The sequence below is a fragment of the Engystomops pustulosus genome, chromosome 7 (assembly GCF_040894005.1).
Source record: "Engystomops pustulosus chromosome 7, aEngPut4.maternal, whole genome shotgun sequence".
Classification (NCBI taxonomy): domain Eukaryota; kingdom Metazoa; phylum Chordata; class Amphibia; order Anura; family Leptodactylidae; genus Engystomops; species Engystomops pustulosus.
In genome coordinates, this window is record NC_092417.1 from 112,817,920 (window position 1) to 112,881,293 (window position 63,374).

General features: G+C 42.0%; 1 protein-coding gene across 1 annotated transcript; it reads right to left on the minus strand.

Annotated features, from left to right (window-relative positions):
* Nucleotides 1–10,168: 10,168 nt before the first annotated feature.
* LOC140068931 (5-hydroxytryptamine receptor 3A-like) lies at nucleotides 10,169–58,232 on the minus strand. The gene is made up of 9 exons (XM_072114279.1): nucleotides 58,098–58,232; nucleotides 43,414–43,568; nucleotides 32,231–32,275; nucleotides 22,583–22,692; nucleotides 15,805–15,977; nucleotides 14,273–14,433; nucleotides 11,285–11,492; nucleotides 10,880–11,086; nucleotides 10,169–10,798 (listed from the first exon to the last, which is right to left on the minus strand). Exons 1-9 carry the CDS (start codon nucleotides 58,168–58,170, stop codon nucleotides 10,509–10,511), a joined length of 1,422 nt encoding a protein of 473 aa, XP_071970380.1. The 5' UTR covers nucleotides 58,171–58,232; the 3' UTR covers nucleotides 10,169–10,508.
* Between the last annotated feature and the right edge of the window lie 5,142 nt (nucleotides 58,233–63,374).

Below are 63,374 nucleotides of genomic sequence, written 5' to 3' on the forward strand. Positions count from 1 at the left end.
TATTATATATCCTTATAAGCCAAAAGGAAATATAATCAATCATCCAAAAAAACGGCATACATCTGTATTATCTATTAAATAACTGAGGTAGATGAAATATTCCGAATGAACTGTATTTAATCTGAAATTCTTCACCGCTAGAATGTTATGTAAATGTATTTGTTTTGTGTCTAATTAACTCACAGCAAAAACAGTGATTTTTGTAACATTTGGAGCTTCTTTTCTCAGTGTTACTTGTTATTCACTTTTTTTGTGTTTTGTCCAGGTCTGCTTGGTGCTAGAGTTTGAGCGTTTTAGCTTTTCTATAGGTGAACTTTGGTAGGTCAGTGAGTTCTTTTTCCAAAAAAGTATTGCCTAAGAGGGTATTCCAAAGTTTTTTTTATAACTATTTCAACTTTTTTAAAGTAATTTTTATATGTGGTTATGAACTTGGTTCCAGAAATATCTGGTCTTTTTTCTTCAGACATTGTAGCTGATACAATATGACATTACAGAGTACAAACAGTCATTTGGAACAATAGGAGTGAGGGCCCTGCTCGCAAGAGCTTACAGTCTATGAGGAAGAAAAGCTTGTATAATGGTCCAGCCATAATAAGGGAACATTATAAAATAATTTAATAAATAAAAGTCATATTATATACAAAGTCCAAGGTGAAAGTGACTGCAGAGACGCCTGGAGCTTGGTATGTATCTGGTGTTTGCTAATAGCAACCAAGAATTATACCTACAATGAATGGGCTAGTGCCCTATAAACTACCAGTTCAAGTGAACCAGGAAAGAATACAATAGACCTATATGTGGTCTATATAGGTCTTTTGTATTCTTTCCTGGTTCACTTGAACTGGTTGTTTATAGGGCACTAGCTCATTCACTGTAGGTATAATTCTTGGTTGCTATTAGCAAACACCAAATATACTATGTGCTATCAAAAGATTAACAAACAGCATTTTGCTTACCTTCTTTTGGCCAGTCAGGGAGTCCTTTGCGTGTACTGTGTTCCAAATTTTAAGTTTTTTTTAATTGTACTGTCTATGCCATTGCTTGTATATTTCTGCAACAATAAAACTTAGAATTTTTATGGATTATTGAGGTTCAGTTGTGACACAGCTTTTTTGGTTATATCTTATGCTTGGTTTTGTGGATTTATCTAATGCAGTGCAGGACCCATGTTTTTGTCTGTTGATGTCTAATGCTAAATCCATAAATTCTTTCTTTCTGTATATAATAATAATAATAATAATAATCTTTATTTATATAGCGCCATCAAATTCCGTAGCACTTTACAAATCATAATAAAATAAAAGCCTCAAATGTAAGAGTTCAACTCCTTAAAGTACTCATTTAGGGATTTTTTGTCTTCATCCCATAAAGAGAGCAGAGGATAAGGTGGGGGGTTACCGTAATACAGTAAAAGCCATAAAATTCAAGACCATGATAAATGCATTTTTTCACCAATTTCACTGCAATTGGAATTTTTTTCACCCTTTCCAGTACACACCATGGAATATTAAATACTGTACCTAAATGTCTAAAAATGGAAAAAAAATGAAAAAACATGCTTATCCATATTACTTACCTCTATCATCCCCCAATGGAGATATAAGTTATCCCCTCTCATCCTTATATCCATCATGATAAAGAAATGTATAGATGGTACTCTTATGCCATCTAGTGACAAAACTAAAGTACTAACACCCTCCATGAAAAAAGTATAATATGATTTGATGAACGTTTTTATTATAATACAATATATTTACAAAAACATTAGCTATATGTTAATATTGTTTGTCTCCCAAGTCTCTATTTTAATGTACTTTTATACTAACCAGTAGTATCTGTTACCTAAGATAAAATCCACCTCCATAATCATTAGAGATGGGCGAATTTGTTGAAATTCGGTTCAACCCGATTGGCTGAATTTTTTGAAAAAATTTGTTTCGACCCAAATTGGGTTTAAAAAACAGGTATTCCTGGCTGCAGAGAGCCTGTAGGGTGTTGTAGAACGTTGTGCCATGCTCAAATATGCATAGGGAGCATGATTTGGTCTTCAAACAATGCTGTGTTTTAGTATGACACGCACATGACAGCCGCCGCTCTTAGAACCACTTCACTCTTCAATTCCATGGGCACTTACAGAGGCCAACTTCCCCAAATAAGTTACAGCTTGACAAGGTAACGTCTGTGCTAGCTTGAAAGGACTGAGCTGAGGACCAAGATCCCACTATAACATCACTATTTACACTGACATTAGATGATTCCATAGATTACGACAGAACCTGTTCTGTTAAACGCAGATACATGTAGAAACCTGCCAAAAGAGTGGAGAGCAGGGGCGTTGCTAGGGTTATAAAAGATCCGGGGCAGGGGCCCCAATACATATGTAGCGCTCTTTTAGTAATGCCCCCTCCTGTACATAGCCCCTCACATAACAACTTTATTGACAGTGTATACAGCTACAGAAACACTAGAGAAATCCCTACTTTTTCCCTCAAGTGACTGCAGGTGATGTCTCCTCCATCTTCTCCATTAGGCATCACCACATCTTATGTTCCTCATTGTCCCTACATCTTGGTTCCCTGGCAGTGTTATCCTGCTGCCGCCCCTAACAATCTCCCCCAAATACTGTAAGGCTGCGCTCACACTTTGTCTTGCATTTAAACCCATCACACCCCAACAGTAAGTAATGTGCCCACACAGCCCCCCAGTAAGTAATGTGCCCACACAGCCCCCCAGTAAGAAATGTGCCCACACAGCCCCCCAGTAAGTAATGTGCCTCACACACAGACCCCCAGTAAGTAATGTGCCTCACACACAGCCCCTCACTAAGTAATGTGCCTCACACAGCCCCCCACTAAGTAATGTGCCTCACACAGCCCCCAATAAGTAATGTGCCCACACAGCCCCCCAGTAAGTAATGTGCCTCACACACAGCCCCCCAGTAAGTAATGTGCCTCACACAGCCCCCCACTAAGTAATGTGCTTCACACAGCCCCCCACTAAGTAATGTGCCTCACACAGCCCCCCACTAAGTAATGTGCCCACACAGCCCCCCACTAAGTAATGTGCCTCACACAGCCCCCCACTAAGTAATGTGCCTCACACAGCCCCCCACTAAGTAATGTGCCTCACACAGCCCCCCACTAAGTAATGTGCCTCACACACAGCCCCCCACTAAGTAATGTGCCTCACACAGCCCCCCACTAAGTAATGTGCCTCACACAGCCCCCACTAAGTAATGTGCCTCACACAGCCCCCCACTAAGTAATGTGCCTCACACAGCCCCCCACTAAGTAATGTGCCTCACACAGCCCCCCACTAAGTAATGTGCCTCACACAGCCCCCCACTAAGTAATGTGACTTACACAGCCCCCCACTAAGTAATGTGCCTCACACAGCCCCCCACTAAGTAATGTGCCTCACACAGCCCCCCACTAAGTAATGTGCTTCACACAGCCCCCCACTAAGTAATGTGCCTCACACAGCCCCCCACTAAGTAATGTGCCCACACAGCCCCCCACTAAGTAATGTGCCTCACACAGCCCCCCACTAAGTAATGTGCCTCACACAGCCCCCCACTAAGTAATGTGCCTCACACACAGCCCCCCACTAAGTAATGTGCCTCACACAGCCCCCCACTAAGTAATGTGCCTCACACAGCCCCCACTAAGTAATGTGCCTCACACAGCCCCCCACTAAGTAATGTGCCTCACACACAGCCCCCCAGTAAGTAATGTGCTCACACTAACCCCCCTTATTTTCCCCCTTCCCTATCATGTCTCCCCCCTTACCTCACAGATGCAGCGCTCTCTCTCTCTCTCTCTGTGCACTGCTTTCCCCGGCAGGTCATGTGACCACGACATCATCACAGGTCCTTCAGCCTCTGTGACTATTATTCACCGGAGGCTGAGCTGCTGGGGAAAGCAGTGACAGCAAACCTTCTCATCACGATCCGTGCAGGACACGGATCACATTGAGAGAGGGTAGGATGCCCGGAGAGATCCGGGGCACAGGCCAAAACATCCGGGGCACGAGCCCCGGATCTTTTGACCTAGCGACGCCCCTGGTGGAGAGGGTGGCGGCAGTAATTTTGCATTGACGTCACTGATGATTTTGCCCTTCATTTCATCTCTCAGTGTCCGCTTTCAATTGGTCAATAATCCATCAGTATTATTAAAGCCAAAAACAGACAGGAGTGGATCCAAAACAGAGACGACCAGTTAATGGGATATTTGCATGTCCTCTGTGTTCTGTATACACTCCTGCTTTTGGCTATCAATCTTTTCATTCCTTCTGACAGATGAAATGAAGGGGAAAACCAAACATAGTGGCAAAGTCATAGACTGGTAGAGGGTGAAAACAGCATTATGGAAATCACAGGGTGTTCCAGGGAGACAACGGTCAGTTGGCAGCAGCATGAGTAAGCGCAGAGTGGCACAATGACAAATTATGGAGATGGCGGAAACATGGTAGGCCACAGAGTGGCACTATGTCAAAGTGTGGAGGTGACAGCAGCAGAGAGAGGTCAGAGAGTGGCACGATGACAAATTCTTTAGGTGGCAACAACATGGTAGGCCGCAGAGGGACACAATGACAGAATGTGGAGGTGGAAGCAAAATGGTAAGCCACAGCGTGGCATAATGATAGAGTGTGGAGGTGGCATCAGCAGCAGGAGCCCGCAGAGTGTCAGAGTGTGGAGGTGGCAGCCACATGGTAAGCCACAGAGTGGCACAATGATACAGTGTGGAGGTGGCAGCAGCAGCAGGAGGTCAGAGAGTGGCACGATGACAAATTCATTAGGTGGCAGCAACATGAACATGGTAGGCCACAGTGTGACACAATGAGTGCGGAGAGTCCCTTCGAACTTGCTTAGGTTACACCTTTTATAGGTATTTCATCTGTTATCATGTTTTTTTCCTGACTGTCATAGCTTGAGACTGGCTCATGTGGTTACTTATCTAAGTGGTGATCTTTTTATTGCATATCAGGGACGAGTACATCCTATACATTATTTTCCTGTGTTGGATGCCTATCTATTGTGATTTATTTGCCTGCAACTGACCTGCAACTACCAGACTGTTTTACGTTGAGGGCTAGGGGTGATGGATTCAGTGGTGTTACCAGAGCCACTGTTTCCGTTTTTGTTGGCTGCATATTTGCACTTTATAATTGCTTTTAAAACGTTTATGTTACTGTGTTTTGTCTGTATTTGATAGAAATAAACATTGTTCTTTAATACTTTTTTGCTCATATATGGCACACTACTTTTTCTTGTATAAGAAAGTTTGACTATTAGGATAAAATAGCTGAGGATGAAGCACAAGAAGCAAGTTTCTAAGTTACATGGTACTTAGAAATAACATATCTAAGCTCAATTCTTTATTTTAAGGCTTGGAGATACAATTTGATCGCTGGTCCTGCAGGTACAGTAATTTGTTCCAAAAATATATTCAATATTGTCCTTGAAGGAATGGCGCAGGGGAAAAAGTCTGATAGTCATGGACAAGTGACATGACATGATATAATATAATATAACAAGAGAAGGCAGAGATACTAAATGGTTTTTTTTAGCTTTGTTTATACGATAGAAGAAAGAACTTCTGATGTAAGTGGTGCCAGTGTGGGGCATGCATCCTGTAATATATTAGACTGGCTGGATGTAGTTATGATCCACTCTAAGCTCAATAAAACGTGTACAGGGCTCCTGGACCAGATGGGTTACATCCCAGAGTTCTTAAAGAGCTCAGTTTTGTTATTGCTGTGCCGCTGTATAAAATCTTCAGAGATTCCCTAATGTCTGGTGTGGTGCCAAGTGACTGGCGCAAGGCAAATGTGGTGCCAATATTTAAAAAAGACTCTAGAATCTCTCCAGGCAATTACAGGCCTGTATGCCTAACATCAATTGTGGGGAAAATATTGGAAGGGTTAGTAAAAGACTATTTACTGGAGTATGTGACATCACATGGTATAATAAGTGACAGCCAGCCTGGGTTTACTAAGGATAGAGGTTGCTAGACTAACCTGATCTGCTTCTATGAAGAGGTGAGCAGATCCCTGGACAGAGGAGCTGCTTTGGATATTGTGTCCTTGGACTTTGCAAAGGCATTTGACACTGTCCCTTATAGACACCTCATGGGTAAAATTAAGACTAGTGGTTTGGAAGGAATCATTTGCAATTTGATTGAAAACTGGCTGGAGGATCGTATCCTGAGAGCTGTGGTCAATGGTTCCTACTCGGAATGGTCACCAGTTATGAGTGGTATACCCCAGGGTTCTGTGCTTGGCCCTCTACAGGAGGTCCCCTACTTAAGGACACCCGACTTACAGACGACCCCTCTACCCACTGTGACCTCTGGTGAAGCTCTCTGGAAGCTTTACTATAGTCCCAGGCTGCAATGATCAGCTGTAAGGTGTCTGTAATGAAGCTTTATTGATGATCCTAGATCCCATTTTGAAACTATAATTGTCACTGGGGCAATTTTAGTTTTTTGTCTGGATCTACAATTATAAAATATAGAGTTTCGACATACATACAAATTCAACTAAAGAACAAACCTATGGGCCCTATCTTGTACGTAAACCGGGGACTGCCTGTACTATTTAATGTATTTAATAATGATATAGGGGTAGGAATTAATAGCACTGTATCTATTTTTGCAGATAACACCGAGCTGTGCAGTGAAATACAGTCTATGGCTGCAGGGCGACTTGCACAGGGTGAGTGTTTGGTCATTCACTTGGCAAATGAGGTTCAATGTGGTAACACAATTTTGGGGGCAGGTCAGATGAATTGCGACTGGGGACTGCTGGTCAGGTGATTGTGACTGGGGACTGCTGGTAAGGTGAATTGTGACTGGGGACTGCTGGTCAGATGAATTGCGACTGGGGACTGCTGGTCAGGTGGATTGCGACTGGGGAGTGCTGGTCAGGGGAATTGTGACTGGGGACTGCTGGTCAGGTGAATTGTGACTGGGGGCTGCTGGTCAGATAAATTGTGACTGGGGGGGCTGCTGGTGAGGTGAATTGCGACTGGGGACTGCTGGTGAGGTGAATTGCGACGGGACTGCTGGTCAGGTGAATTGCGACTGGGGGCTGCTGATCAGGTGAATTGCGACTGGGGGCTGCTGGTCAGGTGAATTGCGACTGGGGGCTGCTGGTCAGGTGAATTGCGACTGGGGGCTGCTGGTCAGGTGAATTGCGACTGGGGGCTGCTGGTCAGGTGAATTGTGACTGAGGACTGCTGGTCAGATGAATTGTGACTGAGGACTGCTGGTCAGATGAATTGTGACTGGGGGGGCTGCTGGTCAGATGAATTGTGACTGGGGGGGTTGCTAGTCAGATGAATTGTGAATGGGAGGGCTGCTGGTCAGATGAATTATGACTGGGGGGGCTGCTGGTCAGATTAATTGTGACTGGGGTAGTGCTGGTCAGATTACTTTCCAGCTGGTCATTGCTGTGTTATTTTCAGTATTGAACAGGTATGTTGGTATTGTGCGGGTAAATATATATTTATGTGAAGCTATATTTGAGTGTTTTTTATGAATTCTGAATATAGATTGTGTTTTGTATATACGGTATATGTGTAGAGCATATATAAGGTGCTATACACTCACCGGCCACTTTATTAGGTACACAATGCTAGTAACGGGTTGGACCCCCTTTCAGGTCAGGTCAGGTCAGGTGAATTGCGACTGGGGACTGCTGGTGAGGTGAATTGCGACTGGGGACTGCTGGTGAGGTGAATTGCGACGGGACTGCTGGTCAGGTGAATTGCGACTGGGGGCTGCTGATCAGGTGAATTGCGACTGGGGGCTGCTGGTCAGGTGAATTGCGACTGGGGGCTGCTGGTCAGGTGAATTGCGACTGGGGGCTGCTAGTCAGGTGAATTGCGACTGGGGGCTGCTGGTCAGGTGAATTGCGACTGGGGGCTGCTGGTCAGGTGAATTGCGACTGGGGGCTGCTGGTCAGGTGAATTGCGACTGGGGGCTGCTGGTCAGGTGAATTGCGACTGGGGGCTGCTGGTCAGGTGAATTGCGACTGGGGGCTTCTGGTCAGGTGAATTGCGACTGGGGGCTGCTGGTCAGGTGAATTGCGACTGGGGGCTGCTGGTCAGGTGAATTGTGACTGAGGACTGCTGGTCAGATGAATTGTGACTGAGGACTGCTGGTCAGATGAATTGTGACTGGGGGGGCCGCTGGTCAGATGAATTGTGACTGGGGGCTGCTGGTCAGATGAATTGTGACTGGGGGGGTTGCTGGTCAGATGAATTGTGAATGGGAGGGCTGCTGGTCAGATGAATTGTGACTGGGGGGGCTGCTGGTCAGATTAATTGTGACTGGGGTAGTGCTGGTCAGATTACTTTCCAGCTGGTCATTGCTGTGTTATTTTCAGTATTGAACAGGTATGTTGGTATTGTGCGGGTATATATATATTTATGTGAAGCTATATTTGAGTGTTTTTTATGAATTCTGAATATAGATTGTGTTTTGTATATACGGTATATGTGTAGAGCATATATAAGGTGCTATACACTCACCGGCCACTTTATTAGGTACACAATGCTAGTAACGGGTTGGACCCCCTTTTGCCTTCAGAACTGCCTCAATTCTTCGTGGCATAGATTCAACAAAGTGCTGGAAGCATTCCTTAGAGATTTTGGTCCATATTGACATGATGGCATCACACAGTTGCCGCAGATTTGTCGGCTGCACATCCATTTATGCGAATCTCCCGTTCCACCACATCCCAAAGATGCTCTATTGGATTGAGATCTGGTGACTGTGGAGGCCATTTGAGTACAGTGAACTCATTGTCATGTTCAAGAAACCAGATGATTGAACCAGAGATGATTCCAGCTTTATGACATGGCGCATTATCCTGCTGAAAGTAGCCATCAGATGTTGGGTACATTGTGGTCATAAAGGGATGGACATGGTCAGCAACAATACTCAGGTAGGCTGTGGCGTTTCAACGATGCTCAATTGGTACCAAGGGGCCCAAAGAGTGCCAAGAAAATATTCCCCACACCATGACACCACCACCACCAGCCTGAATCGTTGATACAAGGCAGGATGGATCCATGCTTTCATGTTGTTGACGCCAAATTCTGACCCTACCATCCGAATGTCGCAGCAGAAATCGAGACTCATCAGACCAGGCAACGTTTTTCCAATCTTCTACTGTCCAATTTCAATGAGCTTGTGCAAATTGTAGCCTCAGTTTCCTGTTCTTAGCTGAAAGGAGTGACAGCCGGTGTGGTCTTCTGCTGCTGTAGCCCATCTGCCTCAAAGTTCGACGTACTGTGCGTTCAGAGATGCTCTTCTGCCTACCTTGGTTGTAACGGGTGGCGATTTGAGTCACTGTTGCCTTTCTATCAGCTCGAACCAGTCTGCCCATTCTCCTCTGACCTCTGGCATCAACAAGGAATTTCCGCCCACAGAACTGCCGCTCACTGGATGTTTTTTCTTTTTCGGACCATTCTCTGTAAACCCTAGAGATGGTTGTGCGTGAAAATCCCAGTAGATCAGCAGTTTCTGAAATACTCAGACCAGCCCTTCTGGCACCAACAACCATGCCACGTTCAAAGGCCCTCAAATCACCTTTCTTCCCCATACTGATGCTCGGTTTGAACTGCAGGAGATTGTCTTGACCATGTCTACATGCCTAAATGCACTGAGTTGCCGCCATGTGATTGGCTGATTAGAAATTAAGTGTTAACGAGCAGTTGGACAGGTGTACCTAATAAAGTGGCCGGTGAGTGTATATATATATATATATCTATATATATATATAATATTATATAGATAAATATGTGTCTAATGCAGGTGTATGTGTGCATATGTCTGAGGAGTGTATATAGGGTATATGTGTATTCTGTATAATATGTGAGATGGGGAGCGGCAGCGGACGTTTAGGTATGTGGGGCCCCAATCCTAATTTTGCATCAGGGCCCACTGAAGTCTTGTTATGCCACTGCTTTTAACATTAATGATAATAACAATGCAAAACACATGTTGCTACTTACAAAATATAGGTAAATATGTGTATGTAGTTATGTACTTATTGAAGTATTTTTTTTATACAGCCCAAAGCCCATGTTACAAGATGCACCCAATAGAATTTGTAGGCACATGGATGCACTAAAACTCATACTTTTTAAAGAATCAGCACCAATGGCAATTAGTTTAATGGACCTTGTGACAGATAAAAAGTAGGGTATGTCCTATAGGTCCTGTCCAGGTGAGCACACAGCTGTGTGAATGAGGCAGGAGTTGCAGGTATGAGTTCATAGATTTTCAGGAACCAGAAATCATTTTACCCCTACAACACTTGCAAGCTAATTTGTAGATAAAAAACACGATTATCTCAGCATGATGATATGAGGCGACACGAGTATATTTCTTCTCATTTTTAAAATATCTGGGCAGAATGATGTTACACATAGTGTAAACAGACCCACACCTGTCAGGTCACATTCATTTTACAAGGAAATTAACACAGATAGAGCAGTTTTATGTGACCCAAACACTGATAACCACGGCAAACATGATAACAACTATGATCAGGTATATAATGAGAACAAGCCTATCCACAATCTGGGCTGCAGTGTACCAGTCTGACTTGGCATCCTGCATGTCCTTAGATAGAATAAGCTCCTGATGGATTTGAAGTATTTCTACTAGCAGCCTTTTTAGCAGTTTTACTTCCAGTGAGTCTTTTCCTTTTTGAGGGTGTTTCTTCTCCTGAAGCTCAGGGGTCTTCTCTCTTAGCTTTCTGTCTTCGGTGTCACCTAGGAAGGAAGCTACAACTGCAACTGGTAAAGATTCCAAACTTATTAGTCTTCAATTATGTAGTTATGATCAACTCATAAATCTGGACTCACCATTTACTTCACCCTTAATAGCAACTGTATCTTCGTATGAGGGCTTTATTTTGAAACACAAAACGCGTGCTAAACGTCTCATGACCCAGACTTGTATCCAGGCTGGAACATTTGGATGAGTTTCAGACAACATTAACATATATGAGGTTGCAATAGAGCCAACTGTACTGATCACCATGACTGCAAGGCAAACACAGCAGAATATCCCTGTATGGAAAACAGAAGAAGAAACAAAAAAAACCCCATAAAAAATAGAACGCTAGGTTTGGTCCAAGATCTGGGCTGGGCTAAAGTACAAAAAAAGTTAATTGGGGATCTCCAGTGTCTCCCTGAAGCTCAGACATTTTGATAGATTTATAGCAATGTTCATATGAGGTTACATGCAAGAATATAGAAAAAACTCACCCAAAACGGCAGGGTTGTCGGAATTGGGGAGCATGTCATTCAGGATCAACAGCAACACAGAGAACCCCAACACCACAGTAATTTTGAATCCAAGTCTTTCTCCAGTTCCCATCTGTATAAACATACTAACAACATCCAGAAGCACCAAGAAGCATGATGGTATAATGAGGTTTATAATGTAAACCACAGGAGCGCGCTTTATGATCAACTAAAATTTGAAAATAAAATACATTTTTATTGAAATGTGTTTGCATGACTCTGCATAGTCTAGTATCACAATACCCTTACTGATATCCCTCAGACCTCTGTCTCTAAGTATCACACACTCAGGGATTCGATAAGAGAGGAGGTGCATATAACTTAAGGAGACCCCTCCTCAGTTCATAGCCTTGTTTATAAATGAAGGACCAACAGTTGTGGACCATTATTATTTTTAGTGACAATAATATTTTTGGAGAATCTATACACCATGTTATTTTATATCAATAAATGCTGTTTTAATGTCAACACACTCCCTATCTTTATCCTTTTCTTTTTCCTTGTCGTTATCTGTGCATATGTTCTGCTCATTATAACAGCCTTTGGTAACACCCCCAATAGACAGATAATCCTGTCCATAGCTGTCCATGACCTATGACTTTTTCACAACCTTACAATAAGGGTGATTTGTCCTGGACAGTTAAGTTGATTGTGATATTTTAAAGTGTTGTACAGTGTAACTAAGAATGAGCTATTTTATTGATTGAAATAAATAGACAAATGCAATATGAAATACTGAGCCACATTTATCACTTTTCTGCATATGGAAAAACTCTCGACAATCCAGCCAAATTCCAGGAAAACTTTAAGACTTTATTTGGTCAAGTTCATACATCCACAGCATGGTTTTCAATGTTCCCTTCTTAATCCAACGCGTTTCGAACGGATTAACCGTTCTTAATCATGGTGTATCTGACTTTTCTGCGCCTAAGTGTAGTAGTTGCGCCTAAATTCTGGCGCACTGTTTTGCCAGAATTATCACCAACTGTGATAAGGTCATTTCCTGCCTCTTACTAATCGATTTACTTTAACACAGTTTAGGTGCAATTTTGGCGCAGTTTAGGCGCAATGTTAGATTCAGGCTCTTACATGTGATCATGCTACAAGCTCCTCTCTGCTTCTCCCACAGCCCAGCATGAAGATAACATTCACAGCAGCACCCAGGTGATCTCTTCAGCAGGGGCTTCTCCTAGAGGGGATCCCCCAGTGCTGATCTCCTGCTGCACCCCTGTAATTCTGCACAGTATCCCCCTCAGACACACTGGTGATACTGTGCAGAATTACATGGGGGACACTTGTATGTAGTATCTGCAACATTCTGCAAAGTTCTCTTTTCTCTTGCTCTGAGCTCAGGAGTTTGCAGAATGTTTTGTAAATAGAAGGTGATGAACTGTAAATAGAGTCTGCAGCTCCTGTCTGCAGAGTATCTCATGTCTGTATTATATGTTCTAGTGTCTGCAGTGTCTGGTTGAGCTTTGCTGCTAGAAATGTGCTGTTCTGCAAAGGGGCTCAGTGCTTTCTTCTCAGTTAACGCCACCTTCGGGCTGGAGTGTTTTTGTGCCCGTTTTTGCGCCTAAATGAAAACGTTGAAAGTGATGAATATCATTAGGCGCAGCAAAACATCTGGATTGGTAAGATAGATGAGGGAAAGCTCGTTATTTTTGCTGCGCGGCTAGATTGGCGTTTAGTCACAAACATGGCGCAAAAACGGTGCGCCTGAATGAAAAGGCGCAAAAACAACAGAAAAAACGAGTGATACATGTGGCCCACTGTTCTATAATATCTAAATTTTATCCCTGAGGTAGTGCCCACTTTCTTTTATCTTTACATATTTTGCTTCCTGTGGGTACCCCATTTTCTTTTTGTAGTGACCACATCAAATTAACCTTATGTATATGTAGAACCCCTCTTTACTCTATTTCTAGTACAGTTAGGCTACCTGCACATAGTTATTCACCTTCATGTCATCCGTGGGTGAGCTCGTTCACACGCTAATGACATTGGAAATTACTGTATAGGATGCAAATAGGAGCAGGAATGGGACCTGCTCTATCTTTTGCTTCTCAGCCATTCAGCTCATGGAATCCATAGCCATGTGTATGAGCACATGTGAAATAGAACATGTGCTAAATGAAGAAAAAACGCCTGGCACACATCCTAAATTCTATGTTTTGTGCAAGTACCCTACATGTTTACATTAAAGCAAAAACTGCTCAGTGTGGAAATGGGTGAAATCAGTGTTAAAGTGAACCTGTCATCAGGAGCCATGTCCCCATAGAGAATAGTGTGCACATTGTACATTTTATAATAAAACTGGATTTTTCTGATAAAAAAAAATTCCTGTGCCCAATGTTAGTGGGCTGTGAGAAGCGGTTCCCCATGATGGAGTGGTTTACCAAGGGTGAGGGGCAAACCACTTCTTACTGGCAACTATCATGGGACACTGCCTTGCAGAAAGAAAGGTAAACTTTCATCTAACTTTTCTTTTTATTGGAAAAAGCCAGTTTTATTGTAAGAGACCTAGGCAATGTGTACACTATTCTCTATGAGGAAGTGGGGGGAGGGGCAGAAAAGGGGCTTCTGATGACAGGTTACCTATAAACACTTCACCAATTTTCTAAGTAAATATATTTCTAAAGGTGCTTGGTGCTTTTGACATGAAATTCTCACCAAATGTTATTAACAGCACTTCTAATCCACACTGGCAAATAAATTAAATCACAGTCTATAAATTATGTGTAATAATAAGAAATGAACGCCCTGGCCTGCTGTATTTACTGTAATCCACTGCAGAAACTAGGTATAAGCTATAACTGAAATCTCCACAAGGTCTGCCCTGGCAGTGAATCAATAGTTAGCAGATAACCCCCAGAATTTTTGAACACATGAGACTGAAGGGACATGTAGGCCACTCCATTTAGGTAGAAGCTATTCACTTTTTTTTGTCACCTCAAAGATTACTTGGCTGTACTCCACTCCTTCACTCCATATTGTCATGCTTGATACACTGATGTCCAACAAGACCCAATCGCCTTTACTAACAAAAATTTCTTGTGAGTTTGAGTTTACTTGAGACGAGTTGAATTTTGGCAACATAATAATGTCTTGAACTGTAAAAAATATAACAAAAACATTATATTGGACAAAGCAATGAGCAGGGGGGGACTGTGATATGAAGGCGGCCTGGCCCAATGAACCATTTTCTTCTGGCAGAAGCTCTGGTGCTTGGCAGCTGCATCTAATACTTTGACTCCAAGCAAACTATCCCGGGTACCCTTTCCCCTTCCCAGCCTCCTCTGCTGCCTCCCCAAGTTTTTCTTGCACAGTATGGTGAAAGATGCTGAGGGAAGCAGAAGGTGTTGAGGAAAGCTGTGCTTCTGTGGGGTGGATCTATAGCTACTGCTTCTGCTGCCTGCAGTCCAGCATAAAATGTAAGTCTCCAATGTAAATATATATCTGAAGTGTGTATATTGTGTTCTGTGCAAATGTAAGTGCTGTACATTTGTATGTTTTGTGTGCTGTATGCTGTGTTTGCTGCATGTTGTAGGAGCTTTATGTATATATGTATGTTGATTGCACTGTATATACTGTATGTATTCTATACATGAAAACACACACATATATATGTAATATACTGTATGTATATATATTTGTAAACATAAATTGTTTAATATATAGTATGACACAGTAGGAACAGGCGTGCTTTTATCAGTTAGCGTGTACTAGTGATTACATGAACACTGCACAGGGCTTCTTCTCTGAGCCTCTCTATGTGACACTGGCAGTGTGAAGATGTCACAGTTGGAGCCATGCAGGGGGATGCCATAGGAGCACTGGATAGGCAAGTCATATTTTAGACTTCATGCACACAAAATAAGGTGCCGAACAGGGCACAAACAGGTTTTGTTTAAGCTGATGGTGCCCCTCTTCTTGGCCGTGTTAAGGGAACTCAGTGGCTGCTCTACAATCTGGACAGTAAAAGAAGCTGCTCTATATTTTGCAGCCGCTCGATACTGTCACTGTGCGGTGTACACATGATGTATGCACTGTGCTGCAACGTGTACGTGCACAATAAAAACCTATGAGGACTGTGAGGTGGCCATTGTTTGTATGGCCAGCTCAAGGCAATAAAAAACGGTTGTGTGCATGAGGCCTTACAGAGAGGTATGTATAGTATTTCATTAGAGGGGTTAGGGGTGCTCACTGTATATTTAAATTCACTGTATATATGTAAATGAGTGGCACTGTAATGATAAAAAATTAATTGGGTGGAGACGTAGAAGATATTCTATTCGCACTTCTTAAGAAAAGATGAAAGGTTGATAAATTCCCCAGTGCGAGTGCTTATGGATTATTCCGGCAAGCTTGACTGACCAAAACTTTGTGAAACTAGTGTGAAATAGGTGAAAACAAGGAATGTTTTTTTTGACTGCATAGAAAATGCTGGTAGCAGAGAGCTTCCTTTAAAACACTTAACCAACCTGAATGTACGTAAGGGCCGAAGGTCAAATAACAGGTCTGTTTGTCAAATGGAAACTTGAAGATGTCTAGGTTACAGGTACTGACAATTCGAAGTGGTTTTGATTCTGTAATGATCCCATCACTGGAGATAATGAAGTAGGGAATCACTGGAGATTTATCATCACTTTCAGTCCTGAATAAAATACAATTTTTTTTGTATTACTTAAATTTAGCATTTATTTGACTGAAAACTTAAATACTAGCACAATCCAGATTCAACTACTAGTCAGATTTGTTTGGTTTGCTGACATCTCACAGCCCCATTCTGCTGTGATGCCCAGTTCTTGTGTACTCATATTCATTTGCAGCATATGTGTAATGTGCCTACAATATGATATGATCAAGGCTGAACATAAACTTTGCTGCCCACCCCATGCATTAAAAAATTTATCAGGTTTTTGCTATAGCAGGTGACTACTCCATGGAGTATCTTCCACGTGTATTGGCATTGGATGTGAAGACACACTATTTGCACTGTGATGAACATGGACTCCAGGAACCCACCACAGGTCCCGGCACCAGGAGCACGATGGCACCTGAGAGAGGAAGGCTGAACGTGCACCATGGCTGAACCACCTCAAGCGGCTCTGTTCCTTAACCACAGTCCCAACATTGACCACCGACTGATGTGCCGCCAGGGATAGCTGCATGCACCTTCGTGTTGGCCACCATACGGCAGAGATGGCAGCTGGGTTCGAGAGTCCCTCAGCATTGGAGGACGAACAGGTAAAGGAGTGCAGCCGAGCTGGGACAGGCATGCACCATCAGGAGAAGAACACAGGCTGAAAAGCATCTCCCTGCTTTGCCGTGCCCCTTCGTACCGCTGATGGTCAGGGTGCAAGGGTACTGCCACTGTATCTCCCTGTCTCAGTGTGTGCCACATCCCATGTGTCTACTTGCCGTTCACCGCCGTTGTGCGCTGCCACTAGTCAGGAAACAGGAATAAGCAAACAGTCAGTGAAGACTCCTTGTTCTTCTTCTCACCGATCTTCTGATTCGCTGTGTTGCTGATGGTCAGGACGCATGGGCACTGCTGCACCATCTCCTTTGTCTCAGTGTGCATCGCTTCTTGTCTTTTTTATACTGCCACATGCCACTGGTCAAAGTAGTCTGCCCTGGACGCCGACTCCATGCTGGTTCAGGCCCATTGGTGTGATGAGTGATTGGGGGGCCAGCAGCCTGTTTCAACCCAGTCGAAATTGGGGGAATGCTAGAGCAGATGTACAGGCTGCCACCTATTGCGTTGTTGCATGGCTATGAATTGCAATGTATGGTAATATCACTATGCTCCTACTCACAGGGCAACATGTAGTAAACTTACAACAAATCTTTACCTTTTAAATGGAACAATAATAGATATCCCAGTATAAGGAATTTAGTTGACACAATAGAGGAGATTTATCAGTGCTTCTACACCAGTACTCTGGGCTAGAAGCAGTGAAATAATAGCGATTTCTTGCGCACTGTAAGAAATTGCGATCATACTTGTGATCATTGTGATCATTCTAGGGCGCATGCCCATTGGGTCTCTAAAATTTAAAGAGCCAGAGCACCGCTAATTGGCGCTGGCCGGTCGCTGCCCTGCCATATAGCCTTCCTCTTCCTGTGACTCCTGCCGGATCTTTGTGCCCTGTTGCCTTAGAGAAAGCATTGTTATTGAGACTCTTGTGATTTATTCATTGTGACCTCTGCTTCATTTCCTGGCCTTGATTCTCTGCCGCCTGCCTTGACTGTTCCCAACTCCGATCCTGTGCCGCCTGTCCTGACCTCCTGCCTGACTTTGACTCTTATTCTGTCTGCCTTCTCTGTACCTCACCCTTGCCACTACCGCTAGCAAGTTGCACCTGCAGAGCAACCTGATGGCATCTCATCACCGCAAGTCCAACCTGCTTTGCGGCGGGCTCTGGTGAATAACAGGGGCCACTTAGACGCCACTCCCAGGTGACGGCTTACTTCACAGCAATTTAATGGGTTCACCACCACTGATCCTGACAAAAGACAGCTTGCAGCTCTACACATGGAAGTCATTACATGTGGAAGTCCTCCTCCTTAAAGTGCCCAATCTTACTCCTGCTTACAGTGCTTAGTTCGGGGCCAACTTTACACCTTTGTCTATGGGGAATCCTGCTGAATCAATGGACGCCATTGCATGTGCAACACCACTACCGTTGCATAGGTTAAGGTAGGTGTTGAGACAGTGTTCCTCTCCTTGTCTGGAGCTGTCTGGTGAGCCTGCACAACTCAATAGGAGGTATCTAATATGGACACTTGTAATTGAAGCTGTAGGATTCTGCCTGGGAGGTTAAATGCCTTATCCAATTGTATGCTCTGTACTTGCTGTAAGGAAGGATTAAGCTGGTTGGACAAGTGCTTGCTACCTCACAAGGGAGGGAGGTTATAAAAACACCTTGTGGGTGGGAGCAAATGTCTTTCTCAAGTGGAAAGTTCCAGTGGTCAGTGTGGAAGGGTCTTTGGCTAGGTAGTCTTTGACCATAGAGGAGTCTGTCTTAGCACAAGGCTGCCTGATACCTTGGTCAGCCAAAGGGAACTAGGCCCAGAACAGAGGTCCACATCAGGACTTTGTTCCATCCCTACCAGCCCAGCCTGAAGATACTTTACCAGGCTGTGTGACATCTTCCTGAGGACCTGCTCCAACCAACTATCTCAATCTAGCTAAAGTTTTGCTCCTGTTAAGGCTGTTGCCTGTGTTCTGAATAAAGAACTATAAGCTATATTTTACCAACGTGCCTCCGGGTGATCTCTGGGTCAGGTTGAATACCACCAAGGGCGCCCCCATCTTCCATCACCATGGATTTCTTCTACACATCAGGGTTGCCTCACGGAAAAACCTACTCTGTCAGCCTCTCCTATTATTTTCTTGCAAAGACCACCTGCTGGAGACCTGCCAGGCTGTGGACGAGGCCTTTGCTCCTTATACCAAGCCCCATGATCATTTGCTGGCCACAAGGCCACATGGCCAGCCACTCCAGTATTCAGGCCCAGCCACCCAAAAAAGGTCAGGCCCTGGTGCGGGATGTTTCACATGTATCTTTTCTGGGACATATTGCTGCATTAAAATGTAAATCTTGCCTATGCCATACTTATTTGAGACCCTGCTATTTAGAGTGACTATATTCTGGTTGACTAGACTTAAGTCCATGTGTCTTGATTATGTCTAGAAAGGGTGGAGGCACCTCCAATAAATGCTTATCATTCCCTGACCTGAATTATCTCTCTACCCATCTTAGACATATTGCCTCATGGACCACTTTTCCCAGGGGGCATGGGCTGGCTGGTTATATACTGGGGGCATGGGCTGGCTGTCTACATACTGGGGGCATGGGCTGGCTATATACTGGGGTTATTGGCTGGCTATATACTAGAGGGCATGGGGTGGCTATGTACTAGGGGGCAAGAGTCTAAATATCTATAAACTGGGTGGAGGCTCCGTGTTCCTGTGTTACCAGAGTCCCTCCATGTGGCTGTGTTCCCGTTCCCATCTGCCTGGACCTCCCGTTGCTGACCCCGGATTGGATTTGACCCTGCATCTCTGCCGCCTGCTCTGACCCTGTGCCTGGACCCAACCACGAGACTGTCTTCCGTTAAGGTACCTTGACCTCGGCTGCCAGTGGATCCACACATCCCAAATCCTGACAGGGGAGTTAATTAGTAGTGGAAGCGCTGGCCATTACAGTGCTGTGAGGGGCATCTCCCCTCACTAATAACATGTCCAGCAGTGTCCTCCCCTCACTAATAACACGTCCCAGCAGTGGCCTCCTCTCACTAATAACATGACCAGCAATGGCCTCCCCTCACTAATAACATGTCCAGCAGTGGTCTCCCCTCACTAATAACATGTCCCAGCAGCGGCCTCCCTTCAATAATAACATGCCCTAGCAGCGGTCTCCCCTCACCAATAACATGTCCAGCAGTAGTCTTCCTTCACTAATAACATGTCCCAGCAGTGGCCTCCCCTTACTAATAACATGTCTCAGCAGTGGCCTCCCCTTACTAATAACATGTCCCAGCAGTGGCCTCCCCTTACTAATAACATGTCCCAGCAGTGGTCTCCCCTCACTAATAACATGTCCCAGCAGTGGTCTCCCCTCACTAATAACATGTCCCAGCAGTGGCCTCCTCTCACTACTAACATGTCCCAGCACTGGCCTCCCTTCACTAATAACATGTCCCAGCAGCAGCCTCCCTTAAAAAATAATAAACATATATACTTACCCTCCCGCGCTTCCCACATATACATATATACACATATAATCACATATAAAGATACAGGCATATGCATATAAATATACTCACCTCCAACTGGTTCCAGCTCTGCTCTCCTATAGATAGCAGGCATCAGAGTTTACACTAAATGCCTCCAATCTATATAGGGTATAAATATGTAGAACCCAGGCTTCAGTCGTCGACGCAACATCGGAAGACTTCAGATGGTGGGTGGACTGCAGAAGGCCTGGTATGTCCCGGGGGCAGGGACCCAGGTAGAGGATGGGCCACCTTCTCTCTGCCAGGGGAAAGGGGGGGCTAGTTAGTTGTACTAGCGCTGACCATTACATCGCTGTGAGCAGCAGTGGTTCGGTGGCTTGTCCTCTTCTCTGTGAGGGGGGGGGGGAGGGAGGGGTGGTGCCGGGGATGGTGGAAGAAAGGGTTTGGGTCGTCAACTGGTTTGCGTGCGTGCGGGTCCCTGTTGACATACTTGTGCATTATGATCCGGCTGTGCACCACGGGCCCCATAGCAGCCACTACGGCTGTAGTTACGCCTCTGGTAGCACCACATAATGGGACAAACCATTCCTACCTTGGTGCTCCAAGCAAGAGCTATAAGCAGCTGGGCACCGCTGATTAGAGGTATGTGTCCATGCTTCCTAGACAACACCAAGCAAGTGAGTCTCACAATCAAGGTATGGAGCCAGTCAAGATAATCTACAACCGGCAGAATGTGAACAAAACACTTATATAGGAGACCAGAGCCGCTGCTGCAGGACGATTGGAGCAGGGCTCTGTCAGTCACAACAATTAACCGTTGCTGAGACAATGTTCACACACACAAACATACCGTAAATAAACTCAGATATGAAATCCCTCCCTGTACACCAGGAGTCCCCAAACTTTTTACGGGGCCGTTCAATGTCCCCCTCAGACCGTTGGAGGGCCGGACTTAAGTTTAAAAATAAATAGCGGTACATGTGACCGCATCCATAATACACTGGTACCCCCCCTCAATTAATTATTTAATATACTGCACTCCCTTATGAACAATTTTATATATATTGGCCCAATTAATTAATTAATATACCGGGACCTCTCTCCATTAATTATTGAATATGCCTCCCCCCCATTAATTACTAGACTGCCGCTCATAATTAATTTTTTCCTACACCACCACCATTAATTATTTCCTATGCTGCCCCTCCACCATTAATTATTTCCTATGCTGCCCATCAAAATTAATTATTCCCTATGCTGCCCCCCACCATTAATTATTCCCTATGCTGCCCCTCATAATTAATTATTCCCTATACTGCCCCTCATAATTAATTATTTCCTATGCTGCCCCTCATAATTAATTATTTCCTGTGCTGCCCCTCATAATTATTCCCTATACTGCCCCTCATTATTAATTATTCCCTATACTGCCCCTCAAATTAATTATTTCCTATACTGCCCCTCATAATTAATTATTTCCCATACTGCCCCTCCACCATTAATTATTTCCTATACTGCCCCCCCACATTAATTATTTCCTATACTGCCCCTCCACCATTAAATATTTCTTATGCTACCCCTCATAAATATTTCCTATACTGCCCCTCCACCATTAAATATTTCCTATACTGCCCCTCCACCATTAATTATCTCCTATACTGCCCCTCCACCATTAATTATTTCCTATACTGCCCCTCCACCATTAATTATTTCCTATACTGCCCCTCATAACTAACTATTGGCCCCTGGCCACCACAATCTTTTTACTGCCCTTTTTAATAAAAGATAAAAACCCTGTACTCACCGCGCGTCTTCTATCTTCTTGCCGCGTCCGGGAAGGAAGGGGTGCGTGGCCGCATGATGACGTCATCGCGCGGCCGCGCAACCTAGTTCATGGAGCGATGTGCGCCGGGGTTGTATTCCGGTCACATCGCTTCAGTAATAGTGCTGGAGCGGCCGTTTCCGGCCGCATCGAGCCCTATACAGTGACGGGCAGGAGTTTCCTGTCCAGACGGACAGAGGCTCCAGCCCGACTGTCGCAGGCCGCGAGGTCCCGGCGCTGCCGCGGCAAACGTCGGGGGCCGGATCGAAACGGTCCGCGGACCGCAGGCTGTAGTTTGGGGAACGCTGCTGTACACCATGGACTGAGGATGGTGCTGACACAGATATTGCAGGATCATGATTTATATTCCCCTGCAAAAGATAAAATATACAAGGAACCTATGTCCCACCTTGTTTCACCTAGGTGTTCATGTCTGTATAGACAAGCTAAGCTGCAGCAGTGACATCACACTGACGGCACACAAATATGTAATACAGTAGAGGTCGGCTCATTTAACCAGATACACCAATGGTTAAATATTCCCATGAAACACATTTGAAGGACAAACTGTCAAACTGTGTAACTGGTGGGGATCAGTTACACAGTTTGACAGTTTGTCCTTCAAATGTGTTTCATGAGAATGTCTGATGCTCCATGAACTAAATGTACTTATACATCTGATGTAAACTTACATTTCATAAATATAGAGATCTGGAACCCAAAGGTCTTCACCAGGAATTATAATTGTATCAATACCACAAAATTCACCTGGATCCCAGTTTAAGAATTCATTTTTCCATTCCTAAAATAAAATACTTGCTATTAAATTAAAATTTTCAAGCACACAGAATTTTAGCCACATGAACTGTGTAAATACGTGCAAACATATTTCAAGGAAATCTACTACTTATTTAGTGATAAATTAAAGGAGTATTCCCATTAAACAGTTTTCCAATATAATGTCTGTACCAAATCCTCATGGTTTTCAAGATCTCTGCTTGCTGTTTTTCTATGGAAAGCTTACAGGGCTTCCACAAAGACAAGTTTCTTAAATATTCTCAAGACAACAAAATAACACATTGTCTAATTCACTGTTATAAACAAAAATACAGCACTTCAAAGATATAATTCAAACCTGTCTCTATCAGTTCTAGTGTATACAATTTATTTTCTCCTGTATGCTCCCTGCAGTGCCCTCTGCATCCAGCCCCTCTCCCCTGCATTCCAAGACGAGCTTACACAATCACTTCCTGCCAGCAAGCAGCAGTGTGAGGAGACTGAATCTACAAGCTAAAGACAGATAAGATTTTTATAGCAGGGGAAGGAGTTGTAGAAGAGCTGATTGTGTTTGTGTGTAGCTGTGATGTAGCAGTAGCAGTTGCAGTTCTGACAGTGGGTCATTGTGTGTTATAGGTGAGATGGAGCTGGAGTGTGCCATTGTGTGTTATATCCATCTCATTGATCTTATCTCTAATATCTCTACTCTGTCTCATTTCTCTTTTCTATGTGTCAGATACCAGTGAAAAAAACAGATCAATTTGGACAAATTCTAACTTATTAAAATTATGCAGGCCATCGTGGAAACTTTGTTGTGTGACCCATAGTGAGATGAGGAAGGCTGATCCTAGGATCTTAGTATAAGGTTCTTAACACCACCAGGTGTCAGTGTGGTGCCGTTAACCTGACGGCTATACAAAGTGTTGTTTAATTAATAGAAAAGCTACAATATTGCAACTTGTAGCCTATTCGTTCTCTAAATGGATACAGTATCAGTGCATTTACTAATGCACTGACTCGTACATCCACCTAGCCCTGGTGGTGATTCCTTTCATATATGTACCAACTCATGCATACTGGTACGCTTCAACTCCACTAGCGATAGTTTTATCAGCAGTTATTAATTCACTGCCAGTCAACTTGCTATTTTATAGAAGCGCTGGAGTTATTTTGGTCACTGTGGTTTCCAATGAGTATGGCACTGCCTGACGATATTCCTCGTTCTATACTGAACTCTCCCTCATCATCATTCACTCATTTTGGATCACACACACACTTTGCCTGCTATCTAAAATCTTTTGCACACTAACGCAAAAGATTTTAGATAGCAGGCAAAGTGTGTGTGTGATCCAAAATGAGTGAATGATGATGAGGGAGAGTTCAGTATAGAATGAGGAATATTGTCAGGCAGTGCCATACTCATTGGAAACCACAGTGACCAAAATAACTCCAGCGCTTCTATAAAATAGCGAGTTGACTGGCAGTAAATTAATAACTGCTGATAAAACTATCGCTAGTGGAGTTGAAGCGTACCAGTATGCATGAGTTGGTACATATATGAAAGGAATCACCACCAGGGCTAGGTGGATGTACGAGTCAGTGCATTAGTAAATGCACTGATACTGTATCCATTTAGAGAACGAATAGGCTACAAGTTGCAACATTGTAGCTTTTCTATTAATTAAACAACACTTTGTATAGCCGTCAGGTTAACGGCACCACACTGACACCTGGTGGTGTTAAGAACCTTATACTAAGATCCTAGGATCAGCCTTCCTCATCTCACTATGGGTCACACAACAAAGTTTCCACGATGGCCTGCATAATTTTAATAAGTTAGAATTTGTCCAAATTGATCTGTTTTTTCCCTTTTAAAGAAAGTACCAATAAAAGTGAAATTTTAATGACAAAGTAAGTCTCAGTGAGGCCTAAGGCCTTTTTTGTGAATAGTTTGATTTATGGACTCAGTCAAGCGTCCACACCTCTCCTGTATATAGATACCAGTGAATGTTCAGAAGCTAAAAAGTGCATATGAACCTGTACCCTGATAATCTAAGCACATTGTCAGCACACAGCATCACATAGAACTAGATGTCTGAGCAACATCCCCCACTGGGGCCTAGCCTTTTTTGTGGCTTGGGGGAGCCGGATCCCTAGGTACCTGAATGGCTGGCTGGCCTAGCACTCATCGGTGGTCATAGTGCTTGGTATCAGGGAACGTAGGCCTCATCCACAGCCTGGAAGATCTCCAGCAGATGGAAGGTACAGAAATGGAGGAAGAGGCTGAAAATGTGGGTTTCTCCCTGGGGCAACCCCACTGTAGATATGGGATCCCTGGTATTGATGAGTGAGGCAACATTGGTAAAACATTCAACTTACAGTCCTTTTATTAGAACTTTTCAACAGCCACAACAGCAGTAACTTCAACTGGATGGAGATGGTTGGTTAGATTTCATTCCACAGGAATGCTTTAAGCCTGGTATGGTAGCTTTGGGTAACTAATTGGGTGTCTTTTTGGGACACAAAGAGCTAGTGAAAACCTTTATAAAAGTTTAAAAAACATTTCATTCATATTCTTATTTTTTTATTTTATAGTACATTTATTTTAATTTTCAAATTAAGTTAAAATTAACATTATTAATGAATTCCCTATTTTGTTTTGGTCGTTTTGATATATAATGGGGCACATTTACTTACCTGTCCGAGACACGATCTCCGAGGTGTATTCCCCAACGATGATGCACTGTGCCACAATCCACGTAGATCCTGTGGCCGAAATCCTGCATGTGTCGCTCCCCGCTCATGTCCGCCAGAGTTCACCTTGTTCTTTCTGGTGCATGTAAGTGCTTGGCTTGTGACACAAATTTGAACGTTAAATCACTCGCTTAGTCCGAATCCGTCGGATCGTCCGGCGGCCCGCCCCCCGATTTGTGTCGCGTAAATCCCGGCGCGATTGCAACACAATCTGATCGCGTGTGACACAATTCCCGGCGCGATCCCGAAAAGTCAGGAAACCCGACGAAAATACGGCCGCTGGACCCTTAGTAAATAAACCCCAATGTGTATGGTCTCGGGGAACGGGGCGACTATGGTGGTGTTTTTTGTACATATTGCGGTGTATTATTGGGGTGTATTATATGGGGAAATGTCATTGTATTTTTTATGAATATTTTTTGTGTATGCGTGTTTTTACTTAATGTATCCCTCATGAGGTCATAAAAGACCTCTGGGGGACATTTTACCTTTTTTTTTTTCTAATTTTACTTTATTCTTTTTGTTTTACAAGTTTTCCCTTGTAACTGAGGCATCTATAAGAGCCTCAGTTACATAGGAAAACAACCAACTCTTAGGCCCCTTCTCCACTGGCGTTTTTCACGCGCGAGTTCTGCGCGTGCATTTGACGCTCAGAACTCGCATTGCACTCTGTCCCATTGTATTCAATGGGTCTTTCTCCATTAGCGTTGTTTTTGACGCGCGTGCTTGCGTTCGTTTGCACGCGCGTCAAAATCGCAGCATGCTCTATTTTTGCGAGTCACGCGCAATTTTCACGCCCCATTCAAGTCTATGGAGATGCATCAAGAACGCATTGCACTCGCAATCATTGCAAGTGCAATGCGAGTGCAATGCGTTTTAAACGTAAGGGTTGCTAGGTGACCAGAATAACATTATTTCCCCTGCTCGCGAACGATCATTTAATTAAAAAAACACAGTGAAGAACAGTGAAGAATAGAATAAAAACAGTGAACACAGTGAACACAGGATCATTTAAGAGAAAAACACAGTGCAGAACACAGTGCAGAATAGATTACAGATGTTCGGCACATCTGCTTACTTGTCGGGAGATACGCGCGGAACGGCGCGAACAAAATAGCATGTGAAGAACAATATATATGTGTGAAGAACACATTGCAGATGTATTTAAACATCTGCAATGTGTTCTTCACACACATATATATTGTTCTTCACATGCTATTTTGTTCGCGCCGTTCCGCGCGTATCTCCCGACAAGTAAGCAGATGTGCCGAACATCTGTAATCTATTCTGCACTGTGTTCTGCACTGTGTTTTTATCTTAAATGATCCTGTGGTCACTGTGTTCACTGTGTACAATGATTTTATTCTATTCTTCACTGTTCTTCACTGTGTTTTTTTAATTAAATGATCGTTCGCGAGCAGGGGAAATAATGTTATTCTGGTCACCTAGCAACCCTTACGTTTAAAACGCATTGCACTCGCATTGCACTTGCAATGATTGCGAGTGCAATGCGTTCTTGATGCATCTCCATAGACTTGAATGGGGCGTGAAAATTGCGCGTGACTCGCAAAAATAGAGCATGCTGCGATTTTGACGCGCGTGCAAACGAACGCAAGCACGCGCGTCAAAAACAACGCTAATGGAGAAAGACCCATTGAATACAATGGGACAGAGTGCAATGCGAGTTCTGAGCGTCAAATGCACGCGCAGAACTCGCGCGTGAAAAACGCCAGTGGAGAAGGGGCCTTACTGATGGTGCTGATCAGAGCTATACTTGGTCTAATTAGACACAGTGGGGGTCATTTACTAAGGGCCCGAATCGCTTTTTTTCGAATTGCCCCAGGTTTTTGGGGCACGCGATCGGATTGTGTCGCATCGGCGTTGGCATGCACGTGACGGAAATCGGGGGCGTGGCCGTCGGAAAACCCGACGGATTCAGAAAAAACTCTGATTTTTTTTAAAAAATGTGTCGCTTGCACCCAGCAACGGATGGTGAACTCCATTGAACTCCAAGGGACTTCAGCGCAGCAGCGACACCTGGTGGGTAAGTAAATATGCCCCAGTAGCTCTGGTTAACCCCTTTAGATTCTATAGAGCCGCTTGTGGTGCGGCTTTGCTCCTCCCTGCATTGCGCTACTTCAGCGTACTGCAGACTCTATACGCTGATATAGAAAGCGTAATGGAAATTTGTATAATTTTTAATTATACAAACAATAAGAATAATTTGCTGAAATGGGAATACCCCTTTAACCTTTAATGGTGCAGTGTGATTCTAAAGATATATTTATTAGAAACTCTGCTATGGTATTTAAAAAAAAAACAAGTTTATTGAAGCAGCGGGGAAGCAGGGAGAAGCCCTTGCACCTCATTACTATAAAAAAAGTAGCCTTTTTTAAGTAAAATATCAGAGCACAGCTCCTAATAAACATATCTTTAGAATTATTTTGCTAGGATCTACTCAGCAGCGTTGAAGGCTGACCTAAGTGGTAGATTTTTTCCAGCCTGTTTCGTTACACATTTTCCTGTTTCCGTGGTTCAACCACTTTGTGTTTGCTTTTCTGCATTCCAAAAGGTGTTATTTTTATTTTTCCATTTACAGAGATGTATGATGGATTGTACTACATTGTAATACATCATATGTAAAATCCCCATATACTGCCACACTTTAGTATGGCAGTATATGGTAGGATCAAACAGACAACCTAGGGGGTCTGAAAAATAGTAAAAAAAATTAATAAAAAGTAAAAAAAAAAAAAAACCTAAAAATCCAAATCACTCCCCTTTCCCTAGAACTGATATAAATGTCCCAAAATAAATTTTGATTGATAAAATGATTTATCAAAATATAATATTGGTTATTACCGGCGTTTAACCCTGTAATGAGAATAGCGGCTAAAGTCGAAAATGCAGCTTTTTTACCTTTTTGCTAACTATAAAAAATTCTATAAAAAGTGATCGACCGTGCAGTCCTCAAAATGAAAACGTCATCAAAAGTTGCAAGAAATTACACCACACACAGCACTGTACACTGAAGTATGAAAAGGTTATTTGCGTCAAAAGATGGCAAAATGAGGTTTAATTTTGTACAACACCTTTTAATATTTGTAAATGTACAAAAACATTATAAAAACCTATACAAATTTGGTATCCCCGTGATTGTACCGAGTTATGGATTTTTGAAGGTGGGGAGTGAAAAATGAAAATGCAAAAACCAAAAAAAGCCTGGTCATTAGGGGGTTAAAAAAAATTCCAAAAAATGTTAAAATCTATAACTTTTTTGTTTAAGGGGACATTTTTGGCTGTCTGAGTTGGTGTTTTCTTTGAAATAATTTGGATAAACGTACAACCCTTGGTCACTTTTTATGTATATTTTCAGACATTTCCTTCTATTACAAGGCTCAAAGTACAGTAATCACTCTTATATTTTAATAGATTTAAAAGGAGCCTAAAGGGAGCCTAATGTGTTATAGATTGTATTGTATATTTTAACACCCTAATGCCCGCGGTATAGGCTTTTTATGATGGTCATTAAGGTGGTGAAATATGATTCTTGAATCTATGGCGCCTTTTCAAGAGAAGATTGCAGGACCTGGGTGCTGATTTGGCACTAACACTTGGTACTGGAAAGTTGGTATTGGTACAGGCGGTCCCCTACTTAAGAACACCCGACTTACAGACGACCCCTAGTTACAAACGGACCTCTGGTAATTGGTCATTTACTGTACTTTAGCCGCAGATTACAATAAACAGCTGTAACAGTTATCACAGGTGTCTGCAATGAAGCTTTATTATTAATCCTGGTTCTTATGACAATCCAACATTTTTTAAATCCAATTGTCACAGAGACCAAAATAATTTTGTCTGGACTTTCAATTATAATACAGTTCCGACTGACAAACAAATTCAACTTAAGAACAAACCTACAGAACCTATCTTGTACGTAACCCGGGGAGTGCCTGTATTGTTTAAGCCCCTAGACATTGCAGTCAAACATGAACATAAAAAACTATAAATGCTTTTTTATCCAATGCAACAAAAACCTTGAAAAAATAATAAAGGAAAACTATGACCAAACTGATATTTTTTTAATCATCCATCACACAGAAAATTATATTAAATGTGATAAAAAAAAAATGTATGAACCCCAAGCATTTAAGAATACAATCTATAGGTCTTCATGCAAAAAATAAGCCCTCACACAGCCACATTGATAAAAATTTATGGTGCTTGGAAGGTAATGATGGAAAAGATTTTTCGCCAAAAGGATTTCATTATCAAAATGAAGGTTATTAAAAAATATATTTACATTTGGTATAGCTTTATGCATACTGACCCAGAAAATAAAACTGTTAAAATTGGAGGCATTTTTTAATGAGACAAATAATTTGTGTACTTTTTAAACTAATTACCATTAATTATTAAAAATTCATTAGCAGGACATATGAAACCCAAAAATGTGCTTTTTTTCAGATTATAGAGTAAAAAAATTAAAAAGGCTGTAGAAAGCATTGACATGGAAACCAGGTGCAGAGATAAGGGGTTAATATATATATATACATATATATATCTATATACACTCACCGGCCACTTTATTAGGTACACCTGTCCAACTGCTCGTTAACACTTAATTTCTAATCAGCCAATCACATGGCGGCAACTCAGTGCATTTAGGCATGTAGACATGGTCAAGACAATCTCCTGCAGTTCAAACCGAGCATCAGTATGGGGAAGAAAGGTGATTTGAGTGCCTTTGAACGTGGCATGGTTGTTGGTGCCAGAAGGGCTGGTCTGAGTATTTCAGAAACTGCTGATCTACTGGGATTTTCACGCACGACCATCTCTAGGGTTTACAGAGAATGGTCTGAAAAAAAAAAAATCCAGTGAGCGGCAGTTCTGTGGGCGGAAATGCCTTGTTGATGCCAGAGGTCAGAGGAGAATGGGCAGACTGGTTCGAGCTGATAGAAAGGCAACAGTGACTCAAATCGCCACCCGTTACAACCAAGGTAGGCAGAAGAGCATCTCTGAACGCACAGTACGTCGAACTTTGAGGCAGATGGGCTACAGCAGCAGAAGACCACACCGGGTGCCACTCCTTTGAGCTAAGAACAGGAAACTGAGGCTACAATTTGCACAAGCTCATCGAAATTGGACAGTAGAAGATTGGAAAAATGTTGCCTGGTCTGATGAGTCTCGATTTCTGCTGCGACATTCGGATGGTAGGGTCAGAATTTGGAGTCAACAACATGAAAGCATGGATATATCCTGCCTTGTATCAACGGTTCAGACTGTCATGGTGTGGGGAATATTTTCTTGGCACTCTTTGGGCCCCTTGGTACCAATTGAGCATCGTTGCAACGCCACAGCCTACCTGAGTATTGTTGCTGACCATGTCCATCCCTTTATGACCACAATGTACCCAACATCTGATGGCTACTTTCAGCAGGATAGTGCGCCATGTCATAAAGCTGGAATCATCTCAGACTGGTTTCTTGAACATGACAATGAGTTCACTGTACTCAAATGGCCTCCACAGTCACCAGATCTCAATCCAATAGAGCATCTTTGGGATGTGGTGGAACGGGAAGATTCGCATCATGGATGTGCAGCCGACAAATCTGCGGCAACTGTGTGATGCCATCATGTCAATATGGACCAAAATCTCTGAGGAATGCTTCCAGCACTTTGTTGAATCTATGCCATGAAGAATTGAGGCAGTTCTGAAGGCAAAAGGGGGTCGAACCCGTTACTAGCATGGTGTACCTAATAAAGTGGCCGGTGAGTGTATATCTAACATCTATCTGTCTGGTTATCTATCTCCTATAATTTGACCATTTATATATCTCACATTTTCTCTATCTATTTATTAATCAATCTTCTATCTCTTTTCTATGGTATTTCTCTCTCTATATTTCTCATTTATAATTTATACTTTATAATTCTGCGTCTAGAATTCTCTATCATCTTTCATATTTATCTTGCATCATAATAATAATAATTAATAATTTATTTATTTATAGAGCACACACAGATTACGTAGCGCTGCACAGAGCTTGCCAGATCAGTCCCTGTCCCCAATGGGGCTCACAATCTAATCAACCTACCAGTATGTTTTGGAGTGTGGGAGGAAACCGAAGGAAACCCATGCAAACTCGGAGAGAACATACAAACTCTTTACAGATGTTGACCTGGGACTTGAACCCAGTTCCCCAGCGCTGCATGGCTGTAGTGCAGAGCCACCATGCTGTCCATCATCTATCTATCTTCTATAAAATTCTCCCATATTGCAGATTGTTTTACCATACTAAAGGGAGTCTCTAACTGACTGCAACTGGTCATAAAATAGTTTTATTTTGGGGCCCCACTTTTAGTGTTGCCCAGGGCCCCATATTGTCTAAAACTGGCCCTGAAGGTGTAAAAGACACCTAAAATGGATGGTAAATGGAAGACCTTCCGTTTACCATCTTTTCTGATAAACATGCATGCATACAAACTTACTTTTCATTACACAACTGTTCTTTATAACTACAAAAGTAGTGGTAATTGTGCATATTTTTCATTATAAATAATGGAAATGTACTAGAGAGCACAACTAATGGGGTGAACTAAGCCTTACTCTAGTTCAATTCATATCACTCTCCTAGGTTTTCTTTGGTGTCCAAAATTGATATACAGTATATTTCCCCATAATACTAAGAAAGTTATTGAAGCAAAAATCTAAAGTTTGGTGTAAATAATTGCAACTAAACATTTTTTTGTAAGTAAGCTAAAATTAACATATCATAGCATTAGTGGAAGCATTATGCTCTTACCATAAGAAACCAGATATAGGTTGTTAAAGATTGAAGACTTGTGTCCTGAAACAGAAAGTACCATCTTTATTACATAAATTACCAATGCACTAATTTAATTCAGCATAACATATGTTACACATATTTCTCACAAATGATTGAATGGAATCTGTGGAAAATAGTTTGTGGGCCATTTCAACTATGAACCCAGCTGCAACTTTAGTAACCCTCTGTAGGTGCTGGTGTTTAGCAGCTTGAAGAGGCTTTACCATGCCCCCCAGGCTAATCCCCATTTGCCAAGCTTTCTGTTAACCATGGGAAACCATATAGAACAGCTAGAGACAAGAGTCTTGCAAAAATGCAAAAAAATAAGACTTTGAGTGATGTCACAAGCATGCTACAGGTCATCCAATTACAAACAAGCTGTCCTGCATAATTTGAAAGTACTTAGTGTTTTGGCAAAGGATCTTCAGTGATGTCACAAGCATGTGACTCATCACATGCATAAGATTGGCCTATTACAAACATGCCCTCCTGTTTTGGCTTCATTGCCTTGAGCTGATGTCACAACCTGGAAGTGCCCACCCAGATCAGGAATAGTTGAATCTGATTGAATAAGAAATAATGTTAAATATAACAGATATATCTCAGGCTAGGAAGGAGCCAGCAGCAGGATTCAGGTATTGGAATTGATGCCAGAGGCTCTCTCCAGCTGTAATAAAATTACTTTTTGCCAGTTACTTTACAGTTACGCTTTAATGCATTGCATTTGCAGGTTGCCAAGGCATGCTAAGAGTCTTAATTTTCCATCAAGGATTTACATTTCCATGACTTATTGCAGTGGTCCTGCTTCACAATATAGGCAATCAATTTGACTAGGAAAAATACATAGATCAATGTGAAACCATAATGCCCGTAGTAGGTAAATCCAATTAAAAATTATAAATCCATATATAAACAACATCCTTCTATACCTAAAATGTCCAGATGGTATACAGACCACAAAGTAGGGAGCCAATAATAATAATAATTTATAATAATAATAATCTTTCTTTATATAGTGCCATTATATTCCATAGTGCTTTACAAATCACAGGTGGCATAGAAAAATAAAATAAAACATTACAAAGTATGGAGCTAAAGGAGTGAGATCCCTGCTTGCAAGAGTTTACAGTCTATGAGGAAGAATGGGGCGACACAAGAGGTAAAAAGCTTATATAATGGTCCAGCCATTCTTCATAAAGTAATAGAACAAAATATAACATATTAAGTAGAGGTGCTGCTGCTTGACCCAGTCATCAGCTGTCGTCTTATATACAAAGTCCAAGCTGAATGGGACTGCAGAGAAGCCTGAAGTTTGGTGTCTGGTGGTTGCTGGATAACGGATGGGAGAAGGACACAGGATGGGTTAGTAAAGAGAGTTAAAACTTCATGCAGTTAACAAGTGTTATAGGCTTGTTTAAAGACATGGATTTTAAGAAAACGTTTAAAACTTTGGAGGTTGGGTATTAGTCTGATTGGGCAGGGCATTCCATAGAATGGGTGCAGCTCTAGAGAAATCTTGGAGATGTGAGTGGGAGGTTTGAATTAAGGTGGAGATTAATCTAAGATCACTGGCAGATTGAAGACCACAGGTTGGGTGATAGACTGAGATGAGGGAGAAGAGGGAGGAGAGGTACGAAGGTGCAGCATTTTGCAGTGCTTTGTGGATGAGGGTTATGCTATTAAAATGTATTCAAAAGGAGACTGGCAGAAGGTGAGGGAAGGTGAGTGAGGCTGCAACCATGCTCCAGCAGGACAGGGAGGCACACGGGTGCACCTGCGACCAGGGACATGGGTCGCAGGAGCACCCATGCCACTGGCACGAACTGAAGGCATCTGTGTAGCGTTTGGTCCGAAAGAGAAGCCTGGCTGCTGCATTAAGAATAGATTGGAGAGGAGAGAGTTTAGTGAGTGGAAGACCGATTAGTAGACAGTTACAGTAGTCTAGACAAGAGTGAATCAGAGCAACAGTTAGCATTTTACAAATTTCAATTGTGAGAAAAGGGGGGATTCTAGAGATGTTTCCGAGATGCATGCGGCAAGAGCGAGCAACATATTGAATATACGGTGCAAAAGAGAGGTCGGAGTCCAGCACAACACCAAGACAGCAGGCCTGCTGCTTCAGGGTTATGGTGACCCCACAGACTGAAATGGAGAGGTTATGATAGACTGTCAGTGGATGGTGGAAAGACAATCAGTTCAGTCTTAGAAAGATTAAGTTTCAAGAAGAGAGAGGGCATGATGGTAGACAGCAGAGAGACAATCATTAGTGTTCTGAAAAAGGCCAGGGGTGATGTTAAGTGGAGAAGTATATATTTGTGTATCATCAGCATAAAGATGATATTGGAAATCAAATCTGCTGATGGTTTGTCCAAAGGGAGCAGTATAGAGAGAAAAGAGAAGAGGACGCAGGACTGAGCCCAGCCCTCAGGAGCCCCAATAGAGAAAGGAACAGCAAAAGTGAGAGATCCAGAAAAGGAGACACTTACAGTGCGGTCAGAAAGATAGGAAGAAAACCAGGAGAGAGCAATGTCCTTCAGGCCAATGGAGAGAAGCATCCAGAGGAGAAGCTGTTGATCCACAGTATCAAACACTTCTGAGAGATCCAGAAGAATGAGGAGAGAATAGTCACCTTTGGATTTAGCAGAGATGAGGTCGTTGGAGACTTTAGTAAGAGCGGTTTCAGTAGAGCACACAGAGTGGAAACTAGATTGTAGGGGGTCAAGGAGGGAGTTAGCTGAGAGACAACGGGAAAGTCGAGAATAGACCAGGTGTTCCAGGAGTTTGGAGATTCAAGGGAGAGTAGAAACTGATCGGTAGTTAGCAGCGTTGGATGGGTCCAGGAACGGTTTCTTTATTAATGGGGTAACTACAGCATGATTGAAAGAAGAGGGGACGACAACAGATAGGGAAAGATACCGCAAGAGAGAGAGTGAATATTTTAGTGAGGTGAGAGGTGACTGTTGGGGGGAGGTACTGTACAAGATGTGAGAGGATGGGGTCACTGATACAGTTAGTGGGGCGAGTATAGGAAAGGAGCCTGGACACTTCTTCCTCTATGACTGGCTCAAAGGAAGAGAGTGAACAAGATAAGGTACCGGAGTAAAGGGGATTAATGGAGGGAAGGGGATTAATGGAGTGAGTGGATTGAGAAATTATTTCCTGGCAAATGCAATCAATTTTATCTTAAAAGAATAGGTACACCATAGCACCCTGACTTAAATGTCAGCTTTTTCATGGAGTGTCTTGTACCTATTCTTGTTGGGATAAGATAAATAAAGTAGGGAATATTGTTTTTTTATACTTTGATTCTATGGCACCCTTTTGTAGTTATTAATATTTAGTGAAGGTCTAATTTTTTTAGCTTACGGTATGCCATTTGCTTACAGACTGTTGTTTGCTGTTTACACAACCTGTAAGGGAAATCCTACAAACTATTAAATCTCATCATATGCACCAGAATGATATTAATTTGGACTGTTTTGGCCCTAGAAGCTCTGTCAGTAACCTGCTGACATTGCCTTTAGCGTAGGCCCTCTCAGCGCTGTGAGCCAGGAATACATGCCCATAAAGTAGCAGGCCTCTTGCAGTTGAAGGATGCTACAATGTATTAGGACTTATAAGGCCAATTGAGAAAGGATAGACATTATACATATGTATTTGTCATCTCAGTCATGCAATGCATCTACAATATCTAAAAATAAACTGGGGAGTTCTTGTAAATAATTTACCTATATTATTATAGGGTGTTTGAAATTAACTGATTAAATAAAAAAAAGGTTAAAATAAGTAGTAAATCGAGTAAAATATTAAACAACTGCAGTTCTGAAATGACGCTAATGAAGGGACTAGGTTCAGGGGAGACCAACAAGACAGTCAGCCTTTAACACAAGCCCCCCAAAAGGCCCCACCTACTTACGCGATCCACCCTAAATGTTGGTCGTTTACTGGGTGTCAGCGCCCCCTAGGCCTAAGTGAAAAATACATAGACAAGGTCAAATAACAACACAAGCTTGGTCGCCATGGAGAATGGTCGCCAAACTGGATCTTAGAGAGACAGAAAAACTCCAGACAGGAGAATAGTTCAAAACACAGGCCAAAAGTCCAGATATCAAGATACAATATACAAGCATGGAGCAAAATGTGAAGAAAACAAGCATCTCTGCTTTAGACTGATTGGAGCAGAGCTTAATCAGTTTGTTTCTAGACAGGAGCAGGCTGCAAGAGGAGTCAACTCCTAGACAGCCATCAAGCTGAGCCTGTGTTCACACAACCAAAGTACAATGGCATCCAGTGTTAAAAATCAGCATCTTCTCAGCCGCACAGCACGAACTGAGGATGACACAGATTTTAAAATTACATATGTGTGTTTGTAGTTAGGTAACCACTGCAAGTATTTACTCATTTCAGGACAGGCACATAAGCAATGTTACAGAAAAATGAGATTGAAGAGGGACACTAGCCACCCAATACTGCTAACAGATGTGCTAGAGACTGACCAGTGTCTTTATAAATCATATAAATTAAGGAAGCAAAAAATAATCCTTGCAAATCTTTCCAATTGGTGGATTTTCTACTTGTATGTTGCAACAGTGCAGTTAGTCCTACTCGGGTATATATTGTTTTTAGAAGTGTATTGGATGTAACCACTGTATAATAAGATACAACAGAAATTAAAAGAAAAGAAAACTATGTGTAAACCAGACTAAAAAACATACAATAAAAGATTATGCTGTTAAAATTGTGTAAAAATAATTTCTATGTACCTTATGTAACAAATTTTAACTCCTTAATGACAGGACCTTTATGTTTGCATAAAAAATAAAGAAAACTTTTTTTTTTTTTTACTATTTTTCAGACCTCCTGTGGTACTTTAACCCTAGGTTGTCTGATTGATCCTACCATATACTACCATAATAGAGTATGGCAGTATGTGGGGATTTTACACATCATCTATTACAATGTGCCACCAGCACATTGTAACAGATCTTCAGAGACCATACAGCCAAGGGTGTGTCATGGTAACAGTTCACAATGTGCAGAGTGTGCCAGTTAATTGAATACTGGCACACTGTCTTAATTAATCTAGCGTACCCTGCACTGCTTGGAAAGTGTGCACCAACTTTTTTTTGGTGCACCTTTAACAAAGAGGACCACATTTGAATTGCTAGTATTCTGGCATAAACTGCATATAAATGTGCAAAACTGCTTGCTCTTGTATTTATGAAGTGAAGATTGAAGAGGAACACTAGCCACCCAATACTGCTAACAGATGTACTAGAGACTGACCAGTGTCTTTATAAATCATATAAATTAAGGAAGCAAAAAATAATCCTTGCAAATCTTTCCAATTGGTGGATTTTCTACTTGTATGTTGCAACAGTGCAGTTAGTCCTACTCGGGTATATATTGTTTTTAGAAGTGTATTGGATGTAACCACTGTATAATAAGATACAACAGAAATTAAAAGAAAAGAAAACTATGTGTAAACCAGACTAAAAAACATACAATAAAAGATTATGCTGTTAAAATTGTGTAAAAATAATTTCTATGTACCTTATGTAACAAATTTTAACTCCTTAATGACAGGACCTTTATGTTTGCATAAAAAATAAAGAAAACTTTTTTTTTTTTTACTATTTTTCAGACCTCCTGTGGTACTTTAACCCTAGGTTGTCTGATTGATCCTACCATATACTACCATAATAGAGTATGGCAGTATGTGGGGATTTTACACATCATCTATTACAATGTGCCACCAGCACATTGTAACAGATCTTCAGAGACCATACAGCCAAGGGTGTGTCATGGTAACAGTTCACAATGTGCAGAGTGTGCCAGTTAATTGAATACTGGCACACTGTCTTAATTAATCTAGCGTACCCTGCACTGCTTGGAAAGTGTGCACCAACTTTTTTTTGGTGCACCTTTAACAAAGAGGACCACATTTGAATTGCTAGTATTCTGGCATAAACTGCATATAAATGTGCAAAACTGCTTGCTCTTGTATTTATGAAGTGTTTCCACCAGTATTGTGTCATGGGTACACTATGCTCGCCTGTTAAACTGACTGTACCAGAGGGTAAAATCATGAAATTTGGGGACCAGGTGGTAAAGATGAAACAGCTTGTAAAACAAGTTTTGTGGTTAACAGATTGATATTCAGCTGCAGAAAATTTTATATTGGGAAAAACAGAAGAAGCTTATTGTATATCTGGCAATGTTGTCGCGTTCCCCGCCACATGCTTCAGCTCCCTTATGGTGCGGGCGGCGCTTCTCTCTCCATCTTAAAGGAGCAGGGCTTTTACCAGCTAGGCTGTCCCAGCCTATCAGCACCTCTAGCCATATAGCCCAACATGCAATGTTCTCCATGCCTGAGCAAAGGTTCCTAACTTGCTAGTCCTGCTGTATGGTATCTGATTCTGCTTGTCTGCTTGTGTGTGATCCTGGCTTGCTCTCTGTCTTCATTCCTGTTTTGTGCTCCCTGGTATCTGACCCTGGCTTGTTTTCTGATCCTGTGCTGCCTGCGACGACCCTCTGCCTGTTCCTGACTCTGATTGTACGCTGCCTGCCCCTACTCTGGGCTGACTTTGACTACCCGCTCTACCTGACCTCTTGGTGTCCCTGTGCCCGCTGGGCCGGCAGCTATCTATACTAGGACCACCACAAGAGGTAGCGGCCTTGCAATATTTCTGCAGCAAAGTCCTTTATATGGGTAAAAGGGTGATTTCTGGGGAGGTTCAGGGAAAACTCCCTTAGGGTGATGGCACACAGTTGGGAAATATGCCATTCTGTTCCGGGTTCTAGCTGTTTTTCAGGAAGGTCTATATCAAAGATAACCTGGCAGGAAGGGACGTGCCAACCTCCTTGGATGAACTCATAGCCATGGCCACGTGTATAGCCATGGCCACGTGTATTGACGTGTGCTTTCATCATCTAAAAGAGGTGACTTGTGAACAGAGTATAAATTTAGTGAGCAAAACCATTTACGCAGAAGCACTGAGAATTTGTGTCTGTACTGCAGCAAGAGTGGGGCACATTTACTTACCCGTCCGCGGAGTTCCCTGAAAGTGCATTGTCCGACCAGAATTGCACTCTGTTACGTTCCACTAAGATCGTGCGGCCGATATCCTGCATGTGTCACTTCCCCTCTCAGGTCCGCCAGAGTTCACCTTCTTCTTCCTGGTGCATGCAAGTGCATTATCTTGCAACACTTTGAATCTTAAATCCTGCGCTCAGTCCGAAACTGTCGGATCGTCTGACGGTCCGCCCCCGATTTCTGTTGCATGAAAGCCAGCCCAGCTGCGCCGCAACTCGATCGCATGAGACACAATCCCCAGTTAAATACCTGTCACAGCTGCGCAATCCCCTAAAATGGGATCACTTCTGGGGGATTTCTGTGATCTTCATTGTCAAATTTCTCTTCTAATGGTGGATAGGGTCCAGAATTGGTTGCCGCCTGAATTGTAACCAGAAAAGCTAACATTCACTCCCTCCATTGTAGGCCCTGACAAAAAGCAAATAATGGGCTTGTTGGGGGTATTTTTCATCACAAAAGGAACAATTTAAAGACCATTTTCTAAGCTTCCTTTACTCCATGTGACATAAAAATTGCATTTTTAACCAAAAATTGCCAATTTTTGCCAGTTTTAAAAAGTAAGTACCATATATGTGCTGAAAACCCAAACTTGGCTTATACTCGAGTAAAAAAAAAAATGGTTTTACCAGGTTTTTGTGATACAATTAGGGGCTCTGGCTTATACTTGGGTCGGCTTATACTCGAGTATATACGGTATATGGATTTAATTTTATCACTATAAGATAAATCAACATGTTTCAGAAGAAAAGCCCTACCAGAATGACTTGGATATGTTAAACTTTTGCAGAGTTATTCCATAAAGTGTCCACATACTCCAGATTTTCAAAATCTTGCAAGGTCCTTAACCCCTTAAGGACGCAGGGTTTTTTCACTCATTTCTAGCTCTCCACCTTCAAAAATCCATAACTTTTTAATTTTTACGTGTATAGACCTGTGTGCGTGCGTAACAAATTTTACTTTCCCGTAATGTTATTTATTTTAACATGCCGTGTACTGTGGAGCTGGAAAAAAATTAAAAATGTGGAAAAATTGAAAAAAAATCAAAACGCATGTGCGTCACGTTCTTGTGGGCTCAGTTTTTACGACTTTGTGCGCTCCAAATAACACCTCTTCTTTATTCTTTGGTTCAGTACGATCGCGGTGATACTAAACTTATTCAGATTTTATTGTGTTTTAATACATTTTCAAAAATTAAATGAATATGTACAAAAAAGAAAAAAATTTTTTTGCCATCTTCTGACGCGTATAACTTTTTCATATTTTGGTGTACAGAGCTGTGTGAGGTGTCATTTTTTTTACATGAGCCGACGTTTTCATTGCTAGCATTTTGAGGACAGTGTGTCATTTTCCCGTTTGGTGTAAAAGTCGCATTTCGGACATTTGGGCGCCATTTCCCGTCTCGGAGGTCACCGCCGGCCATAACCGTTTTTATATTTTGATAGATCGGGCATTTTGGGACACGGCGATACCTAATGTGTTGGTGATTTTTACTATTTATTATGTTTTGTATCAGTTCTAGGGAAAGAGGGGCGATTTGAAATTTTTATATTTTATTAATTTTTAAAATTCCCTTTTTTTTCACTATTTCTTAGACCATCTAGGGTACATTAACCCTAGATGGTCAGATAGTTCCTACCATATACTGCAATACGTCTGTATTGCAATATATGGCATTTTTGCATGTTATTCGTTACAATGAGCCACAGGGTTAATAGCCGCGATCGATGCAAGCACCGACCATGGTTATTAGCGGTGAGGGTTTGCTGCAATATGCAACAACCCCCACCCTTGTATGAAGAGGACTCAGCCCGTGAGCCCTCTTCATACATTCCCTGCATCTCTGCGCCATAGAGCTACGGCGCAGAGCGTTGAGGGGTTAAGGTGCAATCAACCTTGGGTCCTTAACCCATTAACGCTCTGCGCCGTAGCTCTACGGCGCAGAGGTATAAGGGATGTATGAAGAGGGCTCACGGGCTGAGTCCTCTTCATACAGAGGTGGGGGTTTTTGCATTTTGCACAAAACCCCCACCGCTAATAACCGCGGTCGGTGCTTGCACCGATCGCGGCTATTAACCCCCTAAACGCCGCCGGCAAAGTCGCCGGCGGCGTTTAAAAGACGGCGGCGCGTGGGCGCCGCCATCTTTTTTTTGATCGCCACGCCCCCGAACGTCAACGGGGGGCGGCGATCGGTTGCCATGGTAGCCTCGTGTCTTCTTTTGACACGAGGCTATCTGGCAGCTGCAGATTCGTTACAATGAGCCAGTGGCTCATTGTAATGAATGTGCTGCAAAAATGCCATATATTGCAATACAGAAGTATTGCAGTATATGGTAGCAGCGATCTGACCATCTAGGGTTAATGTACCCTAGATGGTCTAAAAGATAGTGAAAAAAAAAAGAAAAAAAAAAGTTTAAAAAATAAAAAAAATTAATAAAATATTAAAAGTTCAAATCACCCCCCTTTCCCTAGAACGGATATAAAACATAACAAACAGTAAAAATCACAGACATATTAGGTATCGCCGCGTCCCAAAATGCCCGATCTATCAAAATATAAAAACGGTTACAGCCGGCGGTGACCTCCGATGCGGGAAATGGCGCCCAAATGTCCGAAATGCGACTTTTACACCTTTTTACATAACATAAAAAATGAAATAAAAAATGATCAAAATGTCGCACAGATCTCAAAATGGTAGCAATGAAAACGTCGCCTCATTTCGCAAAAAATGACCCCTCACATGACCCCTCCGTGCGCCAAAGTATGAAAAAGTTATTAGCGTCAGAAGATGGCAAAATTTTTTTTTTCTTTTTTGTACACATTCGTTTAATTTTTGAAAATGTATTAAAACACAATAAAACCTGTATAAATTTGCTATCACCGCGATCGCACCGAACCAAAGAATAAAGTAGGCGTGTTATTTGGAGCGAAGAGTGAAAGTCGTAAAAACTGAGCCCACAAGAACGTGACGCACGTGCGGTTTTTTTTCAATTTTTCCACATTTGGAATTTTTTTTCAGCTTCGCAGTACACGGCATGTTAAAATAAATAACATTACGGGAAAGTAAAATTTGTTACGCACAAAATAAGCCCTCACACAGGTCTGTACACGGAAAAATGAAAAAGTTATGGATTTTTGAAGTTGGAGAGCGAGAAATGAGGCGAAAAACCCTCCGTCCTTAAGGGGTTAAGTGGTTTAATGGTATAAACAATAAACAAGAAGGTCACAACATGTTTTTACTCGGTTTAGACAGTTTCAAAGAAAAACATGGCAAAGAAAAGTGGCCGTGCGCCATGGTTGACTAAATGCAATACCTTTTAATGAATAAACAAGTTTTTTAATGGACCACACAACTGATCCACTTAAAGTAAGGGGTAGCTGAAAAGAACTCGTAAAATTCAGACAGAGGCAAATTGACCCATTTTAACAATGTACAGGTAGCAGTCATAATAGAGAGCTAGATTCACAACAGGTATCATGTGATAGCTAGTGTATGTAAGATTATCACTCGGAGGAAGAAGCAGAATATTAGGCAAGGGCTATAGTGATGTAGCCAGCTTGCCATGGTCTGTGCTGTTTATGGTCCTTTATGTAGTTGGCCAACCTTAAAGGGAACATGTCACCTCAAAAGCCCAGCACTGAGGGGTCGGGGGAGTTTGACTTGATCCAATAGCCATCACGCCTTCTTTACTGGATCAGGAAAGTACCATTATGGGTTAAGTGTGAGGTTTTAAAGGGACAGGTTCCATTTATGTTTAATTCCATAGGGGATTAAACAATGATACAGCATCACTGAGTCTGTATGGCCGAGTACCTGAGCCCTCTCCATATACTGTAGATTGAGTGTCTGCTCTATTATACTGCAGATAACCCTGTGTCCCTCAACTTTGGTACCTTTAACCTTTTAAGGGCCTTGGTAAAACCTGACTGCAACTCCATAACAGCTACTGCACTTACTCCCAGTAGCCTTAATATATGTTGTGCAAAAGTTATTACAACGTAGACAGTTTTTTAGGGATCAAAAATGGGTACTAATGCAAAAAATAGTGTGTGGGGGGGTTCTTACCAAGTTGACAACCGTATACAAGGACAGATCAATATACACTATGGTCGAATTCCTCCAGTTCTTCACTGGACGAACAAGAGTTCCTCGGATATTCTTATAAGTCAGATTTAGTGCTAAGTCGAGGTAGCTACAGATCGTCTCACCACTGCATGCACCTAGGAGGAAGTATAAGAAGAACAAATTAGCAAAAAAAGTAGTAACACCTGTAGTAACAAATCTCCACTGGCATAAATTGTAAATGCTTAAATACTGTACCAACAATACTGTCACATTTATCTGAAGGACTGATTTTTAGTAAAACTGCCATTTTAAATGCAAGTCTTGATAAGCCCCCCACCACCAAAGCTATGCAGCCTCTGCAACCAGGCTCTGAAGTAATCTCCCTCAGGTCAGACCTGGAAGAGATTGCAGCTGTACTCTCCACTAGAGAATTTTCAGGTGGAGACTATAGTAAATATGACCCTGCCATCCATGCCATCCTCGATTTCTGTCCCATCAAGCGTGCTGGGTGAAAAAGTAAAAAAAAAAGGGTCTTATAGATGTCCACTAGAATTCAGAAATTCATGTTTCTGGTAGTGTAGATTTGTACCACTTTTCCTTCTAGTCTACAGGGAAGCTGGAGGAAATTCCTAGTTTGGTGAAATTTGATGAAGAATGCTTTTGTGCCAGTTTCTTGTGAGCATAAAATATTTTTTTTTTGGTTTTAATAGATTTTAAAAAATTAAAACATTTTGTATGAAATAATTTTTTTTTTCATATATACCATTTACACTCACCGCCACTTTATTAGGTACACCATGCTAGTAACGGGTTGGACCCCCTTTTGCCTTCAGAACTGCCTCAATTCTTCGTGGCATAGATTTAACAAGGTGCTGGAAGCATTCCTCAGAGATTTTGGTCCATATTGACATGATGGCATCACACAGTTGCCGCAGATTTGTCAGCTGCACATCCATGATGCGAATCTCCTGTTCCACCACATCCCAAAGATGCTCTAATAGATTGAGATCTGGTGACTGTGGAGGCCATTTGAGTACAGTGAACTCATTGTCATGTTCAAGAAACCAGTCTGAGATGATTCCAGCTTTATGACATGGCGCGTTATCCTGCTGAAAGTAGCCATCAGATGTTGGGTTCATTGTGGTCATAAAGGGATGGACATGGTCAGCAACAATACTCAGGTAGGCTGTGGCGTTGCAACGATGCCCAATTGATACCAAGGGGCCCAAATAGTGCCAAGAAAATATTCCCCACACCATGACACCACCACCACCAGCCTGAACCGTTGATACAAGGCAGGATGGATCCATGCTTTCATGTTGTTGACGCCAAATTCTGACCCTACCATCCGAATGTCGCAGCAGAAATCGAGACTCATCAGACCAGGCAACGTTTTTCCAATCTTCTACTGTCCAATATCGATGAGCTTGAGCAAATTGTAGCCTCAGTTTCCTGTTCTTAGCTGAAAGGAGTGGCACCCGGTGTGGTCTTCTGCTGCTGTAGCCCATCTGCCTCAAAGTTCGACATACTGTGCATTCAGAGATGCTCTTCTGCCTACCTTGGTTGTAACGGGTGGTGATTTGAGTCACTGTTGCCTTTCTATCAGCTCGTACCAGTCTGCCCATTCTCCTCTGACCTCTGGCATCAACACGGCATTTCCTCCCACAGAACTACCGCTCACTGGATGTTTTTTATTTTTCGGACCATTCTCAGTAAACCCTAGAGATGGTCGTGCGTGAAAATCCCAGTAGATCAGCACTTTCTGAAATACTCAGACCAGTCCTTCTGGCACCAACAACCATGCCAAGTTCAACAATCACCTTTCTTCCCCATACTAATGCTCAGTTTGAACTGCAGGAGATTGTCTTGACCATGTTTACATGCCTAAATGCACTGAGTTGCCGCCATGTGATTGGCTGATTAGAAATTAAGTGTTAACGAGCAGTTGGACAGGTGTACCTAATAAAGTGGCCGGTGAGTGTATATGATCTTTTGATCACTTTTTATTCCATATTTTTATTTCCATTTTTTTGTTACAGTATTCACCGATTGTAATAACTGATTTTATATTTTGACAGATCAGTATTTATAGGGCACAGCATAAAATGTTTATGATTTCTTTTATTTGTTATTGAATTCTAGGAAATTTGGTTTCATAGTTTATGCGGTTGAAAAAAGACACTTGTCCATCAACCAAGGAAGGGAGGGATTTGATGAGGAAGGGATTTAGGGGAAAAATTCTATATAACATAACCATCAATGTTATTTACGTGTAAAAAGGCATCTAGGCCCTTCTTGAAACTCTCTGCTGTCCCTGCTGTGACCAGCGCCTGAGGCAGGCTATTCCACAGATTGACAGTTCTCATAGTAAAAAAGCCCTGTTGCCTCCGGTGATTAAACATTGATTTCTCCAAACGGAGACAGTGCCCCCTCGTCTTTTGATTTGATTTAATCTGAAATAACTTACATCATATTTTTTGTATGGACAATTCATATATTTAAATAAATTAATCATGTCCCCTCGTAGTCGTCTCTTATCCAGACTAAATCTAATTGTTTTAATCTTTCCTCATAACTAAGTCCCTCCATAACCCTTATCATTTTTGTGGCTCTACGTTGAACCCTCTCCAGCTCCAGGGCATCCTTTTTATGGACCGGTGCCCAGAACTGGACAGCATATTCCAGGTGAGGCCTAACCAATTACCACTTGTATAGTGGTAATATTACATCCCTATCACAAGAGTCCATACCACTTTTGATACATGACAAGATCCTACTAGCTTTAGAGGCAGCTGATTGACATTGCATGCTGTTATTCAATTTATGATGTACTAGTACCCCCAGGTCCTTCTCAACAAGGGACTCTCCCAGATTTACTCCCCCAAGGACATATTTTGCCTTTGGATTATTGGCCCCCAGGTGCATAACCTTACATTTATCCACATTAAACCTCATTTGCCAATTGGATGACCAAGCATTCAGTTTGTCCAAGTCACCCTGCAGCCTATGAACATCCTCCATGGACTGTATAACACTACACAGTTTGTGTCATCTGCAAAAATAGACAGTGCTATTAATTCCTACCTCTATATCATTAATAAATATATTTAATAGTAGTGGGCCAAGCACAGAACCCTGGGGTACACCACTCATAACTGGTGACCATTCTGAGTAGCAATCATTGACCACAACTCCTTCAGCCAGTTCTCAATCCAATTGCTAATGATTTCTGCCAAACCAATAGCCCTATTTTAACCCATCAGGCGTCTATGAGGGATAGTGTCAAATGCCTTTGCAAAGTCCAAGAACACAATATCCACAGCAGCTCCTCCATCCAGACAGCTGCTCACCTCTTCATAGAAGCAGATAAGTTTGACAACTTCTATTCTTAGTAAACCCATGCTCGCTGTCACTTATTATACTATTTGATGTCACATACTCCAGTATATAGTCTTTTACTAACTCTTCCAGTATTTTCCCCACAATGGAAGTTAAGCTTACAGGCCTGTAATTGCCTGGCGAAGTTCTAGAGCCCTTTTTATATATTGGCACCACATTTGCCTTGCGCCAGTCACTTGGCACCACACCAGACATTACGGAATCCCTGAAGATTTTAGACAGCGGTACAGCAATAACACAACTGAGTTTTTTAAGAACTCTGGGGTGTAACCCATCTGGTCTAGGAGCCTTGTACACATTGATTTTATTGAGCTTAGATTGGATCATGTCTACATTCAGCCAATCTAGTATATTACAGAATGCATGACCCGCACTGGCACCATCCACGTCAGAAGTTTTTTCTTCTATCGTATAAACAGAGCTAAAAAACCTATTAAGTATCTCCGCTTTCTCTTGGTCTCCAGTCACCGATGACCCATGTTCAGAATAAAGGAGTCCAACCTGTTCTGACCCGTTTTTTTTGCATTGACAAACTTAAAAAAATTCTTGGGATTTGTTTTGCTATCTTAAGCCATCTGTCTTTCATTTTGTATTTTGACTGATTTGATTTCCTTTTCACAGATTTTGGTAAGTTTTTTGTATGTATTGAAAGCCTCAGGTGACCCGTCAGATTTATATTTTTTAAATGCCCTCTTTTTCTCATTAATTGCCCTTTTAACTGTAGCTGTAAGCCACGCGAGGTGTAATCTAGTCCGTCTATACTTGTTACCTATAGGAATTAATTTAGAAGTATAAAAACCCAGGATAGATTTGAATTTCTCTCATTTAACATTAGTATCATCATTTGACAGAATCTGATCCCAGTCTATATCCTGTATTGCAGCCCTGAATTTTTGTAAATTAGCACTCTCTTAAAATTTTTTCCCACCTGTTTCTGCTTTTTACAGTTTAAGAGGAAAATAATTATATGATCGCTGTTCCCAAGGGGTTCCCGGACACTGACATTTTGGACAATCTCCGCATTGTTAGAAATCACAAGGTCCAAACAATGCATCACCTCTTGTGGGATCTTCTACAAGCTGCACCATAAAATTATCCTGCAGAAAGTTGATAAACTGTCTCCCCTTCACAGATGAAAAAGAACCCTCACCCCAATTTATATTTGGAAAGTTAAAGTCTCCCATTATCACTACGGTCCCCTCCTGTGCAGCCCGCTCTATCTGTTTATATAGGAGACCCTCTATTTCCTCAGAGATGTTAGGGGGTCTATAAATTACACCAAAAACAATTTTCTCAAAGCTCTCTTGGCTTTGAATTTCAACCCACAACGTTTCAGCCTCCTCACACTCTTCTGAGACCACTGTCTCATTCACAATCGCTTTTAAGTCTCTTCTCACATACAGACATACACCACCTCCCCTCCTATTTGCCCTGTCTTTCCGAAAGAGTGTAAAACCTTGAATATTAACACCCCAAGCATGCAATGCATCGAGCCATGTCTCTGCTACACCAAAAACATATAACTGTTCCTCTAATATCAGAGCCTCAAGCTCACCCATTTTTCCTGTGATACTTCTGGCATTTGTGAACATACAATTTAATTTTCCACAGTTATTTATCTGATTTAAAGTAATTTTACTGGCACATATATCCTCACCACTGTTCTGCAACTTGTGGATCTCCTTATCCACTGCCTTAGGCCCCCATACACCAACATAACCTGCCCCCTCTTTGACCTGTCTACCCCTTTAGTGTCTTCCTTTTCCTCCTCCCCCGATCCTAGTTTAAATACTCCGCCACCCCTGCTATGATTTTCTCCCCCAGCACAGCAGCCCCCCTTCCATTTAGGTGCAAGTTATCTGCAGAAAACAGCTTGTACCCCAATGAAAAGTCAGCCCAGTGCTCTAGGAACCCAAATCCCTCTGCTCTACACCAGGATCTGAGCCATGCATTTAACTCCCTGAGCTCCTGCTGTCTGCTCTGTGTAGTGCATGGCACAGGCAGAATTCCGGAGAATACTACCTTGGAGGTCCTTCCCTTAAGCTTTGAACCTAGTTCTTTAAAATTATTCTTCTGGCTCCTCCACCTACCATCTATTCTGTCATTGGTACCAACATGGACAACGACAGGTGGGTCATCCCCAGCCTCTCCCAGTAATTTATCCACCCTTTCCACCACATGCCGAACCCTGGCACCAGGGAGACAGCAAAGCATTCGGTTGAGGCGGTCTTGGCGACAAATTATTCTATCCGTCTTCCTGATTATAGAGTCCCCTACAACCACTAGCTGCCTTGGCTTACCTGCACTCTCATCCACACTACTACAAGCTGATCTGCTCCCCCGGCTGTTAGGGAGAGCAGGATCCGCTAGGGCTGCCATTTCTGACACTGACGTCCTTACATCATTGCACAATTTTGCATTTTGCTTGGATGTTCAGAGTCAGAGTTGTCCTTCCTTTTCTTTGACCCCTTCCTACCCCCTCTATTTACAGTAACCCTGCTACCCACCTGGTCCTGCTGGCTTTCCTCTCCACCCTCCACTTCTACCCCGCTTATTGCTTGCTTGGTGAGCAGCATACTCCTCTCAAGATTGTCGATTCCTCCAGATCTCTAACACGAGCTTCCAGTAGAAAAATATGGGCACATCTGTATCCAGCGGTATTCACCCTGGAACTCTTGCTCCAGCAGTGTGCACTGGAGCATACCACCAATCTTGCTAGCCATATCCTAGTAACAAAACTGTGATAAGTATATCAATCAAGAGATATAAAATGTAGATTACTTGCAGTTCTGTGGACTTCTCTTTTTCAAACTCCGCTTTTTTCAACTCCACTCACAAGCCAAAACTGAGCTGGTTATTTTAACTTTTAGGATTTTTTAAATGTATTTTTACTTTTTATTTTTTTTGCACTGCATTTGTAGACCCGCTAGAATACTTTAATTCTAGGGGTACTGATTGCTCCTACTGTGTTGCAGTATATGTGAATTTTCCTATAAACCTTGCTATAGCCATTTAATTATGTATGCCATACATACCATATTTTTAGACCAAAAAAAGCATACATATGTAAACTAAACTATGTAAATATATAATATATCATAATATAATATGGATGTTGTAAAAAAACACTTACCTAGGTGGTGGTATATGCTCTGTCATTTGCATTTAAGTAAGTGTTTTTTTAATAACATCTATATTAACCCTTGTTTGAGAGTTTACATACCGTATATACTTGTGTATAAGCCGAGGTTTTCTGCACAAAAATGTGCTGAAAAACCTCACCTCGGCTTATACACGAGTCAACAAAATTAATAAACTTATAAACTCACCCTTCGGCGGCCCCGATGTTCAGCTCCGCTCCTCTTCTGGCTTCCCCGTGGCCCCTCTTCTTTCTTCCTTCTTCTATTAACAGCCTGCAGGGCTCCCGGCCGGCACATACCATGACGTCAACAGCGGCCACGTCATAGTATGCGCCTGCCGGCAGATAACATGGCCGCCCTGAAGGCTGTTAGAGAAGACCGAAGAGAGCAGCGCTGCACATTGGGACCGCGGGAGGGTGAGTATATAAGTTTATTATATTTTTAAGTGCTGGCTGGGCTGTATACTACTGGGGGCTGGGCTGGCTGTATAATACAGGGGGCAGGCTGGGATATCTGTATACTACTGGGGGCTGGGCTGGCTGTATACTACAAGGGGCAGGCTGGGCTGCCTGTATATTACAGGGGGCCGGCTGGGCTGGCTGTATGCTACTGGGGGCAGGCTGGGCAGGCTGTATACTACAGGGGCAGGCTGGGCTGGCTGTATACTACAGGGGCAGGCTGGGCTGGCTGTATACTATAGGGGGCAGGCTGGCTGTATACTATAGGGAGCTGCCTGTATACTACAGGGGGCTGGCAGGCTGTATACTACTGGGGGCTGGCTGGCTATATACTACAGGGGGCTGGCTGGCTATATACTGGGTGGGGGGGCTGTGACCAATACATTTACCATCCTTGGCTTATACTGAAGTCAATAGGTTTTCTCAGTTTTTGGTGGTAAAATTAGGGGTCTTGGCTTACACTCGGGTCGGCTTATACTCAAGTATATACGGTATGTATGCTATTGTTGAGTTTTTAACCCATTCTTCATTCAGGCATGTGCTAATATTACTATTGTGAACTATTGTTTGATCATTAGTAACAAGTAATATAAATTTGTACAGGTCCCCACCCAGGCCTAGGCCTATAGAGGCTTTTTTGTTCCAATAATGAATTTTATGATGTTACCTTTTATGTAATGAAATAAAAAAGATATATTTTTATTTCTATGATTATTTTGCAATTTCCATGTTTGTTTCATTTTTTGCCATATAGTTAAATTGGGAGCACTTCATTTAATCCATTAATAGCTACTTATAGCCCAAATATTTATTATACATCTTGGCAGATATTTCCCATATAGGCGGTCCCCTACTTAAGGACACACCCATAGTTAAAGACGGACCTCTCTGCCCCCTGTGACCTCTGGTGAAGCTCTCTGGATGTTACTATAGTCCCAGGATGTAATGATCAGCTGTAAGGTGTCTGTAATGAAGCTTTATGAATAATCCTTGGTCCAATTACAGAAAAAAATTTTGAAACTATAATTGTCACTGCGGCAAATTTTTTTTTTAGAAGAACGATATTCAGTTTACCCTTACTCGCAAAAAAGAATGAAAAAAAAAAAAAAAAAAACAGCGCAAGGAGGATACAGGTTAAAAAGATCCAAAAAAATAACCAGTAAATGTTAGTACATAATTGATTAATCCTTCGCCTCTACGTTCATCCACTCCACATTTAGGAAAAAAGGTGCAGTACCTTTCCAACCATAGATTTTTGGTACTTATGGGGACAGTCCTTAGTCCATACCCAATGTCCTCTGCGTTGCATGCCTAGGGCATGAAAAATCCTCATACAGGGTATGGTAGCTCGGCACGACGTCCCTCCTGGGGATTCCTAAGGCAGCTCGTAGCTTCAGTGTTACTCCTAATTGTTCCCACCCGGGAACTTGTTCCTCCACTACTCGTTCCACTTTCTTTGTTCCTTCTTCTAATTACTATTAGATTTGGGAAGAGAAAGGAAAAAAACGATGGTGCAGTACTTTTTTGATCGTAAAAATTGTTTTAATGGAAATACTCACAAGAGTAAAGATTAAAAAGGCCTTATGGATAAAACAAACACGCTCGGTATACCTCGGCCTTTTTAATCTTTACTCTTGTGAGTATTTCCATTAAAAAATTTTTACAATCAAAAAAGTACTGCGAGTAGTGGAGGAACAAGTTCCCGGGTGGGAACAATTAGGAGTAGCACTGAAGCTACGAGCTACCTTGAGAATCCCCAGGAGGGACGCCGTGCCGAGCTACCTTACCCTGTAGAAGGATTTTTCTTGCCCTAGGCATGCAACGCTGAGGACATTGGGTATGGACTAAGGACTGTCCCCGTGAGTACCAAAAATCTCTGGTTGGAAAGGTACTGCAAATTTTTTTTTGTCTGGATCTACCATTATAAAATATACAGTTTCGACTTACATACAAATTCAACTTAAGAACAAACCTACGGACCCTATCTTGTATGTAACCCGAGGACTGCCTGTACTGGGAATTTTGTAATGGAAAAAAACATCCAATTATTCAAATTCCTTCTTTCACAACCCATAAAAATTTGAGTAAAAAGTTATGAAAAGGTTTTAGAGTTCCCAAAATAGTATAGTAACATCATCTCATCCTGCAAATAATTACACCTTGTCTAGCTGCACATAATGGGTATGAAAGTGTTGAAAAAATTTATTTTCTAAAAGATTTATTTTTTTTTACTTACTGTCATAACAAAATTTATTTTCCTATCAATTTTACTGTATTTGGATTAATATGTGTGCAGTATATTATGTGGAATATTAAATGGTGCCACTAGGACAGTGATGGCGAACCTTTTAGAGACCGGGTGAGCAAACTACAACCAAAACCTACTTATTTACCATCAAGTGCCAACATGTCAATTTAAACAGTAACTTTTTGCTCCTGTTGTTCCACAACATTTAATCGTATTGCCCCCCTGAGGACACCAATACAGTTGAAAGCAGGAGGGCAAATTCAGATATCATTGTAGCTTCTCTCCAGGGTCTCTCTGTACAGGAAGAATAGTAGGACCTCCAAAAATATTCTGGCCCTGTTCATACCTTCTTACTCCTCTTGCGGTTCCAATCAGTCAAGCATACGTCACCTTAAAAGAGTGTCGAGAGCTACATCTCAATTGTCTAGGACTGGAGGAAGATTCAAGTCCTGTCTGGTGAACTTTGTCCTGGAGCGACAGCATGGGTGCCCACAGAAATGTCTCCGAGTGCCACCTCTGGCACCCGTGCCATAGGTTCGCCATCACTGCACTAGGAGATATAATTTGTTCATCAGAACTCAAGTTTTCTATATTTTTGAAACTTTAAAATAAAAATGTTTTTGGAAGATTGGAAGTTAAAAATAGAAACACAAAAACGGAGAAGGGCTGCATGCTTAAAAGGCCTACCACAGACGGAAGGACTGTATGCAAATGAACCTGATGGGCACTAGGCTCTATAGGTGTTAATGGAGCCTGGAGCCCCTCAGGCTCATTTGCATACAGTCTTCCATCCTGGTGGTAGATGTCCTTTAAAGGTATTATAAAACTCTACATAAATTAGTTATCTTAGTGTTTGTACAGACCCAAAGAAGAAAAAGATTTGTCATTTGGACCACACTTGAAAATCCTTTAACACAAAGAATGTAAAAAAACAACTGGGTTTTTCATAAATTTCACCAGATTTTGAATTTGTTTCTAGCTTCCCAATTCACTGTTAGGAATTTTGAATGGTGCCCTTAAGATGTATAGTTAGTCCTGCAGTATATGAACCTTAAACTGTGCATCTTTGTAAAGAGAAAAATAAAAAAGTTTTGGCTTTTGGAATACAGTGAGTAAAAAATGTAAACATAAAGCTGGAAAAGGGCTGTGATGTTAACAGTCTAAAAAGTAAAGAATCAATCAATCAATCAATCAATCAATCAGAAGAGCCTTGAGCTAGGTGGTCTGTGTCAATACAAACCCCTTTTTTATTGTGCTGACTGCAGTCAGGATTGCTAGTAGCTCATTGACGCCACCAAGTCCAGTTACAGAAAGAAGCCACTAGAGCTCCCAAATCCTGTATAATGTACTTCATGTAGCATCTGAAAGAGCTAGGGAGCAATATTTCCTGTCATGCTGTTCTCTTTTTTTCCATAAACTGTTTTTAAGTATTTCATAATCTGCACAGGGAAGATAGAGACATTTTATTAAGATTCCTGTCCTCCTTTGTTCAAAGTAGCACTAAATACCCCAGCCTTTGATATTGTCAAAGTAACTACATATGTAAAATGCAACATACAGTAGGTATAAAAATTGATGAAAAAACAATAGAACTAACCAGTTCTCCAGACATCTGAAACATCATGTCAATCACAGTGGAAGAGGTATTCTGAAATGGGGAGAGCTTGACTTCAGTGATAAACTCTCCACCTCCATGATTTTATATAAACAATTAATATTGATTTTATGGATGATGCCACCAAGATGAGCTATGAAAAATGTTAAGCTGCTTGACAACATGCTGGTAGTGGTTTATTAGAACAATTTCCGCTGACAGGTTTCCATTAAAAACATTTCTGCTGACAGGTTGACAGGTTTCCATTAAAAACATTTTAGAAAACAAGGATCTATCACTATCTATCAAGGATCTGACATTGCAACAACTTTGTCATAGGGAAATGTTAAACAGCAAAACTGTAACAATAACTGTCCCTGCAACGTCAAAAGCTTATGACATGCAAAGCATGTTTATTTTTGTCTATCTTTGACTTTTCCGTGTTTTATTTCCTTCTTTTGTAGGAAAAATACCTAAATGGAAGAATGAAAACAGAGAAAGCACTTTTTTTTCAATCAGATCTCTATATCTGTTGCCTAACTGCAGAAACTAAATCGTTTATGATTCAAAAAGACATAACCAAAATAAACATTACTGGTTCTCAGTAAAAAAAAATCAAAACAAGAAAAAAAAGAATCAAAACAATCAAAAAGCATGGAGGGGGGCTCCATGCCAGAATTACTTTACCCTCATTTACCACTGCACAATGGCAGAAGGCGGTGATTTTGACATATAAAGTTTTTAAATTTTTTGCCGCATGCAGGAGTTAAATTATAAAATTCTGACCCAGTGGTACAGAACACCAGTAAGGTTGCAAAAAATGTTTCCATCTGTCCCGAACACTTGGTGGCGTTGTGGCAATGGAGTGGGGTCTATCCTCCACATATGGTGGGAATGCACAATATCTTTACAGAATCTCTGGCAGGCCAAAGTTGATCTCTACAACAACATTTGCAGGGGAAAGATTACAGCAAGCCCTGAGTTGGCGCTTCTGTCTATGTTTTCTGGAACCATTGCAAAGTATAAAAAAATCCTACTGCGCCACTTCTTAATGGCCATGCAGCAAATCATCCCTAGACTATGGATATCGACCGAGATCCGACCAGACTGCAATGGATAGAGGCGTTAGACTCAATTAGACACATGGCGGAGCGAAAGGCAAGTGATGAGGGCAGATATGAACAATTCCATTCAATGTGGTTCGTTTGGTTGATTACCGGCCCACCAACGTCCTACGTGATTGGCTGTCCGCAGGCAGCGACCTACATGAGCCACGAGTGTAGGCGCGGTGTAGGAAACATTTCCATTATTAACCCCCTCCCTTTACACCTCCCCATTTTTCCCTGCTCTTTCCTATACCCCAGTGATGGCGAACCTTTAAGAGGCGAGTGCCCAAACTGAACCCAAAAACCCCCATATTTATCGTGAGGTGCCAACCAAAAATTAAAGCAGTAACTTATTGCTCCCTGTTCAACAACTTTTATTTGCCTCCTGAGGACAGCAACACAGTAGAAAGATGGAAAATTTTCATAATTTTAGCTTCTTTCCAGTGACCCTCTGTACACAGAGAATCGTGGGGCCATCAGGAGGTCCTCCAAAGATAATTCGGCCCTGTCTACTCATTCTCCCTATTTCTACAGTCCCAAGTAGCAAAGTAAGTATCAAAATATGACTGAAAGCAGCATATTTTAAGTTGTTTGGAACTGGAGGAAGATTTTTTGATTCCTGTCTGGTGTGCTGGGGCGATGGCCCGGGTGCCCACAGAAAGGGCTCTGAGTGCCACCTCTGGCACCCGTGCCATAGGTTCGCCACCACTGCTATACCCCATTACCCTCCCCATTCTATCTTGTCTTTTATGTGTAAAGCACCCTTATGTTTTTCGATTATCTTTAATAGGTTAATTTGTTATTCTGTTATTTTTATTGTTTATCAACTGGTTGATATGTGATGTGTACCATTCTCTAATTATAAATAACTGGATAATTTCTGTATAAACACATGCCAAAAGTTGCAAGAAATATATTGCTAAATCATATGTTGTAACGCACTGCAGCAACCAATAAAGTTTGATGTTGAACTATAAAAGGGGTTTCAAGTTGTAAAAGTAGCAAAACATACATTAATTTGGTATCTCCATAGATATAATGGTTGTCATTTACCTTTTCACTCCTTTTTTGACACATTTGAATATTTGCAGTTTTTCACCCACCCAGCAAAGTTCGCTGTAACCTTTTTTCAGTGTTATGCCTAATACATATTTAAAGTCCAGAAATTGATGTATGAAAAAGCCACAAATGTTGGTTCGGTCATGGTAAAAAGTCAAACATTTTTGTGCAAATAAACTTCAGTCCCAAGCAGACATAGGCAATAGAATGGTTTGAGGTACATAGTTCAACACCATAACATAAAAAAAATATTTTATCTTTATTCTCTGGTTCTCTACTATTATGGTGATACCTAATTTTTTATATAGTTTCTTATCTTTGCTCCATTTTATTGAGCAAAACCAATATTGGCAATATACATGTATTGCAGTGTTAATGTAAGTAACTGAGCATGGTGAGCATGCTCAGTTAGTTACAGCTGGGTCCTGCTAGGAGGCAGAACCCAGCGTGAAGAGGAGTCAGCAGCCTTGATGCACAATCTGGACCCTGGGGCTGCAGCAGTATGGATTGGATCTTCCAGTTAGCTCACCGGGGTAGTCAGATCCAGGAGGGATAATCTCTCTGCTAGGAGATTAAAACCTGGGATCAGAGTTTTTCTGATCCCTAGTGTTAGTGGCAGGTTTTGTTTTGTGATTACACAGCCTGACACCGGCACTTATAGGAGACGATCTCCTGCAATTTTCATCTGATGCGCCGACGTAGAAAGGCGGCATGTCAGAAGAAGTACCCTTAATGGTTGCCATAAGAGCTTGATATGGCGGTCATTAAGAGGTTAAAGAAATCCAAAAGGAAAAAAAATTGACAGGGGCAAAGTCCCAGACTAATAATAAATCAACCGTAAGGACTCACACAAAAAGTTACCATGTCATTTTTACAATTTTCTGAAATTTTGGCTAAAATCTTTAATAAAAGGTAAACAAAATGTTATATTGCATGTACCTTAAAATTGTACCATTCAAAAAATAAGCTGTCCCCCCCATAAAACAAGCTGTTTCAATGGCTTCTGAAATGTGAAAAAATCACAGTTTCCTAAAGTAAAAGATTAGCGTTGGCTCAACTTAACCATTTATTCTTATAGGGTCAGTGTGCAGTCTGTTCTTAGTTTACAGAACTGGATGCAATTGTCAGAATTGTCAGACTGCAGGAATTCTTCAATGTGTATCCAAACTGTACAGGTAACCCCAGCATTTTTAGGATTGGTCCTCGCAGCTCAACCAGAAAGTCATCATGGCATATTCTCATAAGCTATCATTTTTCTGGTGGGGAAACTGATAAAAGTCTTATTCAGATGTAGCATGAAGTTATGCTCTTAATATAATACCCAGGCTAGGCGACACATTTTACACATAGAATGCTGTGCTATGGTAATAGTAGTACCACGCTGTGTCGCTCTACATTAGTGTGTTGACAGAGTGCTATTCATACTACATCACTAAATATACAGTATATACAAGTCAATGACATATTTTACATATATTACCTCGCAAATACATTCTATGCAAATTAGTTACCAGATTTCAAAAAAGACAAAAACTCTGAATGAATTCTAATATAAGTTTAGCATAAGTTGTAATGGTCACAAACAGTTCTCATCCATACAGTATACAACAAACTGACAATGTTAGATCTTGTCTCCAGACCCCCAGCTCTACATGTCTATAATTGTAATAAGTGACTTACTCCATTGGATGATTGAGAACAGCAGCAAAATATTGTATGGATTCATTTTAGTGAGAATGGAGCTCCGGATCATTTACTTTCTAGCACATTTTCCTCTTCTCACTAAATTCTGGCAGGGGTGTTGCTCCACCTAAGAAACACTCTTGTATATGGAATGAAGGTGGATAGACTTGTTTTAATGTGATCATGACAGCTTGAAAGCTGAAGCTTTGTAGACATTTCCCACTGATCGGCCATATCTGTAACTCACAAGGTCTTTATTTTTTAAGAATCTTTTTTTTATAATTCAAATCTGTTTTTGGGATGTTTATGAGGTTTATGGGCCTAACCCCTTTAAACTCCATGCTGATGGTTTCAACATGAACACAGCAGCTAATCACTGAATGCTAGTGAAGGGGCACTCATTTGTGGCCCAAGGCAAATCTTACCTTGTCACATTATCACATAAATTCCACACTCACCTCTGACATACATGCAATTATATCACATAGTGGGTCATATATGCTAAAAGTGTCTGAATTTAGACAATTTATCGAACTGTCTAATTCTGAATGCTAAATATGGTGTTGTTAAAGAATATCTAACTTTACACCTCCTATTACCGGTAGTTGGATTTTGATACACCATAATGGATACAATTTATATGAACTTTCTATGCATACCCCCACATGTAACATCTACATAAAACATGATGGGGATCATTTATAAACAGTGTCACAGGGTCTGTTCTTTGAATAATGATAGATTATGGAGCAAGGGAAAGGGTCTGAAATAACACCTCCTGAAGAAGCTAAAAGTGAAACACAGGGCGAGTGGATCACAACTGAGTCCACAGGTATATATCTCTATGTCCAACAATACATGTTAGAAAGGTACTAGGCAATTAATATATATATATATATATATATATATATATGAAACGTTTAAGTCCATAGACAAAAAAAAAGGTCATAGAGTCTAGCTCTGAAGTGGTATACCATCTGTAGGGCAGGTTTGTGACTTCCCCAATATATTTTTGAGGGACCATTTTTAATGAATTATTAATTAATGTATATACAATAACTTTTTAAATGTCATATAAAGAGAGAAATATAATTGCATATTGTATCCAGTGGTCTGTATTTATAAGTTATAGGTATATATATAACAAGGGATACCCCTATTGTAGGACAGACAGATTTGATTTGGTGTAGAGGGTCTGAAATAATGTCACATTCATGAAGCGATAATAGAACTAGGTAGACTTGCTTTTTGTGGGTCTAAGTCTGCAACACAAATTGAGCCATCAAAACTGTCGGAGAAACTAGAATAGAAGGAAAAGTGTCGGCAAAATGAGCGACCAAAATAAAAAAAACTGACGTGAGTGTCGTGAATGGAGCAAAATTGTGGCCCCTGACACAATATACATAAATTTGGCGCATAAGGCACAGCAAGAGAACAAAACTGTAGGAAGTCATTAATAAATCCCCCCAATACTTTCCTTAAGGCATAACCCTCCTTTGAGATAATTTTTTTATATTGTGCTTGTGTGTTGAACATATTTCTAATGAACTTCATTAACAATTCTGCTTAGGCCTCTTTCTCAGCTGGCTACGGCTCGGGTGAGTATACAGCCGCGCACTGGAGAGAGGAGTGGTGAATGCTGCTCACCTCACCCCTCTCCATAGGGAGAAGTGCAACAGAAGTGCAGTAAGCTCTATCTTTTTCCCCTGTACAGTAGGGTGGGTAATGCATCCACTTAAATGGATGGACGTGTGGTTCAGTGAAATGCATGTGGCCATATGCTACCCACACCAAAACTGTATGGTGCGGATAGCATACAATCTGAAAAAAACAGCAGAAATGTGTATTGCAGTCTGTACTGTGGTTGTCAATGGAGGCTGCATGAGATCACATCTTATTTTACTGTGTGCGTTTAAACAGCTCTGGAAAATAATGAAATCAATGCTCATAGTATTCTACAGCCAGGAATTGAGCAGAAAGGGTTAAAACCAATGCTGGGAACAGGAGCTTTTTGTGCTCGTTGTTGTCATTGGAGGACGTATATCTGGCTGCAAATTTGCGGCCCTATAAAAATGTCCCCAATGGTCGTGTGAATGCACCCTAAGGAGAATTTCTTAATGAAGTATATTACAAATATGTCCACACCAATTCCCCTGTCAATATCAAAAATTATCTCAAATGAGAGGGGTAGAGACACCACTGGAGCTGTAAGGGGAAGGCAAGGGCAAGGGGCTGCACATTTAGATACATAGCTAATGGGTGTAGTGACATGTACCCTTGGTTTGGTGTTTTTGATGCTGACCCAGAGCTTCACACTGTTTACATAGACAATATCATAAGAATCAAAAGTACAGACTAAGGCTGCATTCACACTGCCGCAAGGGGGACGTATATACGTCCGACGTATATATGGCCGATATACGTCCCCCATAGATGGCAATGGGCGCACGGCCCATTTCTCCGTACCCGGGAAAAAGATAGGACATGTCCAATACTTTCCATGTATTACGGCGCCGTGCGCCATAATCCCTATGGAGAGGGGCGGGGGTGAGCAGCGCTTCTCCCCGCGTGCTGCCGTTGCCCGCCGTGCTACGGTACGGCGGGCAACGGTAGTGTGAATGTAGCCTAAGTAGCAGTCTTAAATGACCCATTCCAAACTTTACAGCAGAAAGCCAACTTGTTACTCAGGTGGAGATGGTTTGGTGGCATCTGATTTCTCTTGTGGTGGCAGTGTTGTCAGGGCCGCATCTGCCATGAGGCGGATGCCAGAGCTCTGCGTGAGGCGGCGAAATTTGGGGCCATAATGTGGGCGATGCGGGTGGCGATTGCCGCCTGCATCGGCCACATGAAAAATCAATCGCGCCTGTCTCTTTAAGAGACAGACGCGAATGAAGTACAGAGCGGCGCCGGCACAGACCCTTCTGTCCGTGCCGCTCTGTTGCTCTGGAGGACTCAGGCAGCGTGCGATGATGTCACGCCGCCTGCGTCCCTTCACAGAGCACAAGCCAGCCGAAGACCCGGGAAGAGGATGCGAACGCCGACGGGGGAGCGTGACAGGAGTCAAGGTGAGTGGATTGCTTTATTATTTTTATAAAAGGCAGGCTGTATACCTAAATAAACGGGGGGGGGGCTGTATACCTAAATAAACGGGGGGGGGGGGGGCTGTATACCTAAATAAACAGGGGGGGGGGGCTGTATACCTAAATAAATGGAGGGGGGGCTGTATACCTAAATAAACGGGGGGGGGGCTGTATACCTAAATAAACGGGGGGGCTGTATATCTAAATAAACGGGGGGGGGCTGTATATCTAAATAAACGGGGGGGCTGTATATCTAAATAAACGGGGGGGGCTGTATATCTAAGAAAACGGGGGGGGCTGTATATCAAAGAATATGGGAGCTGCTTATTTTAAAATAAAGGTGGCTGTATATTATATAATAAAGGGAGCTGTATATTATATAATATGGGAGGTGAGCTGGACATTATGTAACCTGGGGATGGTTTGTATGGGGTACTGTATGTAATTTAAGTGAGTGGGGGCATGATTTAAATAAAATTTGGGGCCGGGAAATCTGTATATAGTTAAACGTAGGAGAATCTGGATATAGGGGTCAGATTTTAATTAAACTATAGGATCTGTATATAATTTAATTAGGGGAGAGGAGCTTTTATTATAAATTTTAAAATAAATGAAGAAGGGATTCTTTATCCACTCTGTGTGTATGGGGGGGGGGGGGCAGAGTGGTGTACAATATATGATTTAGGAGCGCTGTTATTTCTGTGAATATATACTGTAAGTGACTGTGGTATATTATTGGTGCAGAGATGTGGTGCCGGGAGCTGAAGACATCTGCAAGCAAATTCAACAGTCCTGGGTGGGCGAAGACGTAACGAAGTCCTCTTCCTGATGGAGCAGATCGTCACCTGTGAGGTACTAGATGGCACTATTGTCTGTTTAAGTAATGTTTTTAGCATTTTTTTTTAACAGGTTGTAAATCCTTTTTAAAAATGTGGAAATAAATTCAGTGGGCCGAACGTATCCTGGAAGCGGGGGTGGGGGTGGGGGGTCTGGTGTTGTTGCGCGGGGGAGGGGGTGTCTGGTGTTGTGGCGTGGGGGGCCTTGAATCGGCCTTGAGTGTTGTAAACTAGCTCCTATTCAGCCAGTTCATATAGTCATGTAGGGTGTAACATATAAGAATAGGCACTCTTCTCCCCCAGCCACCCGAATATAGGATCGAATGGATTTCTCTGGAGCCCTATACACATGCTTATTTTGGCCTACCCTTCACCTGGCCCTGCTGACTGCAGTAGACACGTCTGGAAGGTATCCAGAATAATGGGGGGGGGGGGGGGGTTAGGGATCTAAAATATAACTTTGTCTTATTTTGATGGGGCTAACAGTCTGGTTCTGGTATTGTTTATGATATTAAATCAGTAGGTTAAATAAACAAAGTTCCTTCTATGAACCACAACTGGTTTTGGTGAAAAGTTTATAAACTTGTAAAACACCCATATGTATCTACACAGCTCCATATGGCTTTTAAAGTGTGCATACAAACTAGCAGTGGTTTAGGGGTCCGTATTTGCAGAGTTTGGCTGAACCTCAGACAAAGGTTTGGTTTCCCAGAGCTGAACACCCAACGGTGACACCCATTGTTAAACCTAACCTGGGTGTTAACCCTTTATATACTGCAGGCGCTTGTGTGATTTTCCAGAGGATTGTCACTCCTTTTCATGATCCTGGAGAAACAAATGTTTCAACATGTGACAACGGAATCTAAATGCTGCCATTGGCTTTGCTAGTGGCATTTAGAGGGTTATCACCCATGAATGGTCACAGCACCGCACACCTAACCTGGACTTCTGTCTGAAGTCCTGGTTCGAGGACCTGAAGCCCAAATATTCAGCACACACTGAAACAGTGCAAATAAAGTTGAGTTCCAGGACAGCGGGGCAAGGGGTGGTGGCAGTGGGGAAGGAGCCAAAAGATTTAGGCCCACCGGTGAAAAAAATCCGGAGTATTTTAGATGCACTGGAAAATAATTACATTTAGTTTAAGTAACTATGAAGTTTGAATCACATGAGCACTGCAGAGGCTGCTTCACAGATTCAAGGGCACTTTAAATATTCTTTTAAACCCTTATGGTTGGTGAGATATCAGTCCCAATATCAGACCATTAAAATCCTTTCCACTGTCAGAGAGGAGGTGCTGGAATAGATTGTTAATAGACTGTAAACACAATGGGGCACATTTACTTACATTCCTGTAGTTC

Excerpts from the sequence above, each read along its gene's own strand:
- LOC140068931 (XM_072114279.1), bottom strand. The coding sequence starts at position 58,170 with ATGATCCGGAGCTCCATTCTCACTAAAATGAATCCATACAATATTTTG. Across the intron at positions 15,978-22,582 it reads GATCTCTATATTTATGAAAT|GACTGAAAGTGATGATAAAT; the intron begins GTAAGTTTACAT and ends TATTTTATTCAG. Across the intron at positions 11,493-14,272 it reads ACAGCCAAGTAATCTTTGAG|TTGATCATAAAGCGCGCTCC; the intron begins GTGACAAAAAAA and ends TTCAAATTTTAG.